The 72,089-nt window shown below is 42.8% G+C and overlaps 2 protein-coding genes across 2 annotated transcripts in view; one reads left to right on the top strand and one right to left on the bottom strand.

The window, feature by feature from the left end:
• The first annotated feature begins 24,181 nt into the window (after nucleotides 1–24,181).
• Nucleotides 24,182–47,149, top strand: TMEM179 (transmembrane protein 179). The gene is made up of 4 exons (XM_074956335.1): nucleotides 24,182–24,509; nucleotides 33,792–33,929; nucleotides 35,694–35,772; nucleotides 45,628–47,149. Exons 1-4 carry the CDS (start codon nucleotides 24,208–24,210, stop codon nucleotides 45,805–45,807), a joined length of 699 nt encoding a protein of 232 aa, XP_074812436.1. The 5' UTR covers nucleotides 24,182–24,207; the 3' UTR covers nucleotides 45,808–47,149.
• An 11,662-nt stretch (nucleotides 47,150–58,811) lies between these two features.
• C6H14orf180 (chromosome 6 C14orf180 homolog) overlaps nucleotides 58,812–72,089 on the bottom strand; it is a 26,397-nt gene continuing 13,119 nt past the window's right edge. The window contains exons 5-7 of the mRNA XM_074956334.1: nucleotides 70,486–70,609; nucleotides 66,697–66,723; nucleotides 58,812–59,783 (exon numbers count right to left, since the gene is read on the bottom strand). Of these exons, the coding sequence (XP_074812435.1) occupies nucleotides 59,581–59,783; nucleotides 66,697–66,723; nucleotides 70,486–70,609 (354 nt within the window). The 3' untranslated portion in view covers nucleotides 58,812–59,580. The remainder of the gene's footprint in view (nucleotides 59,784–66,696; nucleotides 66,724–70,485; nucleotides 70,610–72,089) is intronic.

Below are 72,089 nucleotides of genomic sequence, written 5' to 3'. Positions count from 1 at the left end.
ATCAATGGCTATTAGCCAGGAAGGACAGGGATGGTGTCCCTAGCTTCTGTTTGCCAGAAGCTGGGAATGGGCGACAGGGGATGGATCACTTGATGATTACCTGTTCTGTTCATTCCCTCTGGGGCATCTGACATTGGCCACTGTCATAAGACAGGTTACTGGGCTAGATGGACCTTTGGTCTGACCCAGTATGGGCATTCTTATGTGTAAATGATAGTGGGGAATCTGACCCCTTACAGCCAGACGCTGTTGGGTTAGGAGGAGGCTGGCATTAACAAGCTCAAGGGAATAGATATTTATAAATATATTTTTAAAGTGCAGTTCTCCTCTGAAACGTGACTCTAAAAATAGCTGTGCACCATCACGTTCCAGCGACTGCTGTATCACATGCTCCCACTTTATAAGGATAAGATTTTTTTTTCTGACTGTCAGCCTTAGAAGCTCAATGTCAGATGTGAAAGTGACCTGCATCCTTGCCTTCTCACATGTTATTACTAGTAATAAAAGTCTGAAGCCCTTGGTGACACCTCTACAGCCACATTTTCTGGAGCTGATTGGCCCTTTCACCAAAATTTAGCAGGCAATTCTGTCCATGCTACGTGGGAAAGGCTAGAACCCAGAGCACTCTCCCAGAGCTGTATTGTTGCATTAGGGATAACAAGACAAAACAGTAATGGGAAACAATTATTTTAATCAGTAAAATAGATAGGAGACTGAATGCACATAGGGAGTATTATTTCTATCAGCTGTTAAGAAGGTTCCATTTTTACATGGACACATTTAAAGAGGAGAACAACATTTTAAAGCATCTGATCACCAAATTCAGGTTCTGCCACTTTTACTCACACAGAGTAGTACCTTACATCACAAGTAGTCCTGTAACACAGTGCCACTGGCTGGACTGTCAGCAATGAGAACTGAATCCTCATGCTCTGGATCGAAAACCATGAGACTCTACAGTGTGAGCTAAAAATCCTAGCTTGGAGCCAATAGTAGTTTCATAAAACTCTATGTGGGCCAGCCACTAGAGGGGGACAGAGAGCCACATTTCCTAAGATTGGGTCCAAGTCCCATTGATCTCAATAGGACCCTCAGAGTCTGCTTCTCAATGTAAACATGGCAGACTCTGGCCCTCACTGATAATCCAAGTGGCAGTGTAAATTGTACATTGGTGAGTGGGCATAAATAGGTGTAATTTACCAGCTGGTGGGTAGAATGGGAGGGAGAGCAGGGTGGAAGGGGAGGTTATCTTACAACACCAGGGATAGCCAATTCTTTTTTGTCAAGGTCCAAATTTCTTTGCCTAGGTATAGTCAAGGTCCAGAATCCAGAGAAAATAATAACAATAATGATAAAAATAAGTAAATAAAAAGATTTCAGGGTCCGTTCAAAAGCATCTGGCAGTCCAGATTTGGTCCGCAGTCTGCATATTGACTACCTCTGTCTTACACAATCATGTTGGTTTCTCTTTATGGTTAAAACTAATCTCTGTGAGCTTGATTGTCTCCTGCGCCTGAGCTCCACTTGGTGCAGGAGAGGGGAGGAATGCGTCAGGATCAGCCCTGGCCTGGTAACAGCTAGAGCTGCTGCCAGGAAGCTTTGATTTGCGCCACTGATACTGGACCCACCACAGGTATAGCGGAGCGGAGCTTCATCATGACCACTCCCTGCTCCCTGCCTGACCCTGACACACCACTTGTACCAGCACTGTATGACTGTATTCCAGGTTCTGATCAATTCTCAGTGTGTTTCAGTGTAATTGTAACGTTTGTTTATCTTAGTATATTGAAAATGTGGAAATGATCTTATTATGAACAAGAGTGTGATAAATTAAGTGCTACAGGGCGGGGACTGTTATAGTAGACAGCAACAGGGTTAAACTACAGGTCCATGTCTGCTATTTAAAACTGAAGGGGTGAGATCCTCAACCCTGTCCCAGCCCTTTTATATGGGGTAAAAGGCTCAATGTGGTGTAAAGGGGCTCTACAAGCTCTGGGCCCAGCCAGGGGAGGATTGAGCTGGTGCAGACACTAGTGATGACAGCCATAAGGCTGCCTCCTAAAGATGCCCTCTCATGTCCTCTATTCTTCCTTCCCTTTCTTTTTTTTTGTGAGGGCAAACTGGAGAGAAGTGCATTTTGTCTTCCATCAGTTGTCATCTCCTCATGTCCTGGCTTAAGGGGTGAGCCCACAGCACATAGCCCTATGGAGGTTCTGAGCAGCGCTGCGGCCTATAGACTGCTGGGGCAGGCTGCTGTAACTTAGACATGGCTATCTGTATTATTCCAAGCATTACAGAGCAGCCCAGAATTGGGAAGGGACAAAGCCACCAAACCCCAGTTCCCCTAGGTCTGCAAGGTCTCTTAGATGTGCCACATGGACTCTTACTGAAGAACTTAAGTGGTATCTAAGTGGTGCTTTGGGCTTTTGTTGGCCCTCAGCACAGAGCTGAATTTTACTCTGGTAGCTCTAGGATTGCATACAACTTTGTGATGTGCACCTAACCTCGGTGGGAGGGGGCTGTATGAGGCAATGTGCTTTTTTTTTTCTAGAGGGTTTTTCAATGACGGCCATATGGCTCTAGACTTTCACAACACTCCTAGATCTGAAGATGATTTAACATTAACATATGTTCTCTGGATTAATTAAAGATGTGATAATAAACACAGTTTATGTTGCAGTTAGACATTATCACCCATGAAGACACCTCTTCAGTCAGTGCTGCAGGGCTGGATTCTTTTTGCCTGGGTCATCTGCCCCTAAATCCAGCCCTGATATAGATATACATATATGAATATAACTTATTTGTTGGGTAATTTTTTTTCAAGTCCATGTTAATATTATTTTATAACCTGCTTAATGTTGGTATCATGTTTTTGAAAGCTTCCCTTTCTTCCTGGTGGGGATCCTAATAAGCGAATTCTTTTTTAAACTCTGTATAGAACAACGGGAATTTGGACTGAGAAGCAGGGGGAAAAAGCACCATTTCAATCATAAGCTCCAGTCTTCACAGCTCAGGGCCATCTTCTTTCTTCAGTGAACTAGTACAGGCTACCAGAGTGATTTTTCTCTTCTTTTTTATATCTGATTTTCTATTTTTCTCAAAACTATGTTCAGATCCCATGTAACAAAGACTTGGTTAAAATGAAAGCTGTGAAGAAATGACGCTTGTTTGTGTGTGTGTGTCAGGTTTGCCGTTGCGTTTTGTTTGTGTTAGAGCTGATCAGAACGTGTTTTTTTTTTTCTCCATGGGAAGTTTTGACAAAAATGAAAACATTTTTGTGTTTGTCAAAAGGTTTTTATGGAAAATTTTGACTTTTTGTTGAAAAACTGTTTTCTTACTTCCCTGCAAAACAAAACAAAAAAACCCTCTCTAATTTTTCTGTTTTCAGCAACCAAAACCCAAAACATTTAATTCGTCAACTGCCGAAAACGGAAACATTTTTGGCCAGCCCCCTGACATTTTTCAATTTTCTGCCAAAAATGTTTGCATTTCAGTTTTCCAAAGAAGATTTTTTTTCTTGAGGAAAGCCTTTCATTGAGTCAAAAATCCAACTTTCCACTGGAAAAAAATGTTTCAACAGGAAATTTTCCTCCCAGTCCTAGCTTGCACATTTTCCCAGTGACACTGAGCAAGTTGTGAGGCTGCAGAACACTTCACTAGAGCCAGTAGGATGCTGACATGTGCAACGATCCTGCTAGCGTGTAATGAAACTGCAGCCAGTGTGTACTTCTATCCAGGAGGCAGCCTGCTAACTCAGCAAAAATTATTTACACTTGAATGCATCCTGTCTCACAAAGCATACGCTGCAGAGAGATACCTTAAAAGTAGTTTTCATACTGTTCATTTTCTTTTTTCAACGCATGCTACAATGCAGGCGTCTCATGGGATATGAGTTTTATACCCTGGCAATAACACAGAAAAGCAATGCTTGGGAACAAGTTATCTCATTGAAAGCACAATTCGGCCAACTTAAAGAAGGAGCCCTCGACTGCTGATCAGACTGTGGATGAACTGTATAGCTGTAGGAGAGAGCAGAGCTATCAACATCCCTAACGGAGGAAGGATTTGACATTTTATCCTACGGGCATAGACAGCACGCCCACTATCTGCCAAAAACAGACATGAAACTTGAAAGGATAATGCAGGCCATATGGCATTGCCAGCAGTACTCAGCCTGTCTGCCTCTAGAGAGCAATACAAACAAATCTGACTTCTTCGCTGGACATGTGGCCCAAACACCTCCAGTGTGTATTTTACACTTGTATTGTACTTGCCTCTTAAGCACTAGATAGAGGTATCTTATTGCTTTAAATAATAAGGAAAGAGAACCAAGCAACTCCCCTAAGAAATGAAAAAATTACCTTCCTTTCTTAACTAGGGGAGACAGCTGGTTGCAATTGAAGCCCACTTAGAATCATAGAATCATAGAAGATTAGGGTTGGAAGAGACCTCAGGAGGTCATCTTGTCCAATCCCCTGCTCAAAGCAGGACCAGCACCAACTAAATCTTGAAGAATCCCTTTTACTTTCCATAGCCTGGTAAAAGTATTTTTCTAAGGGGCCTAAACCTTCAAAAGCTTACAAATGTTCTTAACTTTACTCATGTGAGTGGTCCCTATAATTTTAATGGGGCAACTCCTGTATGTCAAAGTAAGCACGTAAGTGTTTGCTGGATCAGGCCCCTTAACAAATAATGACAAATGACTATACTTTGAGAAGTATGGCTACAGATATGAAAGCATTTTCATGATGTTGTCAGCTCTCCATTTAAGAAGTTGCACGTATGTGTATATATATCTTTGTGACATATGCTCCCTAGTTGAGGAAACCTCAGCCAAGTTATCGTCCCATGTGTTAACATAATTATGAAAGTGCAGAAAAAATACTAAGGAAACCCTTTTTTCTGATTTTATATATCTATATCTATCTATATAGGACAGAGTTGCCTCTCCCTAACGTTGGTTTGACACTGGTCTAACGTCACTGATTTCTGTGCAGCTACTCCTGTATATGTCTGTGGTGGCTAGGATTTTAAAGGAGTCTAACTGTGAGGTGCCTGACTTGCTTTGACTTTTAATGGCAGCTGAATGGCTAATTACATATGCTGCATTGAAAATCCCGGCCTACAGAATTTACAGCCCTATAGTTTAACTGCAGTCCCTTGAACATAAGCTTAAGAGGGTCGACTGGCAGAGAGCTCCCATAGGCAATGAAAAAAAAATTTTTGCGAAACAAATAGCATACTACATCAGAGTAGAAGTGTAAAGCTTTTAGACTGCTAGGGTGTAATGCTGGCTTCATTGAAGTCAATGGCAAAGCTCCTGCTGACTTCAACGAGTCATGATGTCATCCTTAGATTTGGGGAGCATAATATTTGGGCGTAGATGAGAGATTTACAAGGACTGAGGCTCAAATTTCCAGTCAATGTTCATGAAAGCGACAAAAGAGATGTACCTTAACTGATCAAATTCTGTTCTCACTTATGCCAGTGTAATGTTAGACTAAATCTTTTGACTTTAGAGAAGTTAGCTGGCAAAAAGAGTGGGACCAAATTTTAAAACTCAGTGAATTGTAGAAAAAAATCTGCAAATATTTATTCAAAATAGAATGAAAAATGACTCTTGTCCACACACTCAAATGCTTGTCCAAAGTGAATTTCAAATAGCTTATCTGTCTGTAAAAATTCACAATGTGTAATATTCACTGTGTTGGTTAGTTGCATGAAGCCATCCAATCAGGGAATAGAAAGCATACCATAGGAATAACTAACCAACACTGCACAAACTGTAAATATACCCCACATACTGTGGAAAAATCTGAAGACTCATAGGAAAACTTTGCAAAGAATTTCAAGAAATGGCTACATTGGAGAATGTCATGACATATTTGTGGACAAACAGCAAAAAAAAAAAAAAAAAAAAAAAGGGGGGGGGGGGCAAAAGTTGACATAAATTGTCCCTTGCAAATATCTTGCTCTGTGAATAATAAACCAGAATAACAGAGCTGGTTAAAATCTTCTGCTCTTCTGGGTCAAGAAATATTACTAACTTCAGATGCCTTTCCATTCTTCACCCATTCAGTGTCTACACAAAATATTTTGAAGAGCAAATGAGGAATAGCCCAGGTCCTGTTGTCCAGGCACTCTCTGATTGTTTGGAGAAAAAAAGTGTGACAAATGTAAATGTATTATCCACACAGCTATGCAAATAGTAGGGGGATAATTTGCATAAATATTGTTTGCAAAGAGCAATTAGCACTTCATTTACATGCAGTGAAGTAGCAATTTGCACATTCTCAGGAAACAATTTCTTTGCCCATATGTGTAAATTTGGTGCATTGCAATTGACACGCTAATAAAAAGATGTTAATAGACCAATGTTTTTAGTTTATATCACAGTGTGCTGAAATATTGATTTTGCTGTGCTATTTGTAAAAACAAAAAACTACGGATTTGAATTTTTTAAACGTCCTTGTTTTTTTTAAACACCAGAATTCATTTCAGATGTATGCTGTTTGCATGCTCTTAAAGTGGTGTTTTAATGGGCATTTTTTATCAGATAAATATAATCACCATTACTAAATAGCATTAATAAATCCAGTCTTCTGATCTTCAGTAAAAATAAATATATCGGCACCTGGCCGTGTAAACATAAATAGTCCCTTTTTTAATTTTAATCTGGCACTAAATTTAGAGTAAAAGGTTAATAAAAAGAATAGCTTTCATTTATGTATCACCTTTTTTTGTCCAGAAAGCTTTCTGAGAGCCAAATCCTATGTTATTGGGTGGATCCAGAGTTCCCACTTAAATCAATAGGAGCCTTACATAGACCTTTGAATGGAAAAAAATTGTCCTTCATATAAAGGAAGCACTTAATCCCTCACCTACATGCAGCTACTCTGGAATGGAACATGAACATTTTAGTCAGTGCCCAAGAGTGGAACACAGGAAACATACTGCGTCCACTTGAGACAACTCAGAGAATGAAGATAGGCAAATTGGGTAAATCCTGACCTCATGGAAGCCAATGTGATTTTTGCCATTGATTTCAGAGGGCCCAGGATTTCACTAATTGAACCACACCTATTGAAAACTATATAAGTTTAAAAATAAATTGATTTCAGGGTAGTTTCCAGATCACCTTCTGCATTCTCTCTTACTCATGGACATTTTAGATAAATATCTGTTTCTGTTTCACCATCAGTGATTAAAGTAAGACATCAAATGTAGAGTTAGACATGAATCAGTTATTCAGGGAGGAAAGCCTTTGTCTCCCATCACCAATTTCCCTGAGCTCTGCAGGCCCCAAGGTTTTATATGTTGAAAGTTTTCTTCAGAACATAACCCAGAGTCAGAGAACAGTGACACAACACGAAGTTCATGGTTAGGAAACACAAATGAAACTATGAAATAAGACCATCACAATGCTCTTGAATGAACTCAGACAGAAAATGATAAAAGACAAAAACACCCTATCACCTATGTCAAACACTGTCACAGAACGATCACTCCATATCTGACTTCTCAGTCCTCGTCCTCAATACCTTTAAGAGACGAGCCTGGGAGTTTAAACTAATAACTCTGCTTGACACGAAAAATCATGGACTCCATAGAAACACTGGTTGTCTCTCTCATTACAACAACAATCTGTAATCCACTAACTTGCTCTTGTATTAATTGCCCACTTCATTCTGAATGGTTTCTTGCAATATGTGTTAACTCCTTATGTTTAAGCTGTTCCACCTTGTATTTAACTGTGACGCTCTGCTTACCTTTCCCAGACTCTGTGGAGTTGAAAGCCTCTCTCTCTTTCACCAACAGAAGCTGATCCAATTAAAGATATTGTCTTGTCCCTCTCGTCTCTCATATCTTGGGATCAACACAGCTACAACAACATTGCATACAAGCATGTGAAAAGGCATTTTTTTGTCTTCCCCATAAAATGTGCAGTTCTCTCCCCCCTCAAGTATGAATGACTGATTTGCTGGTGTACTATTATTATTCTTATTTTATTCATCATATGCAACATTTTTAAAAAAACTCCTCACAGAACTTCTAAGCCCCCTGACACTAGTTAGACTAACAATAACAACAGTCTCTTACAGTAGCTGAGCACCAGGGTTATCTAATTAGGTTGTGCAGGTAGCCTAATCTGTAACTGGCATTTTGTCCATTTGGTCTCCCAATGTTAAATATATTTTAGCATGCTGTGGACTGTCAGCGTTCAGCAGCCTCCTATAAAGAGGCTGTCAGTAGAAGTTTTAAGAATACTGTCACTACAGGTTTGACAAAACGCAAAGAAGGTACCAATGTGAGATTTCTAAAAATAGCTACAGCACTCGACCCAAGGTTTAAAAATCTGAAGTGCCTTCCAAAATCTGAGCGGGATGAGGTGTGCAGCATGCTTTCAGAAGTCTTAAAAGAGCAACACTCCAATGCGGAAACTACAGAACCCAAACCACCAAAAAAGAAAATCAACCTTCTGCTGGTGGCATATGACTCAAATAATGAAAATGAACATGCATTGGTCTGCACTGTTCTGGATAGTTATCGAGCAGAACCCATCATCAGCACGGATGTATGTCCCCTGGAATGGTGATGAAGTATATAGGGACATATGAATCTTTAGAGCATCTGGCACATAAATATCTTGCAATGCCGGTACAACAGTGCCATGAGAAGCCTGTTCTCACTTTCAGGTGACATTGTAAACAGGAAGCAGGCAGCATTATCTCTTGCAAATTGTAACCAAACTTGTTTGTCTGAGCAATTGGCTGAACAAGAAGTAGGACTGAGTGGAATTGCAGGGTCTAAAATTTTACATTGTTTTATTTTTAATGCAGTTTTTTGGTACATAATTTTACATTTGTAAGTTCAACTTTCATGATAAAGAGATTGCACTACAGTACTTGTATTGGGTGAATTGAAAAATGCAATTTTTTTTGTTTTTTTTTTTACAGTGCAAATACTTGTAAATCAAAAATAAATATGAAGTGAGCACTGTACACTTTGTATTCTGTGTTGTAATTGAAATCAATATATTTGAAAATATAGAAAACATGCAAAATATTTAAATAAATGGTATTCTATTATTGTTTAACAGTGCAATTAATCACACGATTAATTGCAATTAATTTTTCAATCACATGATTAATTTTTTTAATCGCTTGACAGCCCTAAAAAATACACAAACTCCAGCCTTGCAAAGGAGAGAGAAGTGATACAGAACATCCAGCATTTGCATTACTCACACCACCCTCTGTGGGGATACCTGAGTGTTGGAATGTGGTTGTCTTCCTGCTGTCTCTCCCAGCACTTATGTCAGGTAACATCTTTTATAATGTGTTACGGTAACGCCCATCTTATCTTATGTATATTCATAATGGTTTCAACCCACTTTTCCTTGTCTGCACTTCTACACTTCACTTCTTTTAGGAGCCCCACGTCTTCTAGGTTACTTATCCATTTACTTCATGTGCATTAGCAATTCCATCAATTATTGCTATAGCATTGTTGCAGTCGATATTTGTGAGTTTTGGTGTTCCTTAAAATACCCTAAAATATCAATAACTAGCATTTGCAGTTTCTTACTTCATACCAGTCAACTGACTTACTGCACTTGTTGATCACTATACTTCATCTTTTGACATAAGACCCACTTGTTTGTCATTTGCTTATGTCAACCTCCAACCTAGGACTTGATTAGTCAGGCTAAGCTACTACTTTACAGGCCTTTGGCCTGCTGGTCTTCTACTTGCATTACAGCAATAATCAATATTACCTTACCTGTCTGTGTTACCTTACATTGTACAGATTTTTAAATCTGTGATCCTGAATATAACGTATTAATTGACCTTCCCTACATTGAAAATTAATAATTCTCAGACAAGATGGGGAATATATTGTGAAACACTTCTTTTTCAGAAATGCAATGAGATAGCATTTGGCAAACACCCCACAACACTGCAAGTGAGGCTAATGATAAGAAAACAATAATGACATGAGACATTTGGGAGTTATCTGACCTTCAGAAAGCCCATGGGCTTTTTGATTTCAAAGCCAAATAGGTCCAGGCAATTTTCTGTTGATTACCAATAACTGAATTCAGTGACAGTGGCTGATGCATATCCAATGCCCATAGCTGTTGAGCTATTGGATAATTTGGGGCCAGCCAACATGTGTCAGCTATCAAACTCACCAAAGAATACTGGTAGGTACATTTAGCAAAGGATGCAGAAATCAGGCTTTGTAATGCAGATGGCTTTATAATTTCCTGGACTTTGCCATTGGGGTGAAAACTATCAGCCACATTTCAAAGGATAGTCAGTAAACTATTATCAGGGTTCTTTTTTCTTCTTTTATAATGGCCTAAAGAGATGATATACCAGGCCAGGTCCTTGGCTGATTTAAATCAGCTTAGCTCCATTGACTTCAGCTGTGAATTTGGCTACATCTTCTCTATTGTTCCTCAGATTGCATACAGCAGTGTGACTGATCAGCCAGCAAGGTGCGTTGGAAGCCCTGTGATAGGAAATGGGATGCTGAACATTTAGGGGTAGCTTGTGGCATAGTCCTGAGTGGATGTGGAAGGAATGGGAGAGGACACAGAAGTCTTCTCTCCATTGAGCCCCAGCACACAGGCCTGTCAGTCCAAGCCCTTGCGCTCCTTATGTGCAAGGCCACGACAGTGGAGTGGGGTGGTGCTGTGGCCCTGTTCACGTGGTGCCCTGGTGAGCTGAGCTGGGCCAGCAGAGGGGGGAAGTGCACCCTGCACCCTGTTATAGGTTGTATCCAAGGTTGCTGCTGCTGTGTCTTCCACAACAGCCCCCAGAGGCATCCAGTCTGCTTCAGGTCCAATAGAAGCTTCCACAGGGGTCGTTCATCTCCATAATCCCCCGCCATGGGCTGATGATGGACTGTCCCAGTAAAGCCCATCTTGTGGGCTTTCTCTGGGAAATCAGAAGATGTCAGTGCAGGAGGCTGTATCTGGAATATTGATCCCACAATGCTCTAGACATGCACTTTTAAAGCCCTCCATGGCAAGTACCACAATTTCTCACGGCTCTTTATGTGCTCCCCTCCTTATTCTTTTCTCACTCTCCACATTAAGGGCAAAATCCTTCTCTTCCTATTGTAGCTGCAACTTACCCCCTATGCACAGGACAAGAGTGAGCTGGGTCTGCTGTTCTGTTATGGGTTCCTTCTTGCCTACATCCACTCCATAGGCCAGATCCTCAGCTGGGGTAAATTAGCATAATGGAGCGACTCCACTCTACAGGAGCTGAGGATCCTCTCCCACATCCTGATTTATGCACTTTTAAGTCAGAGTTTAATTTTGCAAACTAGCTCTCTTCTTGTTCTTTGCATTTATTTTTGGCAGGAAATGTTGCCTACGGCATGAGCAATGAAGACTTGCTCAGTGTTAATAATTGTCAGGGAAAATGAAGAGGCTATTTCTCACATCAGACTTTCACCCTGCATGACAAATGCTATTTTGAGCAGATTAAAAATCAATGCATGGTACAATATGTCACATATAGAGCAAGTACATGGCAGAGTAATTGGCGCACTATCCATTAGCTACTGTTAGTGAATGTGCCTCTGTAAGTGGAACAGAAACTACTAAAGACAGGCAGGTCAGATCCCCAGGTGGTGTAAATGAGCAAAGCTCCACTGAAGTACATGGAAATATGCTGATTTACACCAGCAGAGGATCTGGCCCAGGATTCTGATGCAACTTTGTTTAAAATATCATTCAGGCTTCATATAATTATAATGAACAGAGCTAGCATCTTTTGATATCCCCCCAACCCTGGCAGCCTCAAACATATTTAATAGAGTTGATTAATATTTCAGCACTCATTTGAAAATATTACACAATTTACTTAAGAGAGATTGTCTTTGCTGTTTTTCAGCTCACTTGGTGATGGGCCTTTGATTACTGACCTTGAGTATCTCCTGGGGAAATTATTTGACCTTAAGATACAAATTAGTCAGTGGTTGTGCATGAAGTGGATTAAAGGAGAAAGCCAAAGGGAGTAAAGGCTGAAATTCTTTTTCAAAGTCATATTAGGATTAGAAAGCATCCTACTAATCTTCTGAAAAACACTGGCCTGATTGTTCAAGTCAGCCAATGAGTGTTGTGATTGCTCAACACCTCTGAAAAGCAGGCCTGTAAGCCAGATCCTCAGCTGCTATAAATCACTGGCACTCAATTTAAGTCAATGTAGCCACACTAATTTTACACCGGCTGTGATGCTGGTCCCATATGCCTGCAATCAACACATTTCAACATGTGAAAAGTGCAGTATTTTTACCAAGGGTAAATTGCAAATCTGGCTGTTTTTGGATTATTCTTCCATATGGTGAAAACATCTTGTAGCTATAGAAAAGCTTCCATCCCAAAGTGCTTGATAATATTTGTGTGTCACAGGCAACATCCACCATAGAAATGAAACTACCTGCAAGGTTTGCCATTGATCTGAATAGGGTCAGAATTTCAACCACAGTATTTATTGAGACACAACAACACTGTGCTACACTGTCTAGACACTACTACTGTAACTTTACTTTTGGGGGAATTCTGCGCCACTTCAACATACGCAGAATTCATGTCCCCCCCCCCCCCAATTTCTTTGCTTCTCTGCAGAAAAATGGTTTCTGATGGGGAAGCAAAGGGAAGCCACAAGAGTGGTCATATGCCCTCTGCAGCAGCATGGGTGTGTCATTTCATGCACCTGGAGCAGCTGGCAGAGAGGTAAATCACCATGGATGGGGCGGGGCTAGGGACACCTGGCCAGTGGCTCCTACCCTGCACCAGACTCAGCTGCTAGTCTCAGCTGGGCTGGGGGTGGGGAACATGGGAATTCCTCTTCCCCTGCAAGGAGTGGCCGGGGCTGGGGCCAGGTTAGACCTTCCCCCCCCAGAAACATCCCTGTGATGGGGTGGACTAGGCCCAAAGGCCCCCTGCTGGAGGCCTCAGGGTTTTGCCACACCCATCCCAGGGAAGGAGCAGTGGAGAGGTCCTCCAAGCAGGCTAGAGTGCCTGCCGGGGAAGCAGCCAATCATGGCCCAGGAGGGCCATATAAAAGGTGCTGCAGAGCAAACCACTAGTCAGTTACTGCTTGGAGCAGGAGAAGAAAGGACTGCAGGCCTGGCTGCCTGGAAAAGCAGCTGGGCCATAGATGGTTTGCTAGCAGGGACCGGGGAGTATTGAGGGAGCTCCTGGCTGGTTGCTAGGACTGAGTAGGGACTGAGCCTGGGTAGGGCTGCAGGAAGATAGTGTCTACAGGGAGGAAGCCCTGGGAATACAGCCTCATACCGGGGCTGGACTACTTAAAGACCAAAGCTCAGGGAGGGCTAGAAAGAGACACCATCAGAGGGGTATATCCCAGAAGGGGTTTGTGCTGGTTAAGAGGCAGACAGGGTCACTCAGCCGAAGCACTGTCTCACTGACAAACCCACCTGAGAAACACTGAAAGGGGTCACCAGAACTAAAGAATGCAGACACACCCAACCAGAAGGGGGCACTCGTGGGAGGTGGGTGCCAACCCAGTTACACTCCCCCAGCTGCAGAAGCTCCACACCCCTCCCCTTTGCTACCTGCCCCCAGGGGTCACTTTATGGGTAGGTGCTCCCTCATCTGCCCAATCCCTGTGCATCTAATGTCCCTCCATACCCAGATTCTCTTGCCAAGCCTCACAACCCTGCATCCAACCACCCCCCACTGAGATCCCAGAACCCCCACCCTGCTGAGCCTCACCCCTTTTATCCTGAGCCCCCTGCACCCAGACCTTGCTGATGAGCTATACCCCCTGCACCCATACTCCCCCACCAAGTCCCACCCCCCTGCACTGGGAACCCCCCAAGGACCCCCTGTGCATCCAGATCCCCTTCACCCAGAGCCCCCCAGGAGCCCACCATACCCAGATTGCCCCCCACAGAACTCTCTCACCCCTGTCTCACACTTGGATACTCACACACTAAGCCCCTCCACACTTGGATCCTTCTGAGGTGAGCCTTCCCCACAACTGGATTGGGTGCCAGGGCTGAGTGTGTGTGCAAAACTCTCTCTCTCACTTGCTATCTTGGTGTGCCTGGTGCAGAGGGGCAGGGAGCCGGGGTGTTTCTGGGGCAGGCCTGGCCCTTGTGTTGTATGTGTCATGTCAGGGTTGGGTGCAGCCGAGTGTATGTCTTAGCAGGGGGTGGGGTGGGCTCCAGGGTGATCTCCCACCTCCATGCAGCCAGTGGCCTGCATTCCCCTCCACATTTATTTATTAACAAATAAAATATGCAGAATTTCAAAATGTGCACAGAATTTTTAATTTTTTGGCGCAGAAATCCCTCAGGAGTATAATACAAGTTGTTTTCAGGAGGGACATGGCAAATAGTTTATCTAATTGAAAGTGCAGGGGAAATTTAGGTAGCCAGAAAATAATTACTTTCGAAGACTTGGAATATGACTGGAAGGCTGACACTTATGCAAAGGGCCATTAGATTTTTAATGACCATAAGGAGCTAAAACTTTGCATTTAAGTCTCATCTGACAGCACCTTCAGCTGCCCAGTAGCCTTTAGAGAAATGTTGGAGTGTTGATTAGTTCACAGTCAGAACGAAACCTAGGGAATCATCACTATTTTTTGCAACATCTGTGTTTGCCTTGTCCATCTCCCACACAAGTACTGACCAGATCTAGTGTTGTATTGTTTATGGAATTGGATGAGATTTCATTGGCTGCATGACCTCAGCCTATCATGTGGCATGATGCTTTAGTTTGAGCAGCAACAAGTTAAGCTCCAGGGGCAAGAGAATGGTTGGATAATGTTCCGTTTTCGTCCACAATGGCCTCTTTTATCAAAAGAGATGCAGCATTAGGACTTCACTCTAGCTCCAGTTTTGCTCAGTCGGACTCAATGATTTCCCATTCTACTGCTCTCCCTTCAATTCTCCTCTCCTTTATTTTATCCCAGTGTTCCACATTACTTTCAGATTGTCTTCAACTCTGTGATGCTGGCCTATCATCTTTCCTGATGCCAGGACAACCTCTGGGGTGCATCAAATACAGTGCTTGGGTTTTAGTTCTGTCCACACAACAATTGGAAGAATTTGGCATTGGATACTCAAAAGTGTATTGACCATCCTTGCCACTCACCCAGTCTCCCTCGAAGCCACATTACAGCAGCATCAACATATGCCATTTTGGCCATGCATGTCCTAGGTTCACAATCATTCCCTCCCCTGCTATTTTTTGGGTACTAAAAATGTTGTTTTCCTTTGTTGCAGCCAGAAGCTTCAGTTTCATCCTAAGCCTAGTGTGTGATGTTTGAAGTCTGTCAGTCACTGATAGCTTCTGCTTCTGCTGTTTTGAAAAGCAAAAGAAATGCCAGCATTTTTTAAAAAGACGTTTTCTCTCCGCTGAGTCTTGACTTCAATTCAGCTGTGAGTGGAATGGAAAATGTTTGTTTTTCTTGGGCTATCAAAACACAGAGGTCAATGCGTTTGGACATGTTAATGACATTCAGTTGTCTTGTGATAACTGCTTCATTAATGTCAATCACCACTGCAGCTTCTCAGCCTGTAATCTCCTGGAAGACAAGACAGATTTGGTTCCAGAATGGAGGCACTTAAAATGTTTTTTTCCCCCACAAAAAGTGGAAAAATGTCAAGATACTCCTAGATGAGATGTGCTGAGAGATTCATCCTGCTGCAGGTAGTTGCAAAGAAAGGCATATTCGACAGGCTGCTGACAGTTAGGGTGTTTTGTCTAGAGGCCCTCTGAACTAGTGACTGTCACCTTCTTAAATATAGTGATTATCATAAGAACCCTTTTCCAAAATGTGGTACTTATGGTAATTATGCCAGTGTCAGTACTGAATGCTTGATGCCGGGACACTTGCCATAGTTATCAGAGGGCAGCCTTCCTGGGGCAATGCTTGTCAAACTATTATTATTAATAATTATTAATATTAATAATTATTATTCTTTTAATAATAATTTAATAATATAATATAAAAACAGAATAGAATCTTTATCTGGTTTGTAGCATCTAATGGGAAGATTGTGCATTTGTGAAGTATGCTTGTGAAATCTGTAGCCCTTGTGGCTGCAGATGTTATGAGCTGTTGTGACAGCGGCGATTCTAACTTGTTCTATTTGTCTGGAATGTGGCAATGTTGATCCCATGGCAGACCCTTTCCAGACGTGTCTCTGTGTCTGATTCAAGATATAAACAAAACATTTCTGACACTGAGGTGGTGCTCATCTTTTAAATATACAGTAATTAGTTTTTTGGACAACAGCAACCATGTATGGAAGATAAAAAAATGCTCACAAAAATGTTTTTACCTGATTAATTAATTCATCAGCAACTTTTTACTGTAATAAAACATGTCTTAATGAGCTATCTGGAGGAGAGGAAATTAATCACTTATCTTAGAAATACCAACTTGAGAGCACTGCTTATGTCAGATAGAATAATTAATGACTTTAGAGGGAGCATGGAGGTGCACAGTCAAAAATGTACTCACTCATCAGTCACACTGTCAATCCAGTTCGTACACAGTTACTTGCCCCCTAGGAATTTAGACGGGAGAGATATGGGGAAAAGGGGAATACATCCAGACCTGGCATATCTGATCTTGATTTATCCTTCTTGTTTTCTGCTTATCAAAAAAGCTGCAGCAGCAAGTGATCTCACAGCATCTTTTGTTCATGTGAATTTTCTTTAGGGTAAATAAAAGGGAATTTACAAGCTTTGGACTTACTTCTGCATGATGCTGAACACACCCTCTCCATTCCCCAGCTAAAGTGCCTCTGGAGTTTATTCTCTTCTATAGGCAAAATTCATTTCATCTACCTAAAGCCTAAGTATTCTTTCTTTATGTGGTTATAGTACAGAGGAGCTGGCAAGGGACAGCTACTCTCTGGGTTTGGCTACACAGCAGCTGGGAGGTGTAATTCCCAGTATGGGTGCATGTACGCATTCTAGCTCTTCTTGAGCTAGTGCACAAAAATAGCACTATGGGTGGTGGTTCGGGTTAGCCACCTGAGTACAATCCTGTCCAGCTCCCTGGCTATGTCCTTGGGCAGCTAGCCTGAGCCACTGCCCATGCCATGATGGCCACACCACTATTTTCAGATGCTACCTTGAGCTGAGCTACCATGTGTATGTCTAACCAACTGCTGTGTAGAAAAAAGCCTCTGAGCTCAGGGCTGGAGTGCTGAATCCCAGTGGCTACTACTCAGTGTGTGGGCTACAAAAGAAGCCACAACCTGCCTGGGCTACTTGTATGGGCTGTTTCTGCCACTGGAGCTGGACAAACATGCATTCAATACCTGCTTCTCAGGCTGGTTCCCATTGCTTCCCTTCATGTTGACCATGTATGTGAGCTATTGCAGGGTCTTCCCGCATAGTGCACAGGCAGAGTGGAGGCATTCTGCATACCTGCTTCAATGGCAGCTCCCTCATGGAGCCCCAGCTGCCTGTTAAAGTATCACAAGCCTCTTGCTAACACAGGTAAGGGAGCAGTGCAAAGGGAAGCTCAGGCAGAAGTGGTCCATCAACCCACCAAAGCTGAAATATGGCGCTCAAGAAAAATACTAGTTTACGAGGTTTACAACGGTGCAGGTGACTTTATTCCAATGAAACAGCATTTTTTTTATTATCTCACCTTCATGTGGCAAAGTTTCAAACAGACTCCGCTCTTTCCTAGAAGGAAATAATGTACATTAATGAAATGTAGATGTTCATTCAGAATTACGTGGGAGAGGTGTATAAGAAAATTCAGACATCCTGCCAAATGAGTGAGAGCTGAAAATCATGTTTTATTTTTCTGCACTATATTATGTATGCCTTCCATTGGACCAGGTTCTGTGCCTTAATGTGCAACATGCTCCTGGATCTAGCAGTGTTATTCTTCATTTATGAACACCTTAACATGTCCTCTGCAATTTACATGTTAGCAAGACCTAGTTCATTTGCAAATGTAATTTTGGATGCAAACTCTAATAGTGATTATCACTTTCTACCTCTTCATTAGCTTTCTTGTGAAATGTGCAATTGGTTGGTGTTGGTTGGTGTCAAGGTTCCTTCCCCACTCTGAACTCTAGGGTACAGATGTGGGGACCTGCATGAAAGACCCCCTAAGCTTATTCTTACCAGCTTAGGATAAAAACTTCCCCAAGGTACAAACTTTGCCTTGTTCTTGAACAGTATGCTGCCACCACCAAGCGTTTTAAACAAAGAACAGGGAAAGAGACCACTTGGAGACATCTTCCCCCATAGTATCCTCCCCAAGCCCTACACCCCCTTTCCTAGGGAAGGCTTGCTAATAATCCTCACCAATTGGTACAGGTGAACACAGACCCAAACCCTTGGATCTTAAGAACAATGAAAAATCAATCAGCTTCTTAAAAGAAGAATTTTATTTAAACAAAAGGTAAAAGAATCACCTCTGTAAAATCAGGATGGTAAATACTTTACAGGGTAATCAGATTCAAAACACAGAGAATCCTTAAGTTACCACCTTAAGTTACAAAAAGACACCAAAACAGGAATATACATTCCCTCCAGCACAGTTTATTTTACAAGCCATTAAACAAAAGAAAATCTATCGCATTTTCTAGCTAGATTACTTACTAACTTTACAGGAGTTGTAAGGCTTGCATTCCTGATCTGTTCCCGGCAAAAGCATCACACAGACACACAGAACCCTTTGTTCCCCCCCCGCTTCCAGATTTGAAAATATCTTGTCCCCTCATTGGTCATTTTGGGTCAGGTGCCAGCGAGGTTACCTTAGCTTCTTAACCCTTTACAGATGAAAGCGTTTTGCCTCTGGCCAGGAGGGATTTTATAGCACTGTATACAGAAAAGTGGTTACCCTTCCCTTTATATTTATGACAGTTGGTATGATCCAGACATTCTACCTGCATAAGGCATAATACCTCCAGAAGCTCCTGCTGGGTATACACCTGAAACTAACCCCTATCCTGGGTGCCACTCTAAGCAACAATTGAGCTTGATGTTGGCATTGATAGCCAAGTTAATTTCAGAAAATGCTGGATAGATATGCAATATCAGGTTTCAAAAAAGGAATTTGCCAGCTCTGTCCATGTTGATAAATTGGAGGGGGTTCAAACAGAGCCATGAGAATGGTTAAAAGATTGGAAAACATGCCTTATAGTGGCAAAGAGTCCTGTGGCACCTCATAGACTAACAGACATATTGGAGCATAAGCTTTCGTGGGTGAATACCCACTTCGTCATGTATCTGACGAAATGGGTATTCACCCACCAAAGCTTATGCTCCAATACGTCTGTTACTCTATAAGGTGCCACAGGACTCTTTGCCGCTTTTACAGATTCAGACTAAAACAGCTACCCCTCTGATACTTAATACCTTATAGTGATAGACTCAAGGAGTTCAAGCTATTTAGCTTATTGAAGAGAAGATTAAGGGATGACTTGACCACAGTCTATAAATACCTACATGGGGAACAGAAACATGGGGCTCTTCAGTCTAGCAGATAAAGATCCAATGGCTGAAGCTAGACAAATCCAGTCTGGAAAGAAAGTGCACATTTCTAACAGTGAAGATAATTAAACATTGGAACACCTTACTGATGGTTGTAGTGGATTCTCCATCACTGGCAATTTTTAAATCAAGATCACATGTTTTTCTAAAAGATATACTCTAGTCTGAATAGAAAATTAATTCAGAGAACTCATATGACCTGTGTTATACAGGAGGTCAGACTAGATGACCACAATGGTCCCTTCTGGCCTTAAAATCTATGAATCCAGGTCTTATTTTCTTCCAGACAGAGTAAGGGAAAAAACTCTCTGTGAACCTAGCTCTGCTTGAAATAGAGGTTAGCAGCAATAAACTTTCTGTCTCGTCCCTACACTGAAATATCAACCAATTCTCGTCTACTAAGAGACCACTTTGGTGACTTCTCTGTTCCCAAATGGCCAGGCCAGGGCTCCATAATTCATCATACAAAATTGAAATAAAATATTTGAGGGTCAGAGACTGTTAATGGTCAGAAAAAATGGCCTAACACCTCTAATCAAATAGAGACTTTTTGAACAAAGTTTCTATTCTACAACAAAGGTATTTGGGGCTGTCAAGGCTGATTCCCCACTCTGGCACTTTGAGTGCATAAGGTGGGGGCCTGCAAGGGTTTTAAAAATTAATACTGGCCATTCCAGGCTTGTATTAAACTCCCAAGGTTACAGCTTTTCTCTGACCTTGGCTTGGTAAACGCTGCCACCAACCAAATGCAAACCCCCTTTTTTTAGAACCCAGGAAGGCACACTTGGGAATTCCTTCCTGTGGGGACCCTCAAGCCCTTTCACCCCCCCCCTCCGGAGAAGAGCTGAGAAAGAAAACAAAGGAAATTAGCTGTTGCCACCAGCTAATTAAACAACATGCACAAACCTCTTAGGACACCACAAATCCAATCCTGTTCTTAAAAAGGTAAATTTTATTAAAAACAAAAAGAAAGAAAACACACCTGGAACTTAGGCTTTTGCTAGATTTAAAAAACCCACTTACAAAAATTAAACATCAAGAATAACTTTCTTGAGGTCCACCTTAAAGGTTACAGCAAAATAAAAGCATCTGGGGTTAGCACAGAGGAGTCCACAACCCTTACAAAATAAAAGAAATAAACCTAATCGCGTCTTTCTAGACATTCCTCATCTACTTACACATCTGGGGTTTCAGATAAGTAGATCTGAGGTCTGAATTGATGCTTTTTCATACCTGGTTTTAAAGCTGCTTACAGCATTGCTGCTCTTTGTTTTCGCTCTCCAGAAAATGACAACAGACACAAAGGGAAAGTTTTTTCCCAATTTTAAAAAGTTCTAACCTTCCCATTGGCTCTTTTGGTCAGGTGACCACTCCTTTCCTTTTACCTGTGGGCTTGTTAACCCTTTACAGGTAAAGCAAGTAGAGAACAGCTACTAAGAGGAATTTTACAGCTAACTGGCTGGCAGGGTGTCCATAAAAGAGAGCTACCCCACCTTCATTTATCACAGGGGCCTATACAAGAAATATTCTTTCCCTACTAGTGCAGAGAAAGACTTTAAGGTAATACTGACTGGATATGATTTACAATATGAATGAATTCATTTATTCAATGAAAACCCAATCAGCATGCACCTCTACTTAAAGCAGATACGGTCATAGACACTTGAGTAAGTAGCAGCTATATTTGCTAACAGATTCACCAGTGCTGTTTCAGGTCTGTATCGAAAGCTGCTCACATAAGAGTAGAGAAATAACTGTATTTTAGCAAAAGGGCTCCTGCATGCCTAAATTTAAGGTCCCAGATCCTTCATCTAGTATAAGGAGGCCCACTCTCAGTCTCTTCCTCTAACAAACACAAATAACATGATGCATGATTGGTGTTGAGATTTGGGATGAGATAGGAAGGGATTAGAGATGATGTGTGTTGTAGGGATAAACTGGGATTGGGGTGATCTGTGATTTGGGAGGAGTTGGGATTAGGGGTGATCTAATGTTGTGGGGATGAGTGGAGATTAGGAGGTGAGTTGAAATGGGGAATGAGTTGGGATTAGGTGTGACGTGATTTGGGATGAGCTGGGATTGGAGTGACCTGTGTTCTGGGAAATAGGAAGTGAGCTCAGATGGGGGATGAGTTGGTGTGAGAAGGGGAGTAGCATGTGTGCACAGGACAACAATTTGCTGAAGAAGATGAATGAAATCTCACTACCTGTGGTGTCTCCTTGCAGCCCTGCTGTGCTGTGCACTGCCCTTACCCTCCCCCTTATGCTGGCACAGATTTGTGTAGATCAGGTTCTCATCTGATGTTCCCTGAAGTCAATGAGAATCTTTCCAGATGGGTTTTGGATGGTCCCTATGGGCTCACTTGTGATCAATGGTTGCATGCCCACACAAAGGCATAAGGAAGTCCCTTCCTCCTGCATGTGATTTACTACATTGCCATAGTCTGTATAGGGAGACTAGGGGAAGAAGAGAGAGCAGCTGCTGCTAGGCTACTACTCTCCTCTTGTGCAGGTGACCGGGGGAGGGGAGGGTCAGTGGAGCTTATGTTCCACCCAGCACAGCTGAGCTGTCCCATAGGGGGCAGCATGCTGTGTGAGGAAAAGGGCTCATGTAGGCTATGCCCAGATCCTCCTCAGACTGCATTGACAGGTTACAATCCAGCTCCACGTGAGCCCCTTCAGATGTTTAAGGTCAGACTGAAGTCACTTTCCTCTAATCTTAATTAATCTGTTTTTTATTTTCCCTTGCCTGTGGCAGGTGATAAGTAGCGTGTACTTAAAGATCCTTCTTCTATGCAACAAAGATTTATTTGGAAATCAATAAGTAATAATGCACACAATATAGTGGAAGTGCAGTTGAAATGCACAGAGCTAGATCTCACACCAGTGTTGATCTGGCATAACTCCACGGGCGTTGGTGAAGCAAGGCCAGTGCAGAATGGATGTAAATGAGACCAGCTTCATCCCCACAGGGCCAGATCCTGTACCCTTCTTACAGTGTCATTCAGCAGTAACTCCACCAAAGTGATTTTGAGCTGACACACCCAGTATAAGGGATTGCAGAATCAGGCCTGTGGCCTCTCTCCCTGTCCTGGGGTTTATCCAGGCACGAAGCTGGCCCTTGTCTGTATGCGAGGCCCACGGCTGGATGCTGTTCTGCAGTGACTTGTACGCAGAGCAGCAGAGCTGTCCGTGGTGCTGATGCGAGCTTGCCCTGTAGCAGATGCAGGTTTTATCCTTTTTCCGCTGGGGCAGCTCCTCTGGCACTTCAAACCCCAGCCCGTCCTGGCAGAACGGTTCGGTCCAGCAGCTGGATCCTGCCAATTTTTGGTCCTAATCTCCCCGATTTCACTGCGTGGCCAGAAAACAAGTGTAGCTGCTCCTTCTGGGCTAAAAATGTCTGGACCCTGATGCAACCTGGTGATAATACTACAACTTCATTGTGGTACCTGGTTCCTGCTTGGCCTAGTACGTTTTTCTAGCTCACACCCCTAAATTCTACCAGCTTAATAGAGAACAATGGCAGCTGCTCCCTATTGCATGTCCCCTTACAAAACAACAAAAGTGGGTTGGATCTTGCTGGAGTTTTCAAGCGCTTACGTGCCAGGATGTATCAGGGACTGGCTTTTATAGTGGACGAGGAGTGTGTAACTATGCAGTAAAATGTAGTGGCTTATGGCCAGAATATCTACTCCATCCATCATGGCCCAGGTGTCAGCTCGAGGTATTTGCATTGCTGTTGCTCCTGTAGTGGGATGTGCTGGAGTCCGGATTGTTTCTCCTCCAGGACAAGTGGCAACATGTCTTGCCTGTTTTGGCGATACGGTCTGGTTACTAAAGGCCCAAACCTGGTAGTCCCCAGCAGGCGGTAGGTGCTGAACATGCGATTTGGACTGTTACTGAATAGGGAGCTGGATTTTTGCTGTGGAAGTGGAGCCGATGCAATTTCCCTCAATTTAATGGCCAGACCCATGGGGTTAGGGATTGAAAATAGAGCAGGTCAGCTGCTGGGACCCAAATCTTTGTGCTGGGGCGCAGGCCTCGTAGGCAGGCAAGGAGAGGCTGGACATGTTCTCCCTGTACAGGATTGGGTCGGGGCTAGGGTGACCAGATGTCCCGATTTTATAGGGACAGTCCCGATTTTTTGGGTCTTTTTCTTATATAGGCTCCTATTACCCCCCAACCCGCTGTCTGGTCCCCCTAGTGGGGGCAGCGGTCAGGGCCAAGTCTTGGTAGGCGGCAGGTGCTGGGTGCAGGTGGCTCAGCTGGGACCAGCAGGGGCCGGGTACTGGAGGCGCTCAAGGCTGGGGCTAGACACCGGCTCCGTTCAGCCAGAGGGATCTGCAGGGCTCAGCGCCCCAGGCTGGCGGGGTGCAGACCGGGGGCGGGGTTTGCAGCCCTGTTGCACTGGGCTGAGGCCGGCTCCGGCTGGCAGCGGGGCCGGGGGGCGGCTACACCTGCTCTCCAGGCCCGGATCTCGGGGGTGGGGAGCAGCCCCGGGCCGGAGGGGCGGCTGCGCCGTGAGGCCTCGAGGAGAGGCTGGGCTCGCTCCGGAGCTGGGTGGCGCCGCCTGGCCGCGGCTCCCGGCCTCCTGCGCTCAGCCCGGGGGAGGGGTCCCCAGCGCGCATCCTCCCTGCCCCCGGCCGGCTGCGGCAGGCTCCCGCCCCAGCGCCCGCCATGGCGCTGAGCAACCTGCTCTTCGCCCAGTGCGTCGGCTACTTCCTGGCCTTCCTCTGCAGCTTCGTGGTGGTGGTGCCGCTGTCCGAGAACAGCAACGACTGCCGCGGCCGCTGCCTGCTCTTCACCGAGGGCATGTGGCTCAGCGCCAACCTGACGGCGGAGCGGCAGCGCTTCACCGTGCAGGAGTGGGGGCCCCCGGCCGCCTGCCGCTTCAGCGTCTTCGCCGGGCTGCTCTCGCTGCTGCTGGCCGCCGCGCAGGCCTGGCGGACGCTCTTCTTCCTCTGCAAGGGCCACGAGGAGTAAGTGTGTGTGTGTGTGTGTGTGTGTGTGTGTGGGGGGGGGGGGGTTAGGGGACTCTCTCCCCCCCCCCGAACCTGCCCCCTGCCAGAACCTGAGCCCCCCAGAACCTGCACCCCCAACTTACCCCCTCAGAACCACCCCTCCAGAACCTGCCCCTCCGCCAGAACCTGAGCCCCCCCTGCCAGAACCTGCCCCCGCCCAACTTGCCCCCTCGGAACCAGCCCCCCAAACCTGCCCCCTGCCAGAACCTGCACCCCCCAACTTGCCCCCTCAGAACCAACCCCCCAGAACCTGCCTCCTGCCACAACCTGAGCCCCCCGAAGCCTCCCCCTGCCAGAACCTGCACGTCCCAACTTGTGCCCTCAGAACCAGCTCCCAGAACCTCCCCCCTTCCAGAACCTGCACCCCCCAACTTGCCCCCTCAGAACCAGTCCGTCAGAACCTTCCCCCTGCCAGAACCTGCACCCCCCAACTTGCCCCCTCAGAACCACCCCCCCAGAACCTGCCTCCTGCCACAACCTGAGCCCCCCGAAGCCTCCCCCTGCCAGAACCTGCACGTCCCAACTTGTCCCCTCAGAACCAGCTCCCAGAACCTCCCCCCTTCCAGAACCTGCACCCCCCAACTTGCCCCCTCAGAACCAGTCCGTCAGAACGTTCCCCCTGCCAGAACCTGCACCCCCCAACTTGCCCCCTCAGAACCAGTCCGTCAGAACCTTCCCCCTCCCAGAACCTGCACCCTCCAACTTGCCCCCTCAGAACCAGTCCGTCAGAACCTTCCCCCTGCCAGAACCTGCACCCTCCAACTTGCCCCCTCAGAACCTGCCCCCTACCAGAATCTGTGCCCTCCAAACCCAACTTGTCCCCTCAGAACTAGCCCCCCAAACCTGCCCCCTGCCAGAACCTGCACCCCCAACTTGCCCCCTCAGAACCAGCCCACCAGAACCTGCCCCCTGCCAGAACCTGAGCCCCCCCCCCGAACCTTCCCCCTCTCCAGAGCCAGCCACCACCCATCTGCCAGTACCCATCCCCAGCTGGCTGAGGCAGCCCTGCAGCTGCAGGGCAAAGGCAGGGAAGGGGGCACAAGGAGAGGGGGGCTATGCTCTGTCTCGGTGCTGGGACATCCAATACCTAGCAGTGCCACCCCCACCTACATTGTCCTGCCAGGGGTGGTGGTGAACAAGGGGCACCAGGAAACAAGGTGTTAGCTGGGATCTGACACTTCCCCCTGGAGACTTCCATCTGGACCTTCGCCTTCCCAACTAAGGGCATGACTTTGGGTGTGAGGTAGGACCCCTTTATTTTTGGCATCACCAACTTAACTGGAGCAGGGTCAGTCCTTAAAGAAGTTTTGCTTTATACTTGATGCTGTTCGGCAAGGTTGAGAGCTTCCTAGAGAGGCTCTAGCCTGCCATCCTTTAGGGTCAGTTGGCAAGGGGTGGGACTAATTCAGGGAGAACAGAGGTTTAAAAAGCCAGCTAAGCCACCAGAGGAGCAGCAAACTGAGTTTGGTGGGGGAGTTTGGAGAGTCCGTGAGAGCCAGATACACCTGATAAACATTCTCTAAATTTAGGCCAATAACACTCCACCCCACCCCTGAGGACAAACAAAACTCTGCAAGAGTAAAAAGAATGCAGGCAGAAGTTCAGCGGCAGAGTGGGGGCTACCCAATTTATTGCATTGAATGCAACATGAACGATTATCTGTCTTGTGGGCAGGTGACATGTGTGCATTCAGCTCAAAGAGATCAGGGCCTTCAGAGACCAAGTACGGGCTCTTGAAACCAGAGTGACTGAACTAGTGGAGCTAAGGGAGATAGAGAGGTACAGAGACGAGACTTCCAGGGACACAGCACAGTGATCCCACCCCCAGTTTGACAGGCTCTGTGCTGCTGAGGAGGATGAACATCTTGGGGAAGGAGAACATCAAGCTGGAGCAGAGGGAAGTGATCCCAGAGCTGGGACCCTCCGTCTAGATGATGTCATGGTATCCTCTCACACTGAGAATACCTCTCCAGGGGAGGGGACCACTGTTATTAGGAAGAGACAGGTAATATTAATGTGGGATTTGATTATTAGAAATATAGATAGTTGGGTTTGTGGTGCCCAGGAGAACTGCATGGTGAATTTTCTGCTGGATGTGAAGGTTGCAGACCTCTTGAGACATCTAGACAGACTTACGTGCAGTGCTGGGGAGGAGCCAGTGGTCATGATTCATGTAGGTATCAATGACATAGGGAAAGGTAGAAAATTTAGGCTGGTAGGTAAGAGATTAAAGTCCAGGACCTCCATGGCAGCATTCTCCGAAATGCTTCCAATACCATGCGCAGGGCAAGTTAGACAGGCAGAATGACCGGGTCTCAATGCGAGGATGAGAGAATGGTGTTTGGAAGAAGGATTTAGGTTTATTAGGAATTGGGGGACCTTTTGGGAACGGAGGAGCCTATACAGAAAGGATGGGCTCCACCTAAACCAAAATGGAACCAGATTGCTGGCATGTAAAATTAAAAAGATCGTAGAGGACTTTTTAAACTGAGGGAAGGGGGAAAGCTGACAGGTGCAGAGAAGTACACAGCTGGGATAGATACATCATGTAGGGCAGGGTCTATTAAAGGGATACTCTATATCCCAGTAAAGAGGAGAGGATAGAAGTTGATAAAGTACAGGTAGGAACTGAAGAGAAACAGTCAAACAAAAAAGAATCCCATTCAGTTACATCACATGAAGGCAGACAACTAAATATTGACAAATTTTATAAGTTCTTATATACAAATGCAAGAAGTCTACATAGTAAGATGGGTAAACTTGAGTACCTGGTGTTAAATGAGGATATTGATAAATAGGCGTATCAGAAACTTGGTGGAAGAATGATAATCATGGGACATAGTAATGTCAGGGTACAAAATATATACAATTACAGAGCAGGTTGCACTGGTGGGGGAGTGGCACTATATATGAAAGAAAGCATATAGTAAAAATCTTAAATGAATCAAACTGTACCATAGAATCTCTATGGATAGAAATTCCATTCTTGAACAAGAATATAGCACTAAGAATATACTATCAACCACCTGACCAGGATGGTGATGGTTATTGTGAAATGCTCAGGGACATTAGAGAGGCTGCAAAAACAGAAAATCCAGTAATAATGGGGGATTTCAACTATCCCCTTATTGACTGGGAACATGTTGCCTCATGACAGGATGCAGAGATAAAATTTCTAGATATCAATAATGACTGTTTCTTGGAGCAATTAGTCTTGGAATCAACCAGGGGAGAGGCAATTCTTGACTTAGTCCAAAGTGATGCACAGAATCTATTCCAAGAGGTGAATATAGCTGAACCACTCGGTAGCAGTGCCCATAATATAATTAAATTTAACATACTTGTAGAGAGGAAAATGCCAGAGAAACCCACCACATTAACATTAGCTTCAAAAAGGGGAACTACACAAAACTGAGGAGGCTAGTTAAACAGAAATTAAAACGAATAGACACGAGTGAAATGTCTGCAAGCTGCATGGAAACTTTTTAAAAACACCATAATAGAGGCTCAAACTATAAGTATACCCAAATTAAAAAAACAACAACAAAAAACCAAAAACCAGAGGACCAAAAAAAAAAGTGAGGGAGATTCCCACATCTGAACCATTCTTTTTAGGTGACAAATCTGAGGGAACTGTCCCAGATTGAGCTGTCAAGAGAGGAGGTTTGGGAACAAATTGGTACATTAAATAGTAATAAGTCACCAGGACGAGATGATATTCACCCTAGAGTTTTGAAGGAACTCAAATATGAAATTGCAGAACTATTAACTGTGGTATCTGATCTATTGCTTAAATCAGTCTTTGTACCACATGACTGGCAGATAGCGAATGTAATGCTGACTTTTTAAAAAAGGCTCCGGAGGTGAACCTGGCAATTACAGGCCAGTAAGCCTAATTTCAGTACCAGGAAAATTGGTTGAAACTATAGTAAAGAACAGAGTTATCAGACACGTAGATGATTACAGTATGTTAGGGAAGCGTCAACGCGGCTTTTGTAAAGGGAAATTATGCCTCATCAGTCTATTACAGTTTTTTGAGGGGGTCAACAAACATGTGGACAAGTGTGATCCGGTGGATACAGTGTACTTGGACTTTCAGAAAGCCTTTGACAAAGTTCCTTAGTAAAGGCTCTTAAGCAAAGTAAGCCGTCATGGGATAAAAGGGAAGGTCCTCTCATGGATCAGTAACTGGTTAAAAGATAGGAAACAAAGGGTAGGAATAAATGGTCAGTTTTCACAATGAAGGAAGATAAATAGCAGGGTCCAGAAGCGATGGAAGCTCTGTAAAAGTGGGGGGACCACGGGCACTCTAACCATGGCCCCACCCCAACACTTCCCCAAAAGGCTACGCCCCTGTGTCCCCCCTTCTCCTCAAGCCCCCACCCTCGTGCTGCCCTTTCTCCCTAAGCCCTTGCACTGCTCCTTCCCCTAAGGCCCTGCCCCCTTGCTGCTGCTTCTGCCGAAGCCCTGCTCCCACACCACCTCTTCCCCCCCCCCCCAAGACCCTGCTCACTCCTCTGCCACCCGTCACATGCCCTTACGTCTGGTAAAAAGTGGGAGGGCTCTCCCACTTTTAAAAATAATGGGGCCATGGCCCCCTGGGATCTGTACTGGGACCAGTCCTATTCAACATATTCATAAATGATCTGGAAAAAGGGTAAACAGTGAAGTGGCAAAGTTTGCAGATGATCGAAAATTACTCAAGATAGTTAAATCCAAAGCAGACTGCAAAGAGATATAGAGGGATCTCACAAAACTGGATGTCAGGGCCACAAAATGGTAGGTGAAATCCAATGTTGATAAATGCAAAGTAATGCAGATTGGAGAACCTAGTCCCAACTATACATACAAAATGATGAGGTCTAAACTAGCTGTTAACACTCAAGAAAGAGATCTTGGAGTCATTATGGATAGTTCTCTGAAAACATCTGCTCAATAGATAAAAATAGAAATAAATGCTTAAAACCCATAGTCTTGAACAACTGTGAAAATTTAAATTGATAACTGAAAAAACACTTAAAAATAAACATCAATATTATCTATCAAACTCTAAAGAAATAAAAATAAAATTCTGCCAAGCCTCTTCATACCGCACTTGTGAATCCTTGCAGGCATTTATAATTATTGCTCTAGTTTTGCTGGTACGCTCCTGCTGCCTTGTGCCACTCTGAAACCAACCAGTTGAAACGGGTATATGGAAGCTTTGTGCCATCAGGGCAGTGCAAAGCAGCTGGGACATTCCAGTGAATCTGGCCATTTGTGAGTTACCACTAGGAATTCCAGGCACTAGAAGAACTCAGTTTAGGAACACACACCCTCCTTCTCATTCCTCTAGTCACTAAATAATGTACATTGTGTGGTCAGTACAGCTGGTCAAAAAATTCAGAATTTTGAAACTTTTTGTTGGGGGAAAAAAGGGGAATTGATTCAACTGATGAAAATTTTTACCATTTTTCCGACATGGTACTAGTGGTTACGGTGATAGTTATTTATGAAAATTATTATCTCACTATCATTTCAGTTCCAAGCTTAGCATTACCTGCAACAATAAAGTGATCAAACTGGCACCTGATTATGTGGAATAAGAAATACACAAAGGGTACTGGAAGCAATATTTAGTTATGGAGTAAACTAAGATGTACAGAATGAGTGGGAGGCTGTATTGTTTTAGTGGCTAGGGCACTGGATTGGGAGTCAGGAGAGTGGGGTGCTGTTCCCAGCTTGCTGGTGACCTGTTGTGTGACCTTGGAGAAATATCTTTTTTGTACTTCTATTTTCCCTTCCACCCTTTGTCTTGTCTTTACTTAGATTGTAAGCTCTCTGGGGCAGGGACTGTCTTGCTATGTATTTGTTCAGTGCCTAGCACAGTGAGGCCCTAGTCTTGGAACAAGGGGTATGGTGGATCTCCATCACTGACAATTTTTAAATCACAACTGGATATTTTTCTAAAAGATCTGCTCTAGGAAATATTTGGGAGGAGTTCTACAGCCTATGTTATACAGGTGGGTCAGATTGGATGGTCACAATGGTCCTTTCTGGCCTTAGAATCTATGAATCTTGGTAGAGACCCGAAGGTGCTACTGTAATGCAAATAATAATAGGATTGGCTATTATTCTCTAATATTCTGTGGCCACCCTTAGACTATCCACTGTTAAAATGTGCCCTAACAGATTTTTAATAAAGCAATAGCTAGCTTTCTCAGGATTGAAGCTTATCCTATAAGAGGAGACTTTTTAATACACTTTGAAAAAAAGTGTATTTTTAAACAAATATCATAAACCTCAATTAGCTATAGATGTTTGGTTGAATCCAGATGCATTTTATTTCTTATAGTTTAAAAACAGCTTATTTGGAAGAAACAGAACTAAAAAGATTTTTAATGGTGTATTTTGGACAAGACTTTCACGATTTTTGATCTATTTCCAATTTTGGGTATTTATTTTATTTTGTTGTGTTGTACAATTCTTTTGTTGAGATTTGTTCTTTATGAGTAGCTTTTGAGATTCTTCTATTTCAGCTGTGTATTATCCTTTGGGTAACACTATTCATAGTTAATAAAATGTTGATCTGGGTAAGAAAGGATTTGGAAGGCTGCTATGTGTTTGAAAGCCAAGATTAGGTGTATTGTTATAATAAAATATGCAAGTCTAGTGCCACATAAGGTCAAAATATGGATTAAAACAGGACAACATGTAGCCTGTCTAATAAAACACTGGGAAAGGGAAGTTCCACCCTATGCCCAGATTTGTCATGGCAAATCTGAAAAGCAAATGTAGCATCCTAAGTGAGTTATGCTGTGTTAACACTGAGCAAAGGTCCATTAACATTTCAAACATGCATGAGCGACTAACCCTGAAAATGGCCCTTTATTTCTGGAGAGGTAGAGGAATTTGTGCTCTTTGGGCATCATAAACTATGCACATCTTTGCTGTACTGATTGAAGGTTGTTCAGGAGGAAGTTCTGCAGCAGTGCTGCTGCACATCCTTGCACTTACTGAGGTTGATGAGAGCATTGCAATTGACTTCACTTGAAGGAGGATTGGGCCCATGATGAATAAGAAGGGACTCCTAGTTAAAATATGAGGATATTCACCTTATTAAATAGTTTACAGAGCATCCATTGATTATCAGTCAGATGCGTGGATATAGCTACAAACTACTATAAACAGAAAACTAGCTGAACATTAAGAAGAAAGACAACACAGCAGCACTGTAGATTAATGAAAGGGTTGCCTGGAAAGATGAGTCTTACACCACACTGTTATCATTGTTTATTTGTAAAGTGCAAACGATGTGCTTGATGGCGCATTTGTAAGATGTGAAGCTTACAGAGTTGAGCTCTGGTAGACCAACCGGAAGGAGCAAGTTTTAGAATTGGGTTGTTCCACTGAGAACACCTTCAGTCCTAACCCCAAGATTGCACATTTAAAGACTATCAGCGTCTTGAATTACACCAGAAAGTAGATGGAAAGTCAGTGCCGAACATCCAGTAGAGATGTTCCACGCTCATGCTGTCTACTAAGTGGGTGAGCCACTGCTTTCTGCAGTAGGGGCTTGATCTAAATCAGAGTCCACTGAACTGACTGGAAAGACTCCCGCTGGTCTTTGATCAGCCCCCTGTATAAGCTTTCAGTGTATATTTGATAAGTCAATCATTTAATTTTATAGTTGACAAATAGATTTGTGTACTGCCATTTCCTTGCTCCATGCAATATCACTGTAAGAACTGGCAATGCTTAATTTTAGTAAGGGGCATGATTTAGTGATCTAAGCGCAGGCCAAAGAGCCAGGGACACCTTATTTCTAAATCTAGCTTTGTCACAGGCTCCTTTTGTGGCTTGGTCAAGTCACTTAAATTCTTTCCTTTATCCTGCCCCTCCTCCCCTGCAGTTTCCCTGTCTGTAAAATGGGAATAAATTTGTTTATGTGCTTAACGGGAAGGTCCTGGGAATTAATTGACTTGTCCTTTAAAGATGAAAAGCACTATGTTAATGCTAAGTATTAATAATTTATATTTAATTTTCTCATTATCATGACTTAAAGCATTTAACATTTACATGTCCAGTGACAGCCATAGCCTACTCCTAGTGAACTCAGTGGGAAAACTTGCATTCAATAAGAATAGAAACAGGCCATAAGTGCGAATGCTCCAAGCGACTGATCTTGTGTTTCTGGAAGACTGGCCACGCTGAAGTCCTTCTCCTGAAAGACCTAAAACAGCTAGAAAATGTGGTGGGCCTACACTGTCTTTGATCCTCATGGACACCTCGCACTGAAAACAATAGGAATTGCCTTTGATCTCATTGGTTGAAAATTGTCATTGGGGGCAGGATTTTATCCCTGGTATTATGAAGGGCCCAGAATTTCCCATACTGATTGTTAATTCATCTCGTGTAACAGCAGCAAATAGCTCATAAGGATGACGAATCTATCATCATTTTTCTCAAGTGTTCCATTAAACTAAACACTGAAATGCTTTTCAAGTCAGTGATCAAATTCTAACAGGCTGGGTAGGTTCTGGCAAGGACAGTCCTAGTTTCTGCAAACACAGTGAGAAATAAGACACGCATCATATGCCTTGAGCTGGCCGTGGATTCTAAACTGCATGTCATAGCTGGTCGTATTCTAAGCTGCAGTGCAAACCCAGATCCTCAACTGATGTAAATTGACATAGCTCTATTGACTTCAATGGACCTATGCTAGTTTATACCAGATGAGGATCTGGCCTGCTATGCACACTACACACACAACTGAGCCCTGTCCCATGCTGCTACATTAAAATAATTATAGTTATCAGTAGTATTTTGTTTTATTTTTAGTTTTCTTTTGGTAGGCAATTTTTGTCCCAGTTATCACTATAGTCATGAAATAATTTTAGCTCAAGTTACTATATAATTTAAGTTAATAACATTTATTTTAACAATGGTGATTTTAATCATTAGAGCTAATGAAAGCCGTGCTGCGTGTGAACAATCACACAACTTTCTATTTATGATTCAGAATGGGCCTCCTACGTTTTAAAAAAAGAAAAAAGCGAAAGAGCTTAAGTGATGGGCATAATAAGAACCAACATCATAATCCTTAGTCTGTCACTAGTATTAGGCGTTCTTAATTAAAGCAGATGTGTTTCAAATGGAGACTGGTATTTTTCATATGTGCCCAGTGCGTGCTGCTTACAAGACTGCTGATGCTGTGTTTCAGTTGTTTATGTGTTACATTTTTCTTCCCTTTTATTGCAGCTCTTTCTTTTATGCCTTCCTGAATCTGCTGATCAGCGTCTTTGTGGTTTTTGTCATCTTTATTGCTAGCACTATAGTGAGTGTAGGATTTAACATGTGGTGTGATGCTGTTACCGAAAAAGGAAGCATGCCAAATAGGTTAGTATTGAAGGAAAAATTTTCTGTTTCACATATGCACAAATAAATGGAGGTATAACCAAATATAGTTATTAAATGCATGGAAAGCAGACAAGGAAAGGCATTTAAAACCTGAAAGTCTTTTTATAAAGATATGATTTTGAGATTGGGATCAAAACAATGAATAAACCTTCTGCTGGTAGTCCACATAAAAGAAGAACATTGTATAGTTATTTCATTGATGTTTCATTGCCTGTTAGAGAGTCATAGTTATATGGAAAAGCACAAGAAGGATAGAAAGAAATTAACACACAATCTTTATAAACTGCTGTGAAAAGAAAACCTAGTTGTGATAACTCTCTAGTGAGGGAGGGAATGTGGTCTAGTGATCAGAGCAGGAAACTGGGAGTCAGGGCTCCTGAGTTCCAAATCCTAGTTTGGACACTGACTCACTATAAGAACCTAAGCGAGTTATTTAGCCTCTATGTGCCTCAGTCTACCATCTACAAAATTGGTATAAAATATTGGCCTCATAGTGGTGTTGTTTACACCAAGATTCTCAGATGAAAAGCACTGTATAAGTGCAGAGTACTGATGAACAACGTTATCTTAAGAGTTATAGAATGTATAGTTAATAAAATGATATTTGGGTTCAGTGTAGGAGGCAGATGATAGCTTGAGACGAATTTTTCAAATCAAACAAATATCAATGAAGAGATAGGAAAAAGTGACATTTTATGTCATATGATATTGAGTAACACTATTACTAGAGCATAAATTTATGTTTCACATTGTCATATGTTGCAAAATGCCATAGTAAATGTTCTGTTTAGGGCTGCAACGATTAATCGAATTATTCGAATATTCGGTTAAAAATTCTATCTCAGTTGTCAAAAAAAAAAAAAGCCTAATCGAATATTCGGATAAGAATCCAAGATGGCTGACACCACTGAAAAGGACAGAGAAGAGCCTTCAGAAATCAACCAAGAGATAGAAAGACATCCTCAAAATCCTGGGATTTTTTTCATACCACCAATAAAAGTCCGAGTTATTTGTAAAATCAGTAGGCAGCCTCTCTTTTACCATCACTATATCTCCTCCTTGCTGGAGCTTCTGAAACAAAAACACCCACACAATCCCTTCTCCTGAAGCCTTGCCTGATGATGTCAAAAGGTAATGGAGGCTCGTACACTTTGTTGCATTTAGGGGTGAAACAAACATCTGGGGTGATCCAAATGTGTGTGCTTGTGCAGGAGGTGTTGGGGTGGGCGGTAGAAAAGGAGGGTTTTAAGCATATTATTTGCATAACGAAGGTTATGTTATACATTTCAGAAAATCAGTGTTGTTCATTTACATAATTAAATATAGATTTAAAAAATAATGAAATCTCTCTCTTAATGTGAGAGGAAATTGGCAAGCAGCCCAGTTATGGCAATAATTGAAAGCTTATTTGATAGACTATTCAACTGCTTACTCTTTGAAGCCTTTATTCTGGTAATTCCGTTTAGAATAACGGAAACTGATTAGGACTATTTAACAGTTTGTTCTGGGAGTGGACATAACAAAAGAAGCCTATACTTATTTCAAAGGGAGCAGAATAATCTTTCTAATGGCAACATTGTCATACCTATGTTGTTTATAGCTATGCTCTTTTTGTTACTATTTAGAAAACCATTCTAGCAAGGACAGTTTTTAAGTGGCTACTTCATCTTATGCTTGGTCTGTTTATTTGGAATCTCTGAAATAATTTTCTCCCCCCCCCCCCCAAATGCCTTCTTCTTGTAGCTGTGAAGAACTACAGGATATAGATCTTGAACTGAATTTAGAAACCTCTGCCTTCTATGATCAGTTTGCCATTGCACAGGTAAGTCAGAACAAGATACAAGGATGTTTCAGTTCATTAGCCATTTGGACATGGACCTGATGCTACTGGTGCTGAGCCAGTAGAAGTGTTTCCATTGACTTCAGTAGGTGCTGGGTGGAGCCATAATGATGGGCATGTTTTTTTAGTAAAAATTAAAAATAGATAGCTACTACTAATAGATAGGTACCTACTGCTTTTACTGAAATGTAACTGTCTCAGCAAGGCTCATTCCTGAAAAATTCTGAGCACTTTGGCCCCTATCCAGCAAAATGTTTAGTCTGGGATTTTCCCAAGGAGCCTATGGGAATTAAGCACCCAACTCCCACTGACTTGTGTTGGGATTTGGATGCTTACCTCTGTTATCCCTCCTTCCCCCCCTTAAATATATCAGCCTTAACGTGCTTAATTTAAAGAATGCGAACAGTCCATTGACTTGAGTGGGACTTCTTTAGTGCTTAAAGTTAAGCATGTGCTCAAGTGTTGTGGTGGATTGGACCAGAGTACTCAGCACCTTGCAAAGTCAAACCCTTAATACATTTTTGATAAGAGCATATGAATGGCCATAATGTGTCACACTAATGGTCCATCTATCCCAGTGTCCTGTCTCTGACAGTGGCCAGTGCCAAATGCTTCAGAGGTAATGACTAGCAAAGGGCAATTTCAAGTGATTCACCCCTGGTCGTCCAGTCTCAGCTTCTGGGACACCCGGAGCATGAAATTGCATCCCTGACCATCTTGACTAATAGCCCCTGATGGACCTATCCTCTATGAACTTATCTAATTCTTTTTTGAACCCAGTTATACTTTTCGCCTTCACAACATCCACGGGCAATGACTTGCACAGGTTGACTGCGCATTGTGTGAAGAAGTACTTTTTTTTGTTAGTTTTAAACCTGCCGCCTATTAATTTAATCAGGTGACCACTAGTTGTTTTATGTGTAGGGGTAAATAATACTTCCCTATTCACTTTCTCCATACCATTCATGATTTTACAGACTTATATCAAAACTCCCTTAGTCGTCTCTTTTCTAAGTTTAGCAGTCCCAGTCTTTTTAATTTCTCTTTGTATGAAAGCTGTTCCATACCCCTAATTATTTTTGTTGCCCTTCTCTGTGCTTTTTCCAATTCTAATATATCTTCTATGAGATGGGGTGACCTGAACTCACACAGTTTTTAAGGTGTGGATTTACCATAGATTTATACAGTGACATGATGATATTTTCTGTCTTATTATATCTCTTTCCTAATGAAAAGGAGTACTTGTGGCACCTCAGAGACTAACAAATTTATTTAAGCATAAGCTTTCGTGAGCTACAGATCACTTCATCGGATACATTCAGTGGTCATCCGATGAAGTGAGCTGTAGCTCACAAAAGCTTATGCTCAAATAAATTTGTTAGTCTCTAAGGTGCCACAAGTACTCCTTTTCTTTTTGTGGATACAGACTAACACGGCTGCTACGCTGAAATCTTTCCTAATGGTTACTGACAATCGGTTAGCTTTTTTGACACTGCACATAGGGTGAATTTTTTCAGAGAACTATCCACGATGACTTCAAGATTTCTTTCGTGAATGGTAACAGCTAATTTAGACCCCATAATTTTGTATGTATAGGTGGGATTATATTTTCCAATATGCATTACTTTTCACTTTTCAAACTGAATTTTAAAACAATGTAATTGAAAGATCCTATTGCAGCTTAATTTCAAGGGAGTCCCTTGGGTATTTCTACTTAAGATAAAATTTGGATGAACTCCTTTGCTGTCATCTTGGACATCATGTTTCTTGGGGGTATAGCTTCCGAGTGATGGGTAGTGTGGTCTAGGATCATGAGCACACATTGATGTCCTTGGGCCAACTTCTCCAGTGGGCTATAAGGTCCATTACTATCCTCTCAAATGGGACTTTAATAATCTGTAGGGGTACTGAGGTCGTGGACCTTGCAATTGGCATTCAGGGCAGGAGGTGCAATAGCGTCAGACCTCTAGGTGGACTCTTGACCAAGAGAACCTTCATAGGATTCTGTCTAGGGTTTTATCCACCCCTAAATGTCCCCCAGACAAATGACTGTGGGATAGGTCTAATACTGCCCTTTGGTATCCTCGCGGTACTAGTAGCTGCTCTAGTTCTTGCTCCTATAGTCAGAATGTTCTATATAATAAGTCCTCTTCATCACAAAATGTGGCCCTGGGCCTTTGGTTTTCCCCTATACTGGGACCCCAATCACTTTGACTACTTCCTTTCTAATACTGTGGTACAGAGCATCATTGGCTTGGTGCTGCCCAAAATACTTGTGTGAGAGACCAATATGTCCAAACTAAAGGGGGGCTATTTCTGTTTCACCCCCAGGATTAGTGTCAGTTGAATTGGGCTCAGCTTGAAGTTCATTAACTGTCTAAGTTGCCTCCTTGCCTGCTGGATGAGACTACTTACCCACGAACACCACCTTTTGATTCTGGGCCAAGATTTTGGTCCCCATTCTTTTGTCTGCCCTCCTTTCTTGTTTAACCTTCCAGGATTTCCCAGTTGCTGAAAATAAGTGTCGGGCTAAAGGGCTAAATAATAGAAAATAAGAGACGGGCTACTTTCTGGGGCCATGGTATCAGCTCCGTGGTTACTGCTTTCCTCCAACTCTTCCACTGGGAGTAGATGTCTGGGAAGTTTTGTCCTTTGAGTGCAGGATATAGAAGATTTGGGATTACTCCCGCTGTCACCCTTGTTGTGTTTCCCTGAACCTCTATTTGTATGGGAATGGCTGGGTAGTAATTAAATGCCCCATGTACACAGGTTACTCCCATGCATTTGGCTGGAGTCAGCTGGCTCCACCCCACCAGTTTCCCAGAGACCAGCGTAACTGCACTTCCTAAGTCTACTAATGCAATGGTCTCCGTACCATTTATTCCAACTGGCCATGTAAATAGTGTATAGTGTAAATGTTTATAGTGACTCCTTTTCACTGTCACCCAGACTACACTGCATGGACCTCTCAATGTTAGGACATTGAGCTGCTATATGCCCTAGTTCCCCACAAGCATAACATCAATACACAGCCCGGGATATCCTCCTATTCTAAGACCTATTCCATTAGGTCTTATCATGTGGCCTTCTCTCGCCAGTTCCCCAAATTCCTTCGTGCCCTCAGGCCACTCTTTGGCATCCCTCCTCCCCAGTATAATTGTATCTGAACTTCTGGAGATCTGGGCCTTTGGGACTGGGATTGAACTCTTGGTCTAGCACATATCTTATTCAGTAGTCCAAGAAAGCTCTCTGGCCATTAAATGCCTCCCTATGAGGGCGACCAAATCATCATAAGAGGAAGGATCATTTTGGCCAACCCACCCTCATAGGTTTTGGTGGTAGTCGTCTCATGAATCTGTCCAAAACTAAGAGTACTTTTCTGCACTGTGGGTCTTGTGACACAGCCACTTCTGCATTAGGTGGATAAGGTTGAACAGTTGTGATCTTGGTGCTTTACTCTTCCAGTACCTCCACTCATGGAATCTCTGGGCTCTTATGGCTGTAGTCACTCAGGATCTTGCAAGTATTTATTTCAGTTTTCACCTGGGAGTAGTCTTTAGCAGCTTCCACTGCAGTGTCATAGTAGGCCTTCTGGGCCTTTCCACACAGGAAAGGAACAAGGATACTGGCTCACTGGTCTCGGGGCCAGGCCTCACTTAGGGCTGTTCTTTCAAACATGAGGAGATATGCCTCAATGTCATCCTCTGTCATAATCTTTTGTAGATAACTGCTGGCCTTTAGGGATCATGTTCCATCATGGCCACCTCCCAGAGTGGCCAGGGCTTTCAGTTGTCTTACTATCTCTTGTAGGGTTGCTCGGTCCTGTGCCTCCTGGATCATCAATAGTTGATTTGTCTCTTGTTGTATTCATACAGATTCCTGCTGCGTGGCCATCTGGGCTCTGCTAACCATTGGTTTTACCACAGTGGCCTACACCAGTACCCTCGTCATGTCATCCATTCTCAGGAATTATCTGTCTTGAACTTGGGTTAGTCCACTGCATCAATTCCCACTCCTGACACCATGTGTGGCAAGACACCCCCCCTTGCCTTGTCAGCCTCAGAATTTCTCTCTCTGGTGATGGGGGCCTAGAGTAAATCATACCTGCTCCAGAGATTATTAATTCTTCACTTTTGTTCATTTTTTCAGTATTTACAAGGTGGGCGTTACAGTAGGCCTCTTAAGCAAAAAACAAACAACACAAACGAAATACATTTCCTTGCTCCCTCCCTTGGGTGTTGCCTTATTACACAGACTTCTAGTTGCTACCCCTTCCCCAAGCAGAAGTTAACTTGGTTGTTTCTTCCACACCCTATAGGGAGGAGAACAGCATTCCACCAAGGAGAAGCCTTTTTCTGTGCTGCCCTTAACCCTGCTGCAGCTTGTTTTTCATCCCTCCTGCCTCTCTCACCAGAAGAGGGGTTTTTTCAAGGTCACTGGCAGACTCAGGTGTCTCTCATTAAGTGGAGATAATCCCTTTTCAGTTCATAGGGAAAGGGGTCTTCACTAGAGTTGACATACCTGCCTTCCACCACTCTCTTACAGCTGTCAGGTCTGACTTTGGCAGAGATTACAATCTATTTAAGAAAAGTTGTTAAGGAACCTTAACGACATTCTGCCAGTTTTTGGCCTGATTCACCATTGCATTACTCCAACATAGGCATTGCCAGACTGAAGTCAACTCAAGGTCCATCTTACCCAGGATCTTGCCTCTGACAGTGGCCAATACTAGATGCTTCAGAGGAAGATGTAAGAACTCCACAGTAACCAATGTGGGGTAGACTGACCCCTACATAAATCTCCTCCTGGTCTCTAATAGAGATTGATTTAAGCCCTGAAGGGCAAGGTTTAATATTTCTTCCAAAATGTCCATTAACATTGACTATGGTAACTCTGGATATTCTTTATCTCCACATAAATGGCCATTCCCTTTTTGAATCTTGGCAAGGTTTTGGCCTCAATGACTTTCTGTGACAGTGGTTCCAGTTTATTCATAGAATTTGTAGGACTGGAAGGGACCTCGAGAGGTCATCTAGTCCAGTCCCTCACACTCATGGCAGGACTAAGTATTATCTAGACCATCCCTGACAGGTGTTTGTCTAACCTGCTCTTAAAAATCTCCAGTGATGGAGATTCCACAACCTTCCTAGGCAATTTATTCCAGTGCTTAGCCACCCTGATGGTTAGGAAGTTTTTCCTAATGTCCAATCTAAACCTCCCGTGCTGCAATTTAAGCCCATTGCTTCTTGTCCTATCCTCAAGAACAATTTTTCTCCCACCTCCTTGTAGCAACCTTTTAGAAGTATTTGAAAACTGATATCATGTCCCCTCTCAGTCTTCTCCTCCAGACTGAACAAATCCATTTTTTTCAGTCTTCCCTCATAGGTCATGTTTTCTAGACCTTTAATCATTTTTGTTGCTCTCCTCTGGACTTTCTCCAGTTTGTCCACATCTTTCCTGAAATGTGATGCCCAGAACTGGACACAATACGCCAGTTCAGACCTAATCAGCGCGGAGTAGAGCGGAAAAATTACTTCTCATGTCTTTCTTACAACACTCCCGCTAATACATCCCAGAATGATGTTCGCTTTCTTTGCAACAATATTACACTGTTGTCTCATCTTTAACTTGTGATCCACTATGATCCCCAGATCTCTTTCCACAGTACTCCTTGCTAGGCAGTCATTTCCCATTTTGTGTATGTTCAGCTGATTGTTCCTTCCTAAGTGGAGTACTTTGCATTTGCCCTTATTGAATTTCATCCTATTCACTTCAGACCATTTCCCCAGTTTGTTCAGATCATGTGTTGTGTGAGAAACTATTTCCTTTCATTGGTTTTGAATTTCCCACCTTTTAATTTCACTGATTGTAACCTTGTTATTGTGTCACGAGACAGAGAAACAGAAGTTCCTGATCTACCTTCCGTAGACTATTCATTATTTATCATATTCTCTCTGTCTGGCTCTTTTGTAAGGTAACAATCACAATCTTTTCAATCTGAGTTTTTTCATACTCTTGACCATTCTCATCTCCAGTTTTATGTGGTGTAACCCTGTTGAAATCAATGGAGTTACATGGGCTTAAAACAGGAATAATACAATGGTGAATCAGGCCTTACATTTTTATAATTTTCTTTTCATTGTAATAACCTGTTAGAAGCTTGTAAAATATTTTCTCCCCCTACCAACTTTATCATTCCTCTTTGGCCAATATTTTGTTTTGCCATGGTTCGAGTGCAGGAAAAACACGCGCAAACTAGCTGCCATTGTGTCACATCTATTTATCTATTCTGTGCTTTGTAACCATAGTATATGACCAGCCACTCAGGCAAAATGTCATAAATCCTGCTCTTAGGAAAGTCAATGTGGGCTCTGACATTCACTTTAAGGTGAGCACAGCTCTGGGAACAGTGTTTGTTATTAATTTTTCAGTCAGAGATTAAAAATCATCTGGGTGGTTTATTCCTCTCAAACTGCTACTATGTTAATATAAAAAAAAGGAGGACTTGTGGCACCTTAGAGAATAACAAATTTATTTGAGCATACGCTTTCGTGAGCTACAGCTCACTTCATCGGATGCATTCAGTGGAAAATACAGTGGGGAGATTTATATACACAGAGAACATGAAACAATGGGTGTTACCATACACACTGTAATGAGAGTGATCAGGTAAGGTGAGCTATTACCAGCAGGAGAGCCGGGGCAGGGGACCCGTTGCCAACTGTGTCCACATATCTATTCAGGGGACACCATCATAGGGCCTAATCACATCAGCCACACTATCAGAGGCTCGTTCACCTGCATGTCTACCAATGTAATATATGCCATCATGTGCCAGCAATGCCCCTCTGCCATGTACATTGGCCAAACCAGACAGTCTCTACGTACAGGGATAAATGGACACAAATCAGACGTCAAGAATTATAACATTCAAAAACCAGTCGGAGAACTTCAATCTCTTTGGTCACTCGATTACAGACCTAAAAGTGGCAATTCTTTAACAGAAAAACTTCAAAAACAGACTCCAACGAGAGACTGCTGAATTGGAATTAATTTGCAAACTGGATACAATTAACTTAGGCTTGAATAAAGACTGGGAGTAGATGGGTCATTACACAAAGTAAAACTATTCCCCCCCCCTCCCCCCCCCCGGCTGTTCCTCAGACGTTCTTGTCAACTGCTGGAAATGGCCCACCTTGATTATCACTACAAAAGGTCCCCCCCCCCCCCCCCCGCTCTCCTGCTGGTAATAGCTCACTTATCTGATCACTCTCGTTACAGTGTGTATGGTAACACCCATTGTTTCATGTTCTCTATGTATATAAATCTCCCCACTGTATTTTCCACTGAATGCATCTGATGAAGTGAGCTGTAGCTCACGAAAGCTTATGCTCAAATAAATTTGTTAGTCTCTAAGGTGCCACAAGTCCTCCTTTTCTTTTTGCGGATACAGACTAACACGGCTGCTACTCTGAAACCTATGTTAATATAGTACAAATTCTGGTCCTGTAAATACCAATTCTGCTTTGTCTGCATTTTCCTTATGTAGGTGTAATTTCACTGTGTTTCCTTTGCTATATATTGTTGTCTTCACCAGGGGTCATGTCCAGCCATAATTGTATGTGTGTGTGATGTTCCCCTCACTGTCAGTAGAAGGGTAGTGTAGGAGTATATGGTAGGATATGACTGAGTAAACTGCAATTATATATCCAGCTGCTGACACCAGGGTCATTAAGGACAAATTATGTGCAGGGGGATACCTTCTTTTGACTATAATAGGGAACGGTGCAAGAAAAAATTCTGCTTCATACAGTGTGTGCCAACATATACAGAGATCCTGCAGGAGGAAAGTTTACTTTGTTGTAGTACATAGGAGAACTAGCCCCAAACAATCTGGTCCTAATTCCTACTACTGACCTACCAGAGGCAGCCTATGCTGCTTTAACTCCCGTACATTCATGAGTGAGGAGTGAAGGTGCATCTTCCAGATTCTTCTATGTTGACAAAAGGAAATGCAATTTCAGGGCACAGACCTGCTAGTGTGTAAGGAACCCCAGAAGTAGATCATGTGAAAAAAGATCCCAGTGGGGAACAAATTCCTGCAGTGCTATCTGTTAGTATCATAAGGTACATTAAGCAGAGTTTCAGCACAGCCAGTTTATGGGTTTTTCTTTGGCACCGTGATAATGATTCTTCAAGGCAAGTAGAGCAAGAATGGCCATCCTTAATGGTCCAGGAAAACAGGTCCTTGTATAGCACACTGATGGCTCAATATAGCTGTTCATACCCAAGCACCACTCTCAGGGAATACACTGGGAATGTTTCCTGAATAAGAATTACAGAGCTGGGCCCGGGTAAACTTTGCAAGGAGAAACTAACCAGTTTGATGATCGCTGGCATTTAAATACCATTCAGCTGGTTCTAGCTTGTCCAGAACTTTTCTTTGATCTTCACTCATTTAACTGAATTATGCTAGATTTATCTAGAGTCTTTTATGCTGAGTATGTCTCAAAAGGCATAGAAAAGCCACTTAATGCAGACTTAAATCTGTGTTGAGACCATTTAAGAGAGTGCTACAATTTTGATGTTGCACTAATGACACGAATGCAGATATGCGATATTACATATTAGCCCAAATGAGTGTGATTTTAACACCTTCTCATTCCATATCTTTTTATCTAACTTACTTCATTGCTGTTTTTAAAGACATTTTATATTGGTGGACTGAGATGTAAATAAGGACAAAAACGTGGGAAATTTTCAAAAGTGTGTTAAGGGTCTAATGTAATTGATAACATGAGATGTTTATTATTATTGTAAAGATTATTAGTCAGGGATTAATACAGCATAATACAGAAAGGAAGGTTAATACATTGCCAATGAATCTGGAAGACAGAAGTGCAGCTGGTGAGACTCTTAAAGATTTTGTGCTTACCCTGCTTGTATTTATACCTGAATCAGAGAAGCTTCACAATTTTCTCTGTATTACTTTAAACTACCAGTCATTTCTTGTCTGTCTTCTCTGACACATTTTTTGAAGATACCAAGAGGCCAATAATTGACTGTATCTGGTAGATGGGACACATTTGTAAGTTTTAATGTAGAATACATCTTAAATTCTGACAGGTTTTACACAACCCCTCCACGAAAACAGGACAGACATTGCAACAGTTTCTTCATTTTGTTTTGACCATAGCATTCCAAAAGTCAGCAAGACTTTAAAGACATTCTGCACCACCTCTAGCTTGGTACAGAGGGCATGTTAGCTAAGTATCAAGAAAATTGTTTGTCTTGCCCTCTCTCTCTGGGATGTCTCTGTACCTAACACTGAAATTAGAACACTTCACACCTCCCCTTGATTTAACATAAGTAAAGAGCATTTTGAAAGGAGCGTAACATAAATGCAATTCATACACAAACATATGTGAAATATATAGTAATATTGTATATGATATTGGCTAACACTGTAGACCTTACAGACTTTCTCTTATCTGGCTCCATACATACTTTACTAGACACAGAGGGTTGATAGCAGCCAAATACAGAACAAATGCCAAAAGGTTTAGTGGGTTGAGTGTATTTCACAAGATATAGTGGTAATAATATTATATAGGCTTATCATTGTTATCGTTATCTTTTTACTCTTACTTTTATAGTAAATGTAAAGGGGGTTACGAACCTGAAAAGACTGAGAAACAATGGGCTAGATCATCCGCTGGTGTAAACTGGCACAACTCCGTTGAAGTCCATCCACACGAGGATCTGTCTTTAAAATGAGGGTTGGCTGTATCTTGACAACACAACATTAATCTCTCTGCCATCTCTTTTCCTGCCTAGTTTGGTCTCTGGGCTGCCTGGCTGACTTGGCTGGGAATTACCATTTTGGCCTTCCTGAAGGTTTATCACAACTACAGGCAGGAAGACCTGCTAGACAGCCTGATCCATGAGAAAGAGCTGCTGCTAGGACGATCCTCTTCACGGACCTTTTTGCAGGATGAGAAAAGTGGCATGATCTAATATGTAAGCCACTCGATGGTGCAGGTTGTAAATTTTATAATTCATTAGCACAAGCTGAAGTGAAGAGAATTGGTGAGTGTGTGTGAAATCATTGCTTTCCTGAACTGAAATTTAATTTAGAATTATACAGTCCTTTAATGAGAAATTGTCAGAAGCCATATTTCTGTTAGGATATAGACAATGAACTGTATGATACAATAGGCTTCCTTTCCTGTACATACTGGGAGCAGAACTAATTATGCCTGTGTATGAAGATGGCTGTCCCTATCAGGGTTCTAGCATGCTTTTCCTGATTATTGAGGGAAGGATGTTTTCTGAGAACTGTGCTAGCAAAACCTTGCTAAGACCACCCCTTTAGTGTAGTTTGCAGCATGGTTTTAATGTTGTTCTAGCTAGCACTGCTCTGACCTACTTATGGAAAGGGCCTTTGATACCCCCAAATTTGCTGTATACATATGAAATATTGCCAACAATGTTATAACCCTTGCTCCCATTTGATTTGATCACTTTAGAACATTTGGAGCTGTGTACCTGACTATATACTTAATGTTAGATAGAGTAAAATTCATACAGTGACATAAGATATTACAGCATCTTAAACGTACCGTATATTTTTGGAGGGATTGTAGAGCCTATTTATGTTTATGTTTCATCTTAGACTTTGGCATGGCCAGCATTTATTACTGCTTTGTAAAATGTAGTCTAACGGGCAGTAACTGCAGCTTGCATAGCAAGAGATTAATCTTAATATATTATATTAATGCTTGCTCTTTCATATATGTAATTTGATCCCTAGTACTATATACTATTCAGCTTCAAGTATTAGAGTTTACTTGTGCTATTTATCTCAAACAGGATATGTGAAATTATTATAAATAGCTGCATAGTAGATCTATGAATGTCTCTATCAGTACAGTAAACTGTAAAAACTGCTCAGTAATCATATAGCTGGTTCTTTTATGAACTGGGCTGTTTTCCCCCGCATTGGCCAGGGGCTGCTCCAGGATTCAGTATTGCTACCCTGAAAAGGGAGAAGGGCCATTTACTTTATGTAGTCCACTAGGGACTTTGCTATTGCTCTTAATTTTACACAGAAAGTGCTCAGATGGTAGGATAATGGGTGAGATTATAAAACACTAAAATATATCCAACGATTAGGAACACAGATAAGTCAGAGGGCAGTGGAATTATTATGCTCGAGAATGAATGCCTTGTTAGTATACAGAGAGACAAGGTGGACGAGGTAATATCTTTTATTGGACCAACTTCTCTGGGTGAAGAGACAAGCTTTTGAGCTTACACAGAGCTCTTCTTCAGGTCTGAAAAAGCCTGAAGAAGAGCTCTGTGTAAGCTTGAAAGCTTGTCTCTCTCACCAACAGAAGTTGGTCCAATAAAAGTTATTACCTTACTCACCTTGTCTCTCTATTATCCTGAGACCAAGATGGCTACAATAACACTGTAAACAATAATTGCTAGTATATAGACTATAGTCATCAGGTACAAAAGGAATCTGAGGCCCCAGTTTAGCAGAGTGCTTAAGCAAATGCTTAATTTTAAGCATGTGACTAATACCGCTGACTTCTGTAAACTGCTGAATCACGGTCTGAAGGCACAAAAATCACTCAGACTTACAATACTTCTGTTGCACAGACTCTGCTGTGTTTCTGAGAATCTAAGATTTTGTGTATGGACTAACGGCCAAACTGTTCCCATATGTGGGAAAAACCTATGTAGGGGATGTGAAACTCTGTGAATTGTTCAATCAGGGGAGCTGGCTCTTGAAATCTGCACATCATAGAGTTCCAGACGATTTCCAGAGACTAGATCTGTCTGAACAGGGTTTCTAGAAACAAGGCCCATCTACACAGAGGCCCTGTTTCCATGTACTGGTTCCTACCCACAAAGGAACAAAATTCCTGCAGGAGCCATACTGCCACAGCATTCTCCAGCTGTGAATTCACATCAGGGAAGGATTTTAAGAAGATGGAGATGGAGACCAAGTAACTTAATGCCAGTTTAAGGTTCAGCATTAAGGCCCCCATCCAGCAAGTCACTTAGCCTAATTTTGAGCATGTGGTAATATCACTGACTTCCATGGTGCTATTCATATGCTCAAAATTAACTTAAGTAATTTTCTGGGTGGGACATAAGTTACTTGTTGTTGATGTAGAAAGTGGATGTCTCCCCATCACTTCCTATCCTAGACAACAGAGGCTGTCCTTTTGGGAATGCTTCCACTGGTTCTGGAGAAGAGTATGATGCTGTGAAGATGAGGCTGTCCTTCCCTCCACTTTCACACTGCCTGCTTCCCCGCAGGTGCCTGGTTGTCTTTCTTCAATCCACTGTCCGCCCCAAAAAAGAAGAGAATATTTGGCTCAAAGTTTCTAGTCTGTTTGGTTTTGCAGATAACTTTTATTCTAGGAATTAAAGCCCTTTCACTATCCTGTTTGTTCTTCAGCTCAATAGACTAAATCTGGGATTTTCAAAAGAGACTAAGGGAGTCAGGAACCCAATAGGAGTTGGGCACCTAACTCCCTTAAATTCCTTTGAAAACCCCAGCCCAAATTAATATAATACAGACAGGTGAGAGAATGTCTCTGTTCATCTGAATCAGGTGGAATGAGTTGAGGTAGCTAGTTAGGATGGTTCATTAGGGCTTAAAAGCAAAGAGCTTTTCAAGGAAAGTTCCCTAGTAGCTCGAAGGAAGAGGACAGAGATTAGCAGCTATGAAGCTAGTTTAGAAGAAGGCAAACTTCTGAGCTAGGTTGTCAGAAGTAGTTTAGTTTTAACCTAACTGGGCCTTTTTGTTTGAGAACAGTTTTCCTCTAGTTTTCAGTCTGTGAGAAAGCACTCTGCCAGCTCATATTCTAAAGCTGAAACACCCAGGCCAAACTACTTGTGCCAAAGTGAGGGCTAGGGCAGAAAATACGGCCAGGGATGAGAATGTGAACTTGATCTTTTATATTTTGCAGCATCCAAGTTACTTTTTCTAGCTGTAAATTACCAAGGCATTATTGAGTTAGGCACCATTATTAATGCATCACCATTCTTTGACCTTTCAAATTCTTCTTTAATTTGCATTGTCCAAAACCATGCCTGAGACCCTAGTAGTTTAACAAGGTTGTGCATTTCATGTAACAAAACTCAGCATTTTTTTGGGGGGGGGGGGGGTGGAGGGGAAAGGATTGTAAGGGGGGAGTGTTTCAGTGGTTTTTGCCATTTCCGCCCCCATATATCTATTGCTGCTGCCCATAGCAAATACCCAGATACCCTTGTTAAGAATGTGGCCTGCATTTATTTTGCTCAGGGACATACTGATGTTTAAATCAGACTCAAAAGACCACCTTTTTGGCCTACATAAAATGGCTGATAGTAACAAAGCTAGAGTTTACATAAAGCCTTATTTATTAAAATGCAAATAGACACTGTTCTGTTGAATTGCTACAACACCAACAAGGTATTGACACACAAGTAACCTGCTACGTTAGATATATTCCAGATGCCCTGGCTTCCACCAGTGCCCTTTTCCTGTTCGCAAAACCACTTGGGTTAAGGAGTTATGTTCATTGCTGACAGAGGACATAGTGCTAGAAAAACCTGATCGAGCTGAGAAACTGTAAAAATGTGGTTTTGTTTTTTAAAACCAAAACTTCTTTTAAGAGAGCTCAAGTAAAACAATAGTTTGGAGCAAAGTGTTTTTAAAAGGGCAGAAAACCTTGTAAGGTCCTGTCCCTTAAATATTCAAAGCATCATGCAGTGTTTCATCCCTGAATCTCTCACGGGCATCACGTAGGTAAAACTCTGCAGCTTTGCTTTGGGAATTTAGGGGATTGTGCTTGTTTATGATGCTGCTGAGAGAAATATGTACTATAACAAATGAAAACTCAGATAAGCATGATTTGTTGATGAAGGTGTTCAGTATTAGAGAGGCGTGTGTGTGTGCGTACACATGCACACATATGCCATGTTAAAGGGGTTGTTAGGATAATCCCCATTATTAAACCATGATATTGATGTAAAATCCTCTGTAGACAGTCAGAGAATATGTCAGAATAGCTTGAATTTCTACACTGCCTTTTTCTTCTTTCTTTCTTTCTTTCTTATCTGCATGATGCCACTTAGGATATGGATACCTCTCTCTGTTATCAAACAATTTCACTGTTAGTGTGACTGAGTACTAGTTCCTATCCCTCAAGTTTTATCCTCACTTACGCAGAGTATTAGGGATTACTGTTTATACTTTTATATAATCTTGAACAAGACAGCATAGTTATAGATGAAGGTAGGAGAAGTGTTACATTTTGTAGATTGAAATACATTGGAATCCTACATGACTGGAGGATGACATTCCCTTTGAACAAAGTTCCTAATGTAACATGAATGTGCATTGACTCCTTGATGCACATTAACCCTTTGATGGAAGTATTACTATTAATTAGGACATAGTAATTAATGCTTATTCAAAATAGGTGTCAAATACCTTAAAGTATATTTTCTTAAAAGCCTTAATCCTTCAATTGTCAAAACTAATTCTTCTTCTGCAACAGCCTAGCAAATGATGTAAGACCCAAAGCAATTAGCATGTTTTTTTTTTTTAAACAATGATCCATCAATTGGAGAAGAAAAGTAAATGCAAGGAAGGGAAGAAAGATGTATATGAACTGCGATTATATACTGGTAGGACTGTAGAGGGGAAAATTCATTTTAAACCCCATTGGTTTTATTCAATTAGATGAGATAATCAGAAGCCAGATCCCCAGCTGGTGTAAATTAGTGTTGCTCCATTGAAGTCAATAGAGCTATGTTGATTTACACCAGCTGAAAATTGGGCAATTTATATTTAAAAGCATTTGAACACTTGCTTCCCCCTTCAGAGCCATATATGCAAATATCTGGTTAAATTGACAAGGGCTTTGATACTAAGTCACTGAAATGGATGACAAAGCTGGTCAGTCTCTCTCTGGTGGCCATATGGTATCTGGTATATCAGGACCTTTCTGAATGTATTTGTTTTTCTTATAGAGATACTCATTTAGGGCCTGATCCAAAACTCACAGAAGTCCACTGGAGTGTTTCTACTCTCTTCTTTGGGCTTTGGACCAGGGCCTGATCCTACAATCTCTGTGCGCTCAAAACTCTCATTGCTAGGAGAAACATAATTGAGTGCACAAGGAGGGCAGGATTGGACTCTCAGTTACACTGAGCCTCTATTGGAATTCTAGTCCCAGAAGTTCTTGCTTCTTTATACAGATTTAGTATACTCATTTCCCAGTGCTGCTGCTAGCAGTTAGCCTCTACTGATTTTGAGATGCAAAAAATCAATGACAGACTGACATTGTGTGAAAAATTGATTCTCTGCATTGTCTTTAAACACATCAGTCCACATAACAGTTTTGTAAAGTACAGTTTAAAATGAGAAACCTCCAAACCAGAATGATCTGCAGACTATTTAATACAAATCACGTGCATTTTGGTATATGTGGTGTTACGCTGTATACAAACACCTTGTTTATAATTCCTGTCCTCCAGTGTTTGCATCCCAGACATTCTCTGTAAATCACTCACAGCTGCTTGAATTGGTTCTCCTTTATGTATAACATTTGGCTGATCATACAAATGGGTCAGAATTATATTCTCTTATGAACATTTAGTTTGGGGTTTGATTAAACTTTTGTGTCTACTTCAAAATCAGAGTCCTGGGAGTGAACACCTGTGAACTCTGAGGAAAGTTTGCATTCGGATACAGATCTGAAATCTGTAGCTAGGGCTGCCCAATCACTAATCTTTGCTGATGGAAATGTTCTATTTTGTCTAATTAAGATGTTTGTTCTGCAGGCAAAAACCCTGGAGACTGCAGTGCCCTTTTTAAAGTTTGTCCTAAGAGGAATACCAGTTCATGCACATTCAGTTTCTATTTTGCACACAATGAGAAAAGGCACATGTACCTAACAGTGTTGGAAATCTTGTTTTAAAATGATTTTATCCCTGATTTCCTCAAGGCCAAAATGCACTGCATTCCCATTCTTTTCCTCCTTTAGAAAGAGTAAACTTTTTCTGCATTATATTTCAGCCTTCACAGACAGACACACAGCTCATAAACATTTGTATTTTTTTTAAAGCGACCAAATCCTGATAAATTATTTTGATCCTAACGCTTTATGAAGAAGGACAACCCTCTGATTTATTCCAGGCACAAAAGGATCAGGCAATCATTTCAGTCTCTCAGAAACCCTAACCATGGTGTCTGAAATGCATAACTGAAATGTACATTCACCTAATTTACTGCACAATGTATGTATTGCAATGTAGCCATAAAGTTGGCTGATTGATAATGCCTCTTTATTAGTGGTGCAAGTGGAATCCATTTCTTACTGGTACGGGGGGGGGGGAGGAGCCACGGGGGGCATGTGACCTCCTCATGTGACTCTTCCCCACCTTGCCCCCATCCCGGGGCCCCTGCACTCTCCCCATCCCCTCCCCATGATCCACCCCCATTACCTGGGGAGGGTGTTGTCCTCCTCCCGCTGTGTAGGAGAAGCAGAACGTGGGACCGCCCAGCAGCCCCACGCCCGCAGCTCCTCCGCTGCGGCTGTATTGCCCCAGCCCTTCCATGCAGGGTGTCCTCTGTCTGTACAGCAGCCAGGCCCGCTGGAGGACAGTACAGGGTGGGAGGTGGGGTTGGGGGCAGTACAGCAGCCGCTCAGGAGGAGGTGCTGGTGTGGGGCTGCCTGGTGGCCCCTCATTCTGCTCCTTTCCCCACTGTGGTTCCCAGGAGAGCCCGGCGATTCAGGGCTCTCCCAGGAACCACAGCAGGGAAAGGAGGAGAATGCTGGCAGCTCCTTCAGTGGCTGTACCGCCCCCAGCCTTGCCCCCCAAGCCCTGTCCTCCTTCATGACTGCTACTGGGTGCCGGAGGACACGCAGTTCCATGGAAGGGTGGGGGTTCTGTTTCTTTCCCTGCTGCAGTTCCCAGGAGAGCCCTGAACTGCAGCGGGGAAAGGAGCAGAACGTGAGGCCACTGGGTGGCCCCATGCCAGCAGCTCCTCTGGTGCAGCTGTGCAACCCCCAGGTCCACCTCCCTCCCTGTCCTCTGACGGGGCAGCTCTACAGACGGAGGAGACCCGTGTGGAAGGGCTGGGGGCAGAACAGCTGCACTGGAGGTGCCGCGGGCGTGGGGCTGCTGCACGTTCTGCTCCTCGTCTTTCCAGTACTCTGTACCAGCTATAAATATCTTGCTAGTACAGTGTAGCCCGGACCGGACTGCTGCTCTTTATTCTAATATTGGGAGAAGTATTTGTACAATAGTGTTTTCTCATGGAATTCTTGAGTATCTTATGTCTGGACAAAAGATTGTGTTTAAAGTGATATTGCATTAATGTGAATACCCCAACTCTTAAATATTTCTACCTCTAATAGCTACTGTAGCTGTTTAAAGCATCATGGTTCCAATTTTCAAAAACATCCGACTTAGTCTATTTTCAAAGATGATTTAAGTACTTAGAAGTAAAATCTCACTGACTTCCAGAGAAACGTTGGCTCCTAAGCCACTTTTGAAAATGAGGCATAGGCTCCTAATTCACTTAGGCTCTTTTGAAAATTTCCCCCGTTCTTTCATACAAGCCCCAAACCTGTTTCTATTGAAGGTAATTGTAAAAAGCACATTCATAGGTTCATGGGGCCAAATTCTCTGCTGGCATACTGCCAATGAAGTCAAAGGAGTTAGGCGAGGGGAATATTTGACCCATCTGTTTTGCCTGTGTCTACATTATGAGCTGGGGGTCTGATTCCCCTGCCTGTGTACACATACTACGGCACTAGCCCTCCGTGAGCTAGCACGAGTGTTTAGGGTTGCTGCAGTAGCATGGATAGCAGCAGCGGAGGCTGGGTATGTGCTTGGCACAGCTAAGCCATGCCTGCGCTGCCACTACTGCTACCCGTAGTACCAGGGCTACACTGCTGTTATACGCTCACTAGCTCAATGAGCAGGGGAGCCACACCCCTAGCTGGTAGTGTAAACCTAGCCGTAAAGGTTCATCTAGCATGACCTCCTTCATCACAAAGTCCATAGAATTTCACCCTGTAATTCCTGCAGGAGAATCTATTATTCTTCCCTGCTATGTACACGAACCCTATCAAGTCCAATAACTTGTGCATGAACTGGAGCATATCTTTTAGGAAGATATCTGGACTTGATTTAAAGACTCCAAGTGATGATGAATTAGTCACTTCCCTTGGTAAAGTGTTCCAAGTGGTTTTAAACTGTTAAACATTGACTTCCCTGGTGCATGATCAAGTCCCCCAGAGCTGAGTATACTCTTCTTGTTATGGTCATCAAAATCCTTTTGCAAATGACTTTGAACAGCTCCTGCTGAATAGCATCCCTAAGGGGAGAAAAGACTGAATTGGCGCTCATAACCACTGCAGAATGATGGTATTGCAAAGGAAATCCATTTAAATAGGGCAGGAAAACAAAAAGGGTTTTGCTGTTGATCCTGAGGATACCTCATGGGTGTTAGTTTGCAAAGAAGATTTGGCTCTACTGCCATCTAATTGATGTTACTCTAATCAGTGAACCAAACTTATACTCTATTTACCAACTCAAACTGTGCAATTTAGAAATCAATAGTGTGATCTACAGCACAGGGCTAAAAGGTTTCTGCAGGTTTATAAAAAAAAACAAAACCGCACAATACCACTGACATCTCTTCTCCCAGGCTCATTTCATCCTCAAAACACCCCTGCAAACTTTAGAGTGCACAACAGATTATAAAGAGTTTTACTAACATTGTAGAACCGCTCGATCCTTATTCCTTGTGTCTCTATTTGAGACAGGAACCGCTCATGGGAACTGGAGAATGCAGCATCCACATAAATCAGAATGCAAATGGATAGCAAAGAAAGTTGTTAATGTATTTCACATGAGGAATTTAAACATTCATGTTCGAAGCATGAAGGTCCCAGTTCTTCAGTCCCTAAGTAGGCAAAACTGGCAGTCATTTTAGTCTTAGCATTGCCCACGTGGTCAGCGTTGATTCAAGTGTTATAGCTTTACATACTGCATGTGGAACAAGTCTTTTTGAGAAATGTGCTGGTCTACTCTCAGCTTTTGTAGGGCTTTAACTATATCAGTATGACGCCCTAGTATAGACAGTTATACTGGTGTAAAAGTGCTTAGATCGGTATAACACCCCCCAATTTTTTTCTGAGTGAGCAAACTGAAATATCTCTCTGACTCTGAAAGCTGTGCCTTTAACTTTGGCAAATCAAAGTATAAGAAATTAATATACAACTGGGCCTTTCCCCTGTGTAGCTGTGAGGTAAAACAGAGTGAGTGTTCCAAAATCACTGTAAATTTGCCATTATTAAAAGGAGAACATTAACGAGGTCATTGTAGATTTAAAGGGTGTGTCTTCAGTATGTTACTGCCTGCAGAGATTTAAAGGGTGCCTTTACTGCTTGTTTAATGCAGAGTCTGAATGCATCTGAACCTCTTCTAGATAGATGCCCTGTGATTTACATATTTGTGAACTACTGTCTCTTCTTTTCTTGTATCCACTTGGAAAAAGCTTTATGAGAGCCTAGATGAACATTATTGTATCCTGCTAAACAGGTCTGTGCAATAGATTCTTTAGGACACAATTTTAACAGTTTTCATAATTCTTTTAATCTCTAAAACCAAGAGTGGGCCAGATCCTTAACTGGGGTATGTGGCGTAGCTCCATTTACATCATTGGAGCCATGCCTGTTTACACTGACTGAGGATATGGCCCAGTATATTTTAAATATTAGCACTCATGCGTTGTGTTATCTATTGCTGTGATTATTAACTGCTGATTTGGGGGATAAACTGCATGCAATTTCACAGAACCACAGAGTCCGAATAATGTTTACTGTTGTTGTTTTTATACAGTAGTGAAAGGGATGCAGTTTATTTACATGTGGAAAATCAGTTACTAGCATTTTAATAGAATACTTCGTAAACATTTGGCAAAATGGAAATAATGAGCCCGATCCTTCTGCCAGTGAAACCACTGGCAAAATTTTTACTGGCTTTGAGGGGAGCAGGACTGGGGTCAGTGTAACTAATGTACCCTAGTATTATTGATATTGAATGAATGTGTTTTTATATTGAATGCTTTTTGCTAGACAGTGCATTGCACTTTTATGATTTAGAGCTATACACAAATAAATTATTTGAAAATTCAGTGTTTTCATGCCTATCATTTGAACTTCTACTGGAATAATTTTAGTGTAGGGCCTTATTCTCAGCTAGTGAGCTCCAAGAGTCAAAAGAGAGATCCTAGTTTACAGTAGCTGAGATTCTGGCCTGCAGTGTTTGCTGCCTGTCTGTGTAATCTGCCTGTCTCATAAGGACAAAATGATCCTTGCTAGCAATACATGTTTTAGATCCCTATTGCTAATAATGTACTCATTCTGTATGTGGCATTTCCACTGTCTGGCTCCCTGTCCTCCTCATTGGGAAGCTTCAATATTATGAACAGGCTGCTGACTCCTGTTAGCCTTCCTGACCTATGAGGGTATTTTCATTCCCCCTGCAAACTGTTGGAAGCCTTTGCAAACTGCATTACCTGATCTTCCACCGGGACTCATTTCAACTGAGAAAAAACTTGCATCTCAGTCATATAGCTGAGGCAGAAATGCAACGTCCAATGGGGGGAAGCTATAATTAAAAAAACAGCAGCATCCAGGATTCAGTCCACGAACCGTGGGTCCTTTCAGTTCCAACTCCAGTCATAGGTGTCCTGTGACTGCCTGGCACCATCTTAGCTTTTCTGATTTTATGTCCTATCAAGGCATTACTCTTCGCCTTTTGACACCAATCCATACAACATCAGTAATGAAGATTCCAGTCCAGTTAACAAGGGTGCGAGTACATCTGGTGATGAATAAAGAATAGTAAGAGAATAAACAAGTGAGTCAGACTGTGTTTGTGAGAGAACATCTGAATGGATGGATTGGGCATCCGCTTATGTGTGAGGAGAAAATAGAATGGATAACAGCAGGGGGGAAGTATGGTCTAGTGGTTAACCAAGAGATTTGGGTGCCCAAGTTAACGACCTGTCCAACTTTCAGAGGTTCAGAGATTCCAGGAGATTTGGGGTCAGGAGATTTGGGAGCCAGGAGTTGTGGGATCAGAGATTCCTGGCTCTGTTACTGACTTGCTGTTTTAACTTGGGCAGGTCATTAGATTTATCTGAGACTTCTGCTGTAAAATGAGGATAATACCACTTCCCTCACAGGAAGGGGGTTAGGCTTAAATAATTTCAAAGGCCTGAGATGCATGCTGAATACAATTTGTTTGAGACTGATATAATCTATTGTGTATAACTTACCTCAAAAATTTTTTAGACCTGTTTTAAAGGTGGTTACCGTCCTGTGAATAAATAGAATGCTATTAAATGTGGATTTCATCCCTGTTTCTTGTCCTTTCCAATCCTTATTCTGGAGTTGTCATTTTATCTTCTTAACTCTCTGATTTGTTTTCTGAGAGATGTAAAGAATTACATTAGCATATCAGGGTGGTACAAACTAGCACGTCCTCTCCCAGACTATTGAAGTTGCTGTATGTATTACCTGCAGTACCACACCATGGCTCTTGCTGAACAAACTGCACTTTCAAAACAAGCCCCCTGTTTTCAATGTGCCTCTTCCAGAAATTACAGTTCAGCTCCAGAAAAGGTGAGCTAAATGGGTCGGGCACTTCTATGTAGACAGAGGGAGGGATTGAAGGTTATTTAATTATCTGCTCATCTCACTAATATACCATTTCCTAACCTTTCTCAAGAAATGTTTTAATGAGTTACTCACATAAAAGCCCACTGTATTTTTCACTGAATGCATCCGATGAAGTGATCTGTAGCTCATGAAAGCTTATGCTCAAATAAATTGGTTAGTCTCTAAGGTGCCACAAGTACTCCTTTTCTTTTTGCGAATACAGACTAACACGGTTGCTACTCTGAAACCTCACATAGAAGTTATAAATCTCTCACCGTATTACTTTAAAAAAAGGAAATGGGGGAGCAAGGCGATGGTACAGCTTGCCTCCATTGGACTGAACCACACAATCGGTTTGTGTAAAAAGTCACAGGGATGAATACACCTATGTGAGCATCCTTTGACTCCCAAACTGGCAGCTTGTCTGATGCAATTGCCTGTGGGCCTGTGACAGCCTATGGTGAGCATCAGCTTAGCTGCTGAAGTCACCTCTTTCTGCTTTTGAGACTCAATACTGTAGTTTGTTTCATCCGTTTTCAATTGAGAAGAGGCATACATTCTTTATGAGAAAAGGTTGCTTCTCCCTGTTCCGATTTAATTCTTTGCCTGCTTTAAGATGCCTGGAAGATGATGTGCTGTTGTCCCTCAATGCCATATGGAATATTCTTTATCTACTAACAATAATATGCATAGTGTTTTGTTGGTTGTCACGACAGGGGACTTTGGGCTGTGATCTTGCAAGCATTGTCTTCCATCTTCTTCGCAGGGTTTTTTCTGCTGTTGCAGACTCACGTAGTTTTTATCTTTCTGAATACAGTAGCGCACTTGTCCAAATATTTTCTTTTAATTTTACTTGAAAAGAAGACCAGGAAAGAAAGGATGTTGCTATTTATTCCTACGGAGAAAATAAAGTCCAGAAAGTCTCACAGGCCAGATGAATTTGTTGGCCCTCTCTGAGACACACTTGGATAGACACATTGGGATCCACTTTGACACACACAAGAGGCATTCAGCATTTATTGCACTATCATTGTTAAAATGATCCCCTTCATAAATATCCTTACTGTAAGATATTAATGGGGGGTCTCCCAAGACAATGGAGCTTTGTCCTTGCCACCTTCATAAACGGTCAGTTGTAGCATTATGCAAAGCCTTAAACTATGAATACATGATCCCCTGACTGAATACGAGCTAGAAGTAAATTGAAGAAGTTTGTTGATGTCACAAACCATGTAAACTTGGCTCATGAGGTTTACGGACTGAATTGAACTCAGAGGATTAAACTACTGACTTGATAATTAACCTGGGATTCAATTCTGTTATGTGTGATATTAGGCAAATACCCATAGCCTGGTTAAACGAGTTTCCATGCTCTCGTCCATGCTGGGGAGCCCAGTGAAACATTTCCAAGAGCAATCTTTTGCCCACATAGGAGAAAGATTGAGGGGACATGAGAACACCGTCTGCCAAGGTTTTACTCACAATCATTTCACATATGTGTAAAATACAGCATTGCAGAGCCTTTGAACACAAGAAGTAAGGCTTGCACATATTGCAGTAGCAAAACCAGAGCGGAATGATGGTCTTGTGATTAAGCTACTGACCTGAGACTTGATTGACCTGGGTTTAGTTCCTGGTATTATCTACCTATATGACCTTGATTGAATCAATTAATCTCTGTGTTTCTGTTCCTTTGCTTTTTCTTGTTTCTTCAGTTTATAAGCTCTCTGAGGCAGGGACTATCTCTTACCAGATATTTATGTATTGCCTAGAACAACGGAGCTCTGATTTTGGTTGCAACTTCTAGGTGTTAGTGTAATATATACAATAATAATAAAAGAAATGGAAAACAAGTGGCTACAGGAAAAGGTAAGTGTACAACAGGGTCAGCTCTATATTAGTCTTCAAAGGGAAGGCTGGCACATTCACTGGTGTTTGGTTTGAATGGGCTGTGAGCCTTGTGCTGCAATATGCATTTAGATGTTATCTGTTAAGATCTTTGTCTTGGGCTATGCACGGTTCCACACGTGTGACACTGTTATTGCCTCATAAACCAAGTCCAGCATTTCAAAGCAACGTGTCTTATCTGAAGAAAGAAGATAACGAGCTGGGATTGAAATTCTTCCAAGACTTTGAAATTCTGCTTCACACTGCTGTAGTACAGACTCACAGCCAGGATCAGTACTAAACAAAGCGAAAACCACAGGAGCAAAGGCAATCCAGCTGATGGCCTGTCATGTGCTGGGAGAGGTTGGGGAGAGAAAAGAAACAGGCATTATTTTAGTGTTGTCTGAAACAGCTCCCAAATTTGACCCCCACTGCTGCCTTTGTCCTGGTTTTCTGGAAACAGCAGGTTAAGCAGTGCTCTGGTTGTGAGTGCTTCTCTATGCATCAGTTAAATGGCAGCGAGTCACACCTCCCTACAGAGGCTACTGAATATAAAAGATGTAATCTAATGGAGCATTAGAAGGGTTTAATTATATACAATAAGAACAGGATTACCATCATTAATGCATGTTCTCAAATTTCCTCACAGCAATTATTTTTTATACATTTAAGCAAAACACTAGGTTAAATACTAGAGAATATTAAGCAACCACGACTAATTATTTAATGCTCACAAATGTTCCATAAAGAGAGAAGAAGTAGATTACTTGCCTTTCCCCTGTAACATTAACTTGTTACAGGGCATGCTAATTAAAATAAGAAGGAGATGAGGATCTATCGACTCAGCGGCACGTTTACAATGCTTTCGCAGGGCCAGTCTGCCTCTCAATGTTAAACTTGCTAATCACAGTGGAGTGTCCGCTGTGCTTAATCATGAAAAGGAATATATTGTAAACATTTCTTCTTGCTTGTAAAAATAATCTGAGGAATTTCAGATCACTGTGGGTCAGGCATACTACCCACGTGGAAATCATTGGGCTACATTTTACAGCTTGGGTGCCATTCTGCTGTCTATTATAAGCTGGGCTATGCCATTGCAACGTTCTCGAAGGGGCTGGTCAGGAATAATGGGCGAATAGAGATTTAGATATGAGAATGCATCTTTAGTGAATCTTTCTGTTACCCCTTCATGATGCGAGAAGTGAGCCAGTTTTCAGGGTCCTGCTGGTTGTTTCCACTAAGAGGAGAAATTGATGATGGAGCCAGATATTTCTTTGGGGGCAATCCTGTTTGTTTAAGAATATACAAAGTCCAGTTTCCCTGAACACAGCAGGAGATAATTTCTTTGCTCTTAGTTCTAAGCCTCTTTTCTACAGCACTCTCGCCCCTTTTTCAGGCCACATCCTTAGTGCTTGTTCTGCTGTCCCTTGGCTTTCTTCTCCTTCTCTGTGTCTGGTATGTGGTGTTTCTCTCTTACACAGGCACACAATCCACCAATCACTGCCCCAGTACCTGCATTTGCTATATCAGTCCCCAGGCAAATTCCTTGGGTCACACAGTTCAACTTCTACTCAAGCCTTGCCATGTGCCTGTGTTCTGGGTGGTTCTCCTGTTGTTTCTGCTTTCTGGTTCCATAAAGGAGCTCATTTGTTTTGTACATGTATCCTGAGTGACAAATGCCTGGTACACCCACCAGTTTCAGTGAAGTTTAACTTTTCCATGGTGTATCCTATCACTACGACAGCCCAGGGACTAATGGGGGCATAACCCCTTCTGTCCAACCAGTTGGGGGCCATTGGGCATAATCTCCTTCCAACCAACTGGGGGCTAATAAGGGAGAGGTGGCATTACAACATCCCTATCCCACTGGAAGATACACCCAGCTAGGAGGAATTCTCCACTGGCCAGTTAAGCTGGCACTACAGTAACTTTGCCTCTAGTCTAAGGGCTAGGATCTGGCATCAAGCATCTAGAGTACCCTGACTTCTGAGGATAGCTGGAGGTGTACGATGCTTCTCATTGCATAAGAGACCTGTGCAATAGGTTTGCACTGTGCTCCTGCGCCTTATCCCAACTGGAGGAATAGGCTGCCGTAAAAAAGATGGAGAAAAGTTGTTCTCTCTTGTCACAGAGGGCAGGACAAGAGGCAATGGGTTCAAACTACAGCATAGCAGATTTAGGTTAAATCTCAGGAAAAAACGGCCTAACTGTAAGAAGAGTAGGACAATGGAACGAACTAGCTAGAGGAGAAGACGCTCCTTCACTGGAGGCTTTCAAAAAGAGGCTGGATAACCATCTGTCTGGGCTGGTTTAGACACAACGAAACCTGCATTTTGGCATTACGACCCTTGCAGTCCTTTCTAACCATATGGTTCTATGATTCTAGAGAGCAGCACAACAATGTGGATAGGAATTGTACATTCTCCCTGCTGCAGCATGGGTCAGTGCAGTGTATGCATGGTCATGCAGGTCATGGTGTGTATGGGGGAAGGTTAACAGCAGTAAAAGGAAGCTGGGAACAAAGACACGGGCAGTGGTTAAAGTAGATCAAAACAAGAGGGAACTGGCCAGTTCTGTTGGGTGGTGTCACAGGTGTTGACATTAGGTGCCAGATCCTCAGCTGGCGTAATTTGGTGCAGTTACCTTGAATGCAAGGATTGTTACTATTCTACATGTCAGCATTTCTGTGGTGGGCATCCTGTGTCAACTCTGTCTGCCTGACAAGCTGAGATTTGCAACACCCCAGTGGATCGGAGAAGGGTCAGCCTCATGATACAGGCAAAGAAACAGGCACACCAGGCTTAGAGCTAGACTCTAACCATACAATCTCCTTTGAGTAAGGAGCAGTGCATAGTGTACTTCCCGGCTCCTCCCCACTGCTCTGGGGTGGGAGTAAGTTACTTTACACCCCCTCCTGGAACAGCTCATTACCCCCTGTGTGCCTGGTCATCTACTGTGGATGGCAGGTTGTTGGGGCTGTCTTCCCACTTCCCATCCCTTTCCCTGACTCCCCTGATCATTTGCCAATGACAGGGAGTACGGCGCTCTCCGCATCGCAGGTGGAGTCATAGTCTAAGCAAGGGAGTAAGCCAGAGGGCATGTTAGTCCTGTCTGTTCTCTGCACTGAAGTAACAAAAACTTAGATGTAGCAACTAAATTAGGTCTATTTAAAGATTACAGCACTCTAATGACAGAAATCAGGGCCTGGTGTCCACTGCAGCCTGCTCACCTGGTTGTATCCCTGCAGCCCAGAGCCCCATCCTTCACTATCGAAGGTGACCCGCTCGGCCTCTGCAGCCGCACCCCATCTCCTACCACAACAACTGCTGCGCCAGACTCCCTCTCCTTTCCTTGCCCAGCTGGGTGAAGGCTGTGGCAATCTAGTCACACAGGAAGCCTGGGATAGATCTCCACTCTCTTAATTCCCAGGCTTGTGTTTAGCCACAAACCATCCTTCTTTTACCCCTAAACAGCATGTGTGAGCTATTTCTGAGAGAGTAATGGCTACTCTGTTGGTCTGCATGGTCATTGCACAGTCAGTGTTATTTTATAAAGCACTCCGAGTATTAAATGTGCTCTCGAAAACCAAATTCATGCCTGAATAAAAAATGAGAGTGTGCAACTATTTGCCTGGCATATGCACATGATCAATAAGAAGGTAAAAATGTGGTGTGTATTGTTATGGGTAAAGGACCGACATTAGCTGTAGTGTATTTAAATTAGCTCCTATTACCAACCCTGGAATACATAGCAGTCAATTAAGCTGTCATACAGATGTACATAAAGGAAGGTAAAAGTCATAAAATCAAGCAACAAGCACATAATAATGTATCAAAAAGTGTGTGGGGAGAAGGTAGAATGTTAATAGCCAGTCATTTGAAAGCTCACCAGAAGCCAAATCGATGCTCTATAATAGAGTTGGGTGAATTATTTGCAGCAAATAATTTCTTCATTTGAATGTAGACCTTCTTTCTGCTTGCAGATTATCTGTGAATAGGCTTCGATTTTCATTAATTTGTCTGTTATTTGGAATTATTCTACAAAAGGTTTATGTGAACATATTTTAGCCTGCGGATTGCTCACCAGCTCTTTCAGTGGAACTATGTGCTGTTCAATATTTCCAATGTGTGATTTGTCTCTCGAATCACCTGATATTGTTCTTCGTTCTTAACTGGGTGACAGACTTCAATAAAAAGGTCACAGTTAGTCTTATAGTAGTGAAAATTATTTGGGAACTGATTGTCTGAATTGAGAATCCCATTTTGATTCAGGCCTTTTTATTCCCTCTCCTCTGAAGTTCTTGCAGAGGGTTTATAAATCACACAAATGTTGCTCTCTGCATTCACGCTTCATATATAAATGTAGGTATTCGTTAGTCCCTATTCATGTTGGAAATGCTCACTTCCTGCTTATAAAGTTTCAATGAGGGAGCAGAAAAAATTACAGTGTGAGGATATGTCTGTACTTTGAGCTGGGGGAGTAATTCCCAGCTCAAGGAGGCATACCCATGTGATTGAACTAGTGTGCTAAAAGTAAAGCATAGCTGCAGGGACATGTGTAGTGTGAAGGGCTACGCACCCATCCAAGATGCTAGGCATGTACCCAGGTCAGCTAGCTCTTCCTGCTGTTCTCTCTATTTGTAGCATGCTAGCTCGATTACAGCTAGCACTGGTATGTCTCCTGCAGCTGGGCATAAACGCCACCAGCCTGAAGTATAGCCAGACCCTGAGATCAACAATCAGATGCTATGAATAATGAACAGTGCACAGGTATAGTGGAAGTGAATTCTGATCATTGAAAACAATCTTCAGGGTTAACTATGTTTGTTGTACAATTGCAAATAAATTCTTTAAAAAAATCAGTCTGCTCATGTCTAATTTGGAAACAGAAAAAAGGGCTACATTCTTGAACTCGGTGGTGAAACTTCAGAGGAATTGTTTTCCATCAGAATATGCAGTTCAGTTTAAATCAAAAGGCTTGGTGAAAATGGGTACATTTTTCCAGAATTTTGTTGTTAAAAATGAAAAAAAGAAAGTTCTTTTTGGAATGAAATGTTTCCATTTTTTGTTTTGAAATTAATTCTCTTTTCAAAACATTTTATTTTGTATCATCATCTAGCGAATACAACAGAAAAAGAATTTTAAAGTGGAATTTGACAACGAGACATTCTGAGTTTGTTAAAACACATTTTGAACAACTCAGAATGAATTTTTTTCTGGTATTTTCCTTCACAGAGAATTATATAATTTTCACTTTTCACTGCAATTTGTAACCAAGCCAGATTTCAAAATTGAAAAATCCTTTGTGAAATGGAACTTCCATCCCCCCCACGGGTCCATTAAACACATTAGCTAAACGGTTTGTTACAAATAGCATACTCAGCTCCAACTAAGGGCTTTGAATACTAAAGAGGCAGCTGGTCTGTGATAAAGGTACAAGACTGGCTCTCAAAAGCTCAGGGTTGAATTCCTGGCTTTGACACAGATGTTTTGTGTGACTGGGGACAAATCACTTGTAACCAGCTCCGCTGATTTAGACCAGTTGAGGATCTGATGCAACATGTCTATGAGTCTCAGGTCCTCATCTGTAAAATGGGGATAATAATACTTCCTTTCTTCTCCCTTTTTTCAAACTGGTCTATTTAGACTGTGGGCTCTTTAGAACCGGAAGATCTCTAACTATGTATGTGTACAGCACCTGGCACAATGGATCCTAGTTAGGGTTGCCAACTTTCTAATTGCACAAAACCGAACATCCTTGCCCTGCCCCTGAGGCCCTGCCCCTGCCCCACCCCTTCTCCGAGGCCCTGTCCCCACTCACTCTATCCCACCTCCCTCTGTTGCTGGCTCTCCCCCACCCTTACTCACTTGTTTATTTTCAGCAGGCTGGGGCAGGGGCTTGGGTGCAGGAGGGGGTGAGGGCTCTGGCTGGGGGTGTGGGCTCCAGGGATGGGGCCAGAAATGAGGGATTCAGAGTGTGGGAGGGGGCTTTGGGCTGAGGCAGGGGGTTGGGGAGCAGGGGGGGGCTCAGGCCTGGGGCTGGGGGCTGGAATGTGCAAGGGGGTGAGGGCTTTGGCTGGGGGTGCAGGCTCTGGGGTGGGATCAGGGATGAGAGGATGTGGGTGCGGGCTCTGAAAGGGAGTTTGGGTACGGGAGGGAGCTCAGCGCTGGGGCAGGGGTGCAGAAGGGGGCTCAGGCCTGGGGCAGGGAGTTGGGGTGTGTGAGGGGGTCTGGGTTCTGGCTGGGGGTGCGGGCTCTCCAGTGGGACCAGAGATGAGGAGTTTGGGGTGTAGGAGGGGGTTCACGTCTGGGGCAGGGGGTTGGGGTGCTGAGGGGTACAGGCTCCAGGTGGTGCTTACCTTGGGGCGCTCCCAGAAAGTGGCGACATGTCCCTCTGGCTCCAGGCGGCTCTGTGCGGTATGTGCTCACTGCCTCCTCCCACAGGTGCAACCCCCGCAGCGCCCATTGGCTGGGGTTCCTGGCCAATGGGGGCTGCGGAGCTGGGGGGGTTGGGGTGGTGCATGGAGCCCCCCTGGCCATCCCTCTGCCTAGGAGCCGAGGGACATGTCGCTGCTTCCGGGGAGCCACATGAAGCTGGGTAGGAAGCCTGCCAGCCCCGCCAACCAGTCTTTTAATGGCCCGGTCTGTGGTACTGACCGGAGCCACCAGGGTCCCTTTTCGACTGGGCGTTGTGATTCAAAACCAGACACCTGGCAACTCTAGTACCAGTCGTGGTTGGGGGGAGACTCCAGATTTTCCTGTAATATAGTCAATAACACTTGCACACAGATTTGTTGGAGTTTTTCTGTGACTTTTGTTTGCCTTGAATATTCTTGCACACACAAGAAGAGAAAACAGATTATTTTAATTATTTCCTCCACGTCACCAGTGCGTTAATGAACTGCATATTCACCATGGGTAGAAGTCAGCTGAGAGAACTACAGCTTAGATGGGGGAGGTTTCACTTCCCTATCTCAGTGAAAAACCTGGACCCATTTTATTGCCATAAAATGTATTAATTATGTTTAAATTAAACATGGCTCCAGGGACTAAATTCTTGTTTCCTCTACTTGTCTTACCTTCTGTTGATTTAAAATACTGAAGCAGAACTGATCACATATTGTGCTTCACGCACACACAAAAACACGGACAGCATGAACAATTCTTATTCATGAAGTATCGCTGCACAATTAATCGCAGCAGCAGGTAGGCAATCTCAGGTTAGTGCCAGGGACAGCCCACAGTTATAATGTAAAACTTCAACTTACCAACTCTGTAGTCGCAGCAGGAAATGTCTAGAAAAGAGAATGAAAATGTTCTTACACGCTAACCAAGGTCGCCTCAGGGTAGCAGAGTGAAATAGGAGATAGGAGGCCTGATGAGAATCTGGGCCATCTGGCCCAATAAGTGAAAGTTGCTACCTAAAAATGGCAAGTGTGAAACGGTAGAAGCATTTCAGGAAGAAATGGAAAACAGACAGCAATGGAGCAGGAAAGTAAGATCCAGAGACTGCTGCTGTTGTGATTGGGATGAGAGGTTTCATAGCCGTTGCCAAGAAGGAACGCCTCATCTGAATCATTTCCAGCATGAAAATGAGACAGACCAGCAGGCTGAGGTAGGAAGTTAAGTTTAAAACAAACACTATTGTAGCATGAATTCCTCATCTAACAATATCCCGGAACGGTGCCTATTTGGCAAGGGCAGCTCGAGTACAACCCAGCATGAACATACAGAGAATGGAAAAATGTCAGTGGCGCCAACAAGCTTTCTCCTACCAGCCTCTAACTGAATTGTATTAATAGCACTGTGTGGATAAACAGCAAGGGAGGCTTAATCACAGGCTGTTTGCAATAAAGAAAATTCGTTATGGCTCTTGAAGTGAAAGGCTGGGAATTTTTCATGTCTTAAAAAAATCTGGGGCCAATTCTCCTCTCAGTTACACTTCATTATGAGTCAGGAATAATTCGATGGGTTAGTTTGCAGCAAGGGAGATTTAGGTTAGATATCAGGGAAACTTTTCTAACAATAGGGATAGTTAAGCCCTGGACCAGGTTACCTGGGAGGTTGTGGAATCCCTGACATAGGAGGTTTTTAAGAACAGAATAAACAAACACCTGTCAGGGGTGGGCTAGGTATACTCCTGCCTCAGAGCAGGGGGGATAGACTAGATAACCTCTGGAGGGTCCTTCTAGTCCTACATTTCTAGGATTCAGTGGAAACCAGCGCAAGTAATAATATTTACAAATTCATGGATGACAGGAGAGGTCTTGGAAGACTGGAGAAGGGCTAATGTAGTGTCCATCTTTAAAAGGGGGGGAAAGGAGGAGGCGGGGAATTCTAGACCAGTCAGCCTAACTTTGATATCTGGGAAGCTACTAGAGCACGTATAAAATATTCAGTTTGTGAATACCTGGAGGATGAAAGAGCGATCGCTAACAGCCGGCATTGATTTACCAAGAAGGATGTGGAAAAATTGGAAAGAGTCCAGCGGAGGGCAACAAAAATGATTAGGGGACTGGAACACATGACTTATGAGGAGAGGCTGAGGGAACTGGGATTGTTTAGTCTGCGGAAGAGAAGAATGAGGGGGGATTTGATAGCTGCTTTCAACTACCTGAAAGTGGGTTCCAAAGAGGATGGATCTAGACTGTTCTCAGGGGTAGCGGATGACAGAACAAGGAGAACAATGGTCTCAAGTTGCAGTGGGGGAGGTTTAGGTTGGATATTAGGAAAAACTTTTTCACTAGGAGGGTGGTGAAACACTGGAATGCGTTACCTAGGGAGGTGGTGGAATCGCCTTCCTTAGAAGTTTTTAGGTCAGGCTTGACAAAGCCCTGGCTGGGATGATTTAGTTGGGGATTGGTCCTGCTTTGAGCAGGGGGTTGGACTAGATGACCTCCTGAGGTCCCTTCCAACCCTGATATTCTATGATTCTATGATTTCCTTCTTTGATAGGACAACTGGTTTGGTGGACAGGGGGAAGTGGTGGACATAATATACCTGGACTTCAGCAAGGCTTTTGACACAGTTCCACATGGCATGCTGATAGGTAAGCTGGAGAAATGTGGGCTCATCAGAACTCCCATTAAGTTGACACAGAATTGGTTAAGCAATTGCAAAGAAAGAGTATCTATTAATGGAATGATGTCAGATTGGAGGGAGGTCTCAAGTGGGGCTCCACAGGGATATGGTTTGAGTCTGTTGTTGTTTATTCTTTATTAATCTTTATTAAGGACTTGGATGTAGGTATAGAGAGCAGACTGATCAAATTTGCAGATGACACAAAGCTGAGGGGAGGGGGGCTTGCCAACACTTTGGAGGATAGAGCTAAAATTCAGAAGAATCTTGATAAATTGGAGAACTGGGCTATGGACAACAAAATGAAATTCAACAAAGACAAATGTAAGGTGCTACACTTAGGGAAGAAAAAACAAATGCACAAATACAGAGTAAGGGAAAACCGGTTTAGCAGCAGCACATCTGGGAGTTGTGGTGGATCACAGCCTCAACATGAGTCTGCAATGAGATGATGCTGCAAAAAAAAAAAAAAAAGCAAATGCAATCGTAGGTTGTATTAACAGAGACATAGGAGGTGGCAGTCCCATTCTACTTAGAACGGCCTCAGCTGGAGTAACGAGTTCAGTTTTGGTCACCAATGTATAGAAAGGATGTAGAGAAACTGGAAACGATCCAGAGGCAAGCGACAAAGATGATCAAAAGGAGGGAATTCAAACCATACAAGCAAAGGCTGAAGGAATTGGATATATTTACTTTGGAAAAGAGGAGATTAAGGGGGAACACAATAGCGGTCTTCAAATGCTGCCATAAAAATGGAGAAAAATTCTTGAAATGCTGCCATAAAAATGGAGAAAAATTCTCTCTTGCCACAGATGGCAGAACAAGAGGCAATGGATTCAAAGTAACAGCCGTGTTAGTCTGTATTCGCAAAAAGAAAAGGAGTACTTGTGGCACCTTAGAGACTAACCAATTTATTTGAGCATGAGCTTTCGTGAGCTGTAGCTCACGAAAGCTCATGCTCAGATAAATTGGTTAGTCTCTAAGGTGCCACAAGTACTCCTTTTCTTTTAATGGATTCAAACTACAGCATATCAGATTTAGATTAAATCTCAGGAAAAACTTTCTAACTGTAAGAATAGCAGGACAATGGAACAGACAGCCTTGGGAGCTTGTGGAAGCTCCTTCACTGGAGGTTTTCAAAAGGAGGCTGGATAGCCATCTGCCTTTAGGCACAACAAACTCTGCATTTTGGCAGGGGGTTAGACTGGGTGACCTTTCTGGTCCCTTCTAACCCTGTGGTCCTATGGTTCTAAATGAGAGGAGAATCAGATCCCTTAGAATTCCATTTCACACTGCCCAACTTGCACTAGAGAGAGATTATTGCAATTGTCACTGTTGTTATGGACATAAATGCTGGGAGTGAGATGGGGAAGAACAATTTCTCCTCAGACGTGGTGTTAAGCACTTAAGTGGACATCCACAGAACTTAGGGGCAACTTACTGGATCCTTTCATGTGCCAAATTCTGAATGACTAGAAAGCCCCACAGATAACATGAACCTGACCAACACCCATTGAAATCCCAGGCTAAATCCCTTTTGCTTCAGAGTGACATAAACAACACATAAATCTGTCCTAAAGGGGCACCACCTCCATCCCTGGGCCACCGAGGGGGTGTTCTGGGATGGGATGGGATGAGATGAGAAGGGGGAAAAAGGGATGTGACCAGAACCTACTGCTCTGTCAATCGTGAGCTGTTAGAATGCTCCTTTAGGGGACTGTTCCAGGAGGTCAGTGAAAATAGCTCTGTGGCTGTTCTAACTTGTGCCAGAGCCTATTTTGCCCCAAGGGAAGGCAGTAAGGTGGATCATAACCACCTGTGCTGAAGGATTGTGCCTCAAGAAACTTTCCTGATTTACACAGATAACACAAGTAATGATAACAGACACTGGTGAGGAGAGGGATTTGGAAAGATGTGGAAACATTGGAAAGAATGCCACTCTTGGGAGAGTATAAAGAGTTTTAATATCTTAAACATACCATATCCAGTGATTTCTGGCTCACGAAATCGAACCCTTCTCTCTGCTTTTCGCTTTTCACTCACAGCTTGGTTCACGGGTGGCCTTTTTCTCAGTATCGAAGGCGGACATTTACTACAGTTCGTCTAGATAATTGATCAAAGCACAAAATGCCATTGTTCAAACGGAAATAATGCCTTTTGAACTTTCTATGGCTATGCAGTATTTGTATGGTGTCCTTAAAAAGACATGATCTGAAACACTTGTTGCGACATTGTTTACATTCAGATCGTTGCAGTATTTACAGCGAAGTAACGCTGCACTTCCTTTCAGAGTCATAGATCTAGAGTTCACTATAACTTGTCATCACCAGAAGGAATGACAGAACAGAACTTGGTTAAAACATAAAAAGGCAAGAATTACTCTTTTTGGAACATATATCACAGCAGTGAGTTCCACTGACTAGATATGCATATGAAAAAGTATTTCCTTTTATCAGTTTTAAACTTGCTGCCTTTCCATTTCATTTCATGTTCTCCAAAAGAACCACCAGCAAATGAATAGACATGCAGGACAAGTAGCTGGAATAGGTAATAAGTGAATTTAAGATAAATATGGACATATCCAACAATTCCACTTTGATATTATTGGATAGGCAACTGAAAAGTGAGGCTTTTCTGCTAAGGGGAAAGGAGTTAGATGGAATAGATCACAGACAAAATGTCTCTACATCCATGCATGTAAATGAGGCTGTGTTTTTCACAATGACTGTTGCATTTCTATGATCATTTTGGGCTTTCCTTTTAGAAACAGTGCCCAATCTCAAACTCTTGCAAATAGCTCAGCTCTTAATCTTGCTTCTGTTGATAATATGTGGGCGCAAGTCATCAGGAAATGATTTAGCTGTAGTGGGATCACATATCTCTCTCTCCAGTACAGTTATGGCCTCACTTTACATGTTTCACAAATTAGATTCATTATTATAGTAATAAAGTGGGATTTTAACATTAGAATTTTCTACAGATATTATAATAAAATCATTGATAGAATTTTAGTTGGGAAGAGAGATGTGATTCACTCTCAAAGGGGCTTTAACAGCCCCTTGTCAAACAGTGAAGGCCAGTCATCATTAAATATACATTTTTCCATCAAAAACCCCAGTGCTGATCACTGAAATATGATATTTTATTGTTTTACTGCATAAATAGCACAAGCAGAGCTTATTGTTTTGTTTTCCCGGGGCTATTTATCCATGATGGCATGCCTACCCACTCTGCTTTTCGGCTCTTCCACAGAGCTTGGTGAAATCCCCACAAAGCAGTGCCTGGTAAATACTCCTTAGACATGGGGCAAATTTATTACTGAGTGGGATGAGTGGGCTTAGTTCTGCTCTCAGTTACACTGGTGCGATAATGAATCTCAGCAGGGGAGAATGGGGCGTGTGTTGTCCTCTTGTTACCCACCTCACCAACTGGGAGAGGAAGAGCAGCCTCTGTGGAGCTGCTACTTTCCTTCCTGCACATTGTAGCAGGCAAGGGTGGGAAATGGACAGAGCCTTGGCCCTCTCCTTCCAATGCACTGGCCAGCATGAGTGGGCTGACACACCAGGGGAAGAAATCTGTGCTG

Source organism: Natator depressus, chromosome 6, assembly GCF_965152275.1.
Source record: "Natator depressus isolate rNatDep1 chromosome 6, rNatDep2.hap1, whole genome shotgun sequence".
Taxonomy (NCBI): domain Eukaryota; kingdom Metazoa; phylum Chordata; order Testudines; family Cheloniidae; genus Natator; species Natator depressus.
Note: the sequence above shows the minus strand (reverse complement) of the source record. Positions and strands in the feature narration are given on the sequence as shown.

What these genes read in the sequence shown, in the direction of transcription:
- TMEM179 (XM_074956335.1), top strand. Translation starts at nt 24,208, where the DNA reads ATGGCGCTGAGCAACCTGCTCTTCGCCCAGTGCGTCGGCTACTTCCTG. An exon ending in CTCTGCAAGGGCCACGAGGA is followed by an intron (nt 24,510 to 33,791) that starts GTAAGTGTGTGT and finishes CTTTTATTGCAG; the next exon opens with CTCTTTCTTTTATGCCTTCC. An exon ending in AAAGGAAGCATGCCAAATAG is followed by an intron (nt 33,930 to 35,693) that starts GTTAGTATTGAA and finishes TTCTTCTTGTAG; the next exon opens with CTGTGAAGAACTACAGGATA.